Source organism: Melospiza melodia, chromosome 9, assembly GCF_035770615.1.
Source record: "Melospiza melodia melodia isolate bMelMel2 chromosome 9, bMelMel2.pri, whole genome shotgun sequence".
In the NCBI taxonomy this organism is placed as follows: domain Eukaryota; kingdom Metazoa; phylum Chordata; class Aves; order Passeriformes; family Passerellidae; genus Melospiza; species Melospiza melodia.
The window spans coordinates 4,493,832-4,551,730 of NC_086202.1; the positions used below are offsets into that span (position 1 = coordinate 4,493,832).

A 57,899-nucleotide genomic window follows, 5' to 3' on the forward strand; every position below is an offset into this window, starting at 1 on the left:
TCCCCCGGGACCGAGATATCCCCCCGGGACAGACAGAGCCCCCCCGGGACAGGGACACTCCGAGGGGAAAAATCACCCATAGTGGGAAAGCTCCATGGTCTGTCATCCTCTGTCCATGGAAGGCTGTGTCTCTTTGTAACTCCACCTTAGACAGTGGTTGTTCTAGAGTGAAAAGGCGTAGAATTGTTTTTTTTTAACACGTCAGACAGCGATATGCCCCTCGGGACAGCGACATCCCCCCGGGACAGAGACAGCCCCTTGGGACAATGACTCCCTCCCCGGGACAGCCGGAGGTCCGGCGCTGCGGGGAAACTCGGCGCTGAAAGCCCCGAAATCGCGGCCGGCAATGGTTAAGATCGGGGGGAAAGGCCGATAAGGCGCTCGTGCGAACCAGGGCAGGGGGATGTGAACGCTTCCCCACCTCGGGAATTACGGGGAAACAATCCAAAGTGAGCGCCGATAAAGCTTCCGGCTGATAAGGGGATGGGGTGGAAGGAGTGAAGGATATATCCATTCTATGGAAATGTACGCAAATATCAGGTAGTTGATATCAATATTAACTCCCCGCCGGGAATGGCCGGCATTCCCGTGAGATTCCCGGCTCGGGAGGCGCTGCCCGGTACCCCAGGGATGGGAGGAAGGGATGGGAGCAAGGATGCTCCCGAGCCTCCTACTCGGCTTCTCCCGACACGCTCAGAGCCGCAGGGCGAGGTGGATACCAGCAATTAGCAGAAGATTAATCAACCGGAATAATAATAGGGAAAAAAAAAAAAAAAAAAAAAAAAAAAAAGAAAGAAAAAAGGAGTTTTCCACCATCTCAGGCAGGCTGATCCCATTTATCCGGCAGCTGGGCACCGGCCAGAACCTATGGACAGCGGCCTCTCTGCCATCTGCTCTTCGGGCACTTACAAGGAGGTTTAATTACAACCAAGCGCCCTCCGAGGGACAGGGCATCCCTGCCAAAGCTGAGAGGGAGCGGTTTAACAGAGCTGGAAACTCAGCAAAGCCAATTTTTTTTTAAATTACAAGCCGATTAAACTTTTGAACTGACTCCCAATCTATAATTATTTCAGCGTACCTTTATCAGGCGCCGATAACCTAATCAAGCAGCTAATGAACTTTACAACCCATTAGGCGAGAGGAAATGCTGTTAACTGTTCGATGAGCTGCGACCAAGGAGTTGAACTTGTCAGCAACTACACTGACACAAAATAACTCAAAATATTTTCCACTAAGAAAAGTTTAACAACGAGCCATTTGAGCTTCCCAAGCACCAGAATTCCAATTGTCCCAGGGAACACCATAAAAACTTATCAAACTGAGTGCAAAACTTACTAAACTGTTGGTTAGTACCTGAAGCTTGGAAACCAAGTATATTCCAGTGTTCCCAGTTAAAGTTTCAGTGTGAACTCCTTAAATCTGTAGTTTTCCAGTAACTTCTGTATTCTGCAAGAAAACAGATTTCAGGAGAATCCTCTGATTTCAAAAGTGACCCAAGAAGTAAAATCGAACAATTCACAGAATTGTCTTAATATTAAAATAATTTGTGTTAACAAGTCTAAGAGAAAGCTCAAAACTATTTACAAGTTAAAAAATTTTTAAATGTATGTACATATGTATACATTTATATACCCTCTTATATATATATATGGGGGATATATACATGTATGTATAATGTATAGATATCACGGCAAAATGTTTCCAAGTAATTAATTATCCATTGCTTATCAACGGCTTTGTGGGCTTTTTGTTTGGTTTGGGTTTTGCCCCTTTTAAAGACAAGTCTTTACCAAAAGCTGATGAGCTTTAGCAAGAAAGAAAGAAACAAGCAACAACCCCCACCAAACAAAAAAAAACCAAACCCAAACCATTTAAATAAAAACAAATACAAACAAACAACAACAACGAAACAGCAAAAAAAAATTCAAACCAAAGAAAAAAAAAACAACAAAAAAACCCCCCCCCCAAAAAAAAAAAAAAACCCAATGGGATCAGGAAAGATCTCATCAACTCCTATTTGGAAGCAGGAACAAAATATTCAAAGATAAGTGAATTATTGTGGGGTTTCATCCTCCCCAGCCCAGACGGGCTCTCTGCTCTCCTCTCACATTGCTGTGGTCAGATAATTTACTGCCCAAAGCCACTGCAGCCTTATCTCCAGAGGCAGGAAAAAATTACCCACAGTGGGAAAGCTCCAGGTTCTGCCATCCTCTGTCCATGGATGGTTGTGTCTCTTTTTATCCTCACCTTTGATAGGGGGTTGTTCTAGAGAGGAAAAAATGTATTTTTAACACATCAGCCAGCGCTATCAGCTTCAAACTCTTCTTGGAAAGAATGTAAATCTTCTACTGAGTATTAAAAATATAATAATTTATGATATTAATTTTATAGCTGTAGGTGCACAAAATCTGATTATAAACGTCTTGCTTTCCAGAATAACCGAGCTAAGTCTTTGGGGAGGTTAATAAATTAGCTCACTGAAAAATAATTTGTTAATTGCCTATCTGATCTGTGCAGAAGTGCCTCAGACCTGAGAGGCGCTGCACCAACAGCAATTAATTATTTCTCCTCCACCAGACGCAGAACAGCAGACATTAAACACCAGAAAGGCCAGAAACGTGGACTGAAAAACATATTCGGAGTCTCAGAGGTAAAATATCTCCTACTTTTCACAGGGAACTGGGTGTTAGGGGGCTCCACCTAGAGATCACACAGCAGAAATTCCCCTGGAGGGATGGAAGTGCGGGCACTGCTGCCGGGGCTCCAGGGATGCTGTGCCAGCCTGCCCTGCGAGCCTGGGAGCACCTGGGCACACACGGAAAGGGGGAGCAAGAAGAGGATGAAAAAGGGCACATTAGGGCAGAGAAAAATGGATAAATTTGAATCGAGAAGGGTTCTGGCCAGAAAAGAGGATGAAGGAGCTTTGGGAAGGCTGGAATGCTGATAGCTGAGTAAACCCCAACTTTGCAGAAAGCTTTTCCAGCTTTATTCTGTTCGATTCATTATTATCATTATTTTGCTGCATGCCTTAATGGCTTCCTTTCAGATTTTCGAGGGAAAAAGTGTAACAACCCTACTCCCACCTCCCAAAAACCCAGGATTTCTCCACTTTAACATAACAAGAGAAATCTTATAAAAACTGAAAGAAAAAAACCGAACCTTTATAAAAACTACATTCATTGCTACATAAAATGTAAAAAACCGAACCTTTATAAAAACTATATTCATTGCTACATAAAAAGAAAAAAATGCCACTGCTTTGAAAGAGAATGGCTTCAACCCAGGGAATTTAAAACTCCACGTTCTTCCCCTGATATAATCTAACCCTGGCGCTCGACAGGCATTACTGCTGGCACAATTTACAAACGAAACGAGCCATCGGGGTGTCTTTTGTACAGCCTGACACGGAGCCAAGCGACCTGCCCCAAGGAACAATTGCTGACCTGCAGCGAGCGTGTCTCTGCGGCCAGGTGGCATTTCCTCCCTGCAGGAGCGCACGTAGGACACTGCAGGCTGTGAAAGAACCTGAAACTTGGTCATTTATAGCAAAATAAACCACTGCCCCACGAACTGCCACCGCTCTGAAGGGGCACAGGGCAATCTGGGTCACTGGGGCCAGGCTGGGTTTCAGAGAACCTTTCTGATCCATCCCTGCAAAGACGGAAAAATCCATGTCACATTTTCTTCCCCTGGGATTTTTTTTATCAGTATCCCTTGAGAGCAGAGGTGACTCAAGTGTCCCGAATGCAGAGTGGTTTAAATTCTTGCAGGATGCGTTCACTGTGCATCCTGATAGGCAAAATTCCCCTCGTTTGAAATGCAAATCTCTAATTACAGTGTCAAAAGTGACACTTTGAAGGGCAGCGTTCAACAGCTGCTGGGTCATTAGCAGTGCCTTCACAATTGAGCACCAGCTTCTTTTCCTCAGAGGTGGCACCGAAAATCTCAAGTGGAAAATCCAGGCAGACACAACTCCCAGGGCAGGATTCAGGTTTCAGTTCTCCAGAGAGCTGCATTCAGTATTTCACTATTTCACTTCACCTCAGAAGGGCTTTAGCAGCTCACTGGCTTGAAGCATCAAATAATTTTAGGCTGTTCTGCAAAGTTCAGAAGATTATTAAGACATTAAATGAAACTGTGAAAAGGTAAAGCTATACATGGCTTCACTGCTTTAACTTCAAGTTTTAGACTTAAATTCCCTATCCAATATTCTTTAATTTCTTACCTCTCTCACCATTATTTAAAATGGAATTGTTAAAAAGACAGTAATATGTACTCCACACCTTCAGAGTGTCCAAATTAGGTACACTCTGTAATTTCTCCATCCATTATAATACTTACTAGTAAACATAAAAAAAATTAGCAAAAATAAAAATAACAAAAAAAAAAAACCCTAAAAAAACAAAACAAAAAAGAAAAAAACAAAAAAAAAAAACCACCCAACCTGGAACAGCCCAGTGACTTAACAACTGGAGTCTCCAGATCAATTTTTCAGTATGAAATACACTTAAAAAGCAGATTAGTACTAGACTTGACTGATTTTTAAAGCTGGAGTGTGACCCCTAGGTGGTGCTGACATCCTGATATTCCACAAGGTTAAAGAATATTCCACTTTATTAAACTGTATCCTAACACATCACCCCTCAGCAGCTGCCCCCAGGAATGTGCACTGCAGTCAGCAGTTCCATTTTCTGTAAGTATTTTATTTGAACACAGTGAGTTTAAAATCTGTGGCCATAAAAATAATGTGATTTACTCTTCAGTGCAGGGGCAGAGTGCACAGCCAGGTGGGGGCAGTGGAATCTGGGTAACTGGGGCCAGTCTGGATTTCAGGGAAGCATCTCTGAGAAAGAACCCTTCTGATCCATCCGTGTAAAGACAGAAAAATTCATGTTACAATGGTTTTTTAATGAATATCCCCTGCATAACATGTAAAACTTCCACAGAAGAAACTGAGATTAGCACAAGAAAATCAGCTCGGTCTGTTCAATTTCATTCTTAGGCTACACAACCTGATTACATTTGAAGAATTAGAGATGCTATGGCTGGATAAAGGAGAATCTGATCTCTTACATGCTGAAAAAGAATGTATTGCTCTGATCAAATACTTGTCATGGTGCAAAGAAACTCAACCAGATGTTATTTTAAGTTACCCAAACTGATTTATTGACAATTTAAATGTGACATATTTACAGCACTGTTTCTAAAATAATTTAACAATTTTCATAGATTTATAAAAGTACTGATAAATAGGAGACCCTGACAGTGACCAACCACAAATATTTCCCTATGCTACTGAACTACAACAGTAGTTCATTTCTTTTTTCATTTTTCTCTTTTCCCCCCTCTTTTTGTAAGTCCCATAATGGAGCTGCTTTACCTCCACCCAATGTGTAAAATTGCCAATACCAAAATACAATAAAATGACCATGCAGTGTGAAAGCTGTACCAGAGCAAGTGATTTCAGATGTTAGACTACAGTAAAAATATTACAATGTCTTCCACACAGAATGTACTTGTGAAAAAATAAGCTTTTAAAGAGCTAATGGTTTCTTTTAATAGAAATTAAAACCTACAATACTAGTACAGACGTTTACAGTAATTTCCAATTCTGTGCTAGTTTTCACATATATCTAAAGTCAAACAAAACCAGTAATTTACAGACACCACTGCCTTGAGACAGTGGTTAGTTAGCTTATGGATTAAAAAAAAAATAAACCAAAACCAAAAGAAGGTGCTGATATAATTTAAGGTTTTGAATTTCATTATATTCCATTCTTATGTGACACCAATTATTCCGTCCTGGGATCAACAAATTGCTGTGGTAAAGCCATCCATATCTCTCAAGGAGGAAGTCAGTTTGGAAGTTGGAGAGAAGATGGACTTGCCTGATATGTATCTTAGGTTCCAGCAGACAAAGAAAGTCTCACAGAGCTGGACAACTGGGATCACAGTAAGCAGCAGCATGAGATATTTGTGGGGTTGGGATTAAAGCAAATGGGTTTTTTTTTCCAAGAATGATGAAAAGTACACACCACCTAATCCAATACTTGAAATGTAAAGGTTCTCCTCGCTGGCATCACTGATGCCCCATAACACAATGCACACAAACAACAAATACTCACTTTTTTAAGAACACATATTGCACAGCAGTGGGTGCAACACCAGAACACTGGTACCCCTGGCTTAAATCTTGTTTTAAAGAGCTGTTTCAAGCTATGCTATCCAGAGCAACTCCAAGCCAACGCTCAAACCCAGTAAGAATGGTCTGTGTACATCACTAACCCCAAAGTGTTTCAACAATGTGAGAGAAAACACAGGCACTTCAGATTCTTAGTGCACCAAAAGTTATAGGCCACGATTGCAGGACTAGGAACAGTTCAGTACCAATAACAACACAACTAAAGGAGCTCTTCCACTGATCAATACAGAAACAAGAACTGCTCACAAAGCACTGGGAAGGAAATCATTCTCAAAACAGTAACCAAACAATACATTTAAACATTTAAGAAAGCATAATTGCTGCAAAGCCTAATGCAACACAACATAAACCCTACTTAGTTAAAAAGATCTAAAGTGTCCAAATTCCAAAGTCCAAATTCTCTTCTCCCCCCCTCCAAAACACCAATACATGCAGTCCGTGGAAATCCAAATGTGCAAAAAGTTATAACCCACCTTCAGGAGTGCATCAAAAATAGGCTGACTATTCAAAATATTATTTTAGTGGAAATTTTACAGCACCATAACTAGAATTCCAAGGGAGTTCAGAATTCTTGTTCTGATAACAAATCAGTTGACACTGTTGGTCTTAAAGAACAGAAGAAACATTTTGTGCATTTCCTGGTATCTGGAAGTCACGGAGAGAAAAAATTCTCAGATTTACCTAAAATCTTACTGTAGTTTAAGATGAAATTAAATAATCACATTTGTTGGCAACAAGTTCTCCAAAACAGAGCATTAGTTGCAAATTTAGTAAACCTGCCAGATTAGGAATTAGCAGTTGCTGGTACCTTGCTTACTTGCACAAGTACTTTTTTTTTGTTTGTTTAATGCATTTTGGGTTGGTTTTTTTTTTCCTAAACTGTGCAGTTTGGCCCCTCCCTAGTAAGTGATTTACTATCAGGCTTTGAAAAAACGCCTAAGGTCCATCTCTGACCCTCAGCTGAAAGGCAACACACACACACATTATATATACCCATGTGTGCACAGAACACACACACACATATATATAACAGCAGTGCTCCGGTTTCTATTTTTTTTTTTTTTTTTTTGTTCTCATTTCCTGGAATTTTCTTTGGTTCAAAGTCCGAGCAAGGAAATTAAAGGACCGAACAAATGGATCATTCTCCAAACACTTCCATCCCTACACATCACTAACTGGAAGGCTTGCATCATCCAGATCCACAAGGCCAGGATCCTGTTCCTGAGTGCCATTTTTGCTCCGGGGTTCCCAGGGACCCCGGTCAGTCACTTTGGAAGTTGATTCTCTTGGAGCGACAGCCTGGATCTTGTAGCTCCTTGGCCTGGCCTTGGTAAAAGACTCGTGAAATCCTCGTTTCTCCAAGGCAGGGGGTTTGGGGTGAGGGGCTGGGGCCACAGGGCTGCAGTGAGGGGCTGTGGAATGTGAGCTGGCTGCACGGACAGCATGGCCGGGCTCGGCAGAAGACTCGGGATGCTCCTGGAAAAAGAAGGGGATGTGTCAGGTGAAGTGGCTGATGGCACGTTGGAAAGATGCACGTTCAGATTTCACACCCATGAAAACAAAATAAATACAAATATGGAGACAGAAAATACACAAAGCGAAGCATCAGCCACGGCAGCAGGAGGCAGGTGCTTTGTGAGGCTCTGCTTTACTGAGTGTGAGCTCACAGCAACATCAGCTGCTGCATTCAATGAGATGAAATTCTTAAATCAAGCACAGCAGCTCTGTAGACTTTAGTCCAGCAATTTAGGCTCCTCATTTTACTAAGATGTTAAATAACCGCTTGAAGATGCACACTTTAAAGGCCATTGAAAGTCACATCTTTCCAAAAGAAAAATGGATTCAGATCTATTCATATAAATCAAACACTCATATCCTGGATCCTGAAGTAGTGCACATTTTACTGTTCCCTGTTCTTGGAGCACCAAATCTTCCCAATTTCTCCCAAGAACCAAACAAAAACTTTAAGCTATCATGAGTATATAAAAATTTCCAAAGTTAATGACCTAGAAAAGAAACTGATACTTAAGCTACTCCTTCCATGCAAGTTATTGTTTTGTGTTTATTACCATTATTCTGCTGACCTTTACATAGCTATTAAAATATCTTCCACCATTTACTTACTGACATAAACAAGTCCCCAGACTACCCAGGAATGATTTAGTTGTCTGAAGAGCAGGCATGGAATGCCATTTGGATGTCCTGGGATAGCCTGACCTCCTGAACAGGAACAAGAAGTTCCTTGGGCTCTGCACTGCATCCATCAGTTCTGTCAGGATTTCTCAAATCCCTGAGCAGTGCTGGGTTTGAAATGCTCTGATGCAAATACTGTGTAATGTTGCAGTGAACTGTGTGTGCATTAGGAGCTGCAGCTGCTGCCAGTTCTGCCATCACCAGTGTTAGTCCAGGAACTAAAGGAATCTGCCAGCCCATGTGCACACACAAATCAAGGCATTTCCCAAGCACATTTGTTAGCAAAAAAAATAAACCCCAAACCCATCACAGATGTGTGTCCAAGATGCAATTATAAATCCTAAATTAAATACTTATTTTTTTCCACTGTAGTTTTTCAAGTTTCTTTTAGAATGTTATGACATTCTCATGACATATGAATTAATAAATTTAATGAAAATGGATTTTGCCAAGTACTACCATATTTCTTTTTATAAATGTTATTGGATGAACCTGTGCAACTTTTTTTTGGACTTGAGTTTGGTGTTCAATTTCACTAAAGTATTTCACATCATTTACATTGCCTTACTTCATACCTGCCTTGATATTCCACTTAAGGAAAAAAAGTTTGCTTTAAGAGAACTTATGAGTCACTGGTTTACCTATTGTTCTTCTTATTATTAATAATTTTACTTCGCCAAATAGGACAAAAGGGATATTAGGACAAGACCTCTGAATTTTTCCTAAGCTGCCCTGAGGGATATCCAGATTTTACTACCCACACTGGCTGTAATTTCACAGTTAAGAGACTGTGCTGCTGCACTACTCCGAAGGTGCCCTGCTTTGAACAGGGTACTGATTATACATTATTATATAATGCTTCTATGTTTGAACTAATAATTTCATGCAGAGATCTCATAAGCCATGCAGATCAGGCTACTTTAGAGCCTTCCAAATCCTAGAGTTACAACGTGCATGTTCTGTGTGCACTCATCTGTATTAGTTTGTGGGCAGCTTCCATTTAATCTCACTTTGGCGCAGTTTCAAAACAAATGTAAAGTAAAATGGAAATATGAACTCTCATGCAAATTAGCTTTAGTGCTTTCCTATTAAAGTGACATCACTTATAGTTAACTATTTACTGTGCTTTGATGTATAAGCAGCGGTTTTGGTGTTTTTCATTTCCAATCATTTTAAAAGCAAGAAAAAACAGTGCAAACCTGTGAGTGAACAATATTATTGATGAGTTAGTTTTCAGTAATGGTAATGACAACAGGTAGCATTATTTTTTAGTTTGTTTTATAGTGCAAATTAGTGTCTAGTCCTAGCCCTCTGTTAAGAAGGCAAGTTTCCATGAGAGCCCACATACGTGCTGCATTCACCAGTTCTTGATGTATACCTCTGTATACAAGGATTCGACAGCCTTCTGGCCTGCCGCATCTGGAACACAGTGCAAAGCTAAGATTAGAGTCACCTGGACTTGGGAGAGAGGACAACACAGGGAACAAGAAGTGATGCAGACAGTCATAGCTACATTGCTCAGTTAGCCCCACACAAAAAGAAAACCACAGGAAAAAAAAGCACACGGAAAGAAAAGTTACCTGCGTGACTTCATTGCCCCCACAAAGAGAAAATTTGTATCAGGAAGTTTTAAATAAAAGCATGAAGCAGCTACCAAAAATTGGTTGGGAGCTTAGGCTGAAGGGAGCTTAGCTTACCAGAAATATGGTATCAATGCAAATTTGTAGTCAAAAGACAGGTTTGAATTACTAGATTTCAGATTATGGGGGTAATGATGTATCCAGTTTATTACAAAACATCCCAGAGACAGAAAATGAAAAACACAGCATGCAATACCTGAGCTGTGAAGTATTCCTGGTGCTACATCTGGGCATACTTGGAGACACTGTGACACCAGAGTAACTCCCACTACTTTCCACAAGTTAATGACCTTTGTGCTAAACAGCTAATAAAGTTGAAATGCTAGTAGATATGAAATGCTGGCATCCATGTGGCTTCAGAAATATTAACACTTGCCACAGTGCCCCAGTTCAGAACTACAAGATGCTGTTCTCACTGCATTTCCAACAGCAAGAACTAATTTGTGTGAGCACAGATCTCTTAGCTTAAATTTATATACAATAAACTATCAGCAATAGAGAATGACAATTTAGCAGTGAGAGTTGTTACAAAGAAATTAGGATATTGTCATCGGATTGCAAAACACAGCAATTAGCAGAAACACCTCACAGGAATTAGAAAGTTTTAATTTAACTCCCAAAGTAGTAATAGTGACAGATCATACTGGACTTCTCCAGGTTAGCACTACATTATCTACATGTTCAAGACAAACAATGCACAGAAAGTCACAGGTAGGACTAAAAAAAGCGCTCCATTAAAACCACAAAGTATTTGATGTTTGAAAGTTCATGCAGAGAGGCCACGCTACTACAGGACAGGAGAGAGGGAAGGCAGAAGGAAGAGGCAGGAGTGAGTGGCACAAGTGAGCAGGAGCTCGCGGCAGCCCCTCTGAGGCGCAGGGTGACGTACGGAAGCAGCCGATCTGCCCGGTCCCCGCTGCGCCACGATGGCCCCCGAAATGGCCTTGATCCAGCTGTGCATGTCCTCGGGGCTGTCTGCCTGCAGCCAGCAACAACACCAGGGTCAACAGCAGCCCCAGCCTGCCCACTGCCCCACCACCTGCAGCACAAGCTAACCCTGCTGCTCAGTGTGCCACTGAAACACAGGGGCACCTCATTTCTTACAGGCAGACTGTCACAGACATCTTTTATGAAAAATCCTTTCCTTAGGATTTTTCCTCCTGAGAAGCTGGGAGGCCTCAGGAACAAAATGTAAACATTGATTATCTGCTGCTGTGGAATGCAACAGGTGGGTCTTTGGCTGGCCCACATTGGTTGTTTCTAATTAAAGGCCAATCACAGTCATCTGGCTTGGACTCTCTGTCCGAGCCACAAGCCTTTGTTATCATTCTTTCTTTTTCTATTCTTAGCTATCCTTCTGATGAAAGCTTTTCTTCTATTCTTTTAGTACAGTTCTAATATAATATATATCATAAAATAATAAATCAGGCTTTTGAAACATGGAGTCAGATCCTCATCTGTTCCCTCATCCTCGGACCCCTGCGAACGTGATCATAGCAGACTTTATTTCTTAACCCAGACATTTCTTACTCTGAACTTATAAAATGCATACCACTATATAAAGCAGTAAAAATACCCTGAAGATCACACTCCCCCTGAAAATCATGCCATGGTCAAAGTGAAGAAGTGCTGCTATTTCACTTTTAAAGTGTATTTAACTCTGGCAGTCTCTTGGGTTTGCCCAAAGTTTAAAAAAAGAAATTACCTGCACATAAAAGGTTCGAGAAGTTGTTACAATTTCAAAGAGATTGTCTCTCATCATTATATCACTGCAAATGAAATACAAAAATAGTTCAAAAGCAAGTACAACTTTCCCACTGTATTTTAACAAGACTGTAGAACTGGCAGAGAATCAGAGCATTTGCTGTTTGACTTTTGCATTTCTTTATCACTCTATTTTTTTTACTAATTTTAGCCCCAAGACTTTAGTTTACCAGTGGCACATGTGCTAGTATATGTATTTTTAATTGGAACATTTAAAATCATATAACATTAAGTCAAATATATTTATCATACATTTTTAATCAGAACATTCTAAATCATATGTTAAAAAAGATCATTCTAGTCAAATTTATGTAAGTAGTCTGCTAAAGAAGAAAAAGAAAAATCAGTATCACTCAAGTGCTACAAAAGCAATTATTCTTTAGTATATTGCCATTTGGTAGGAGGGAAACAGCAGGGTGAAGAGTGCTTTCAGCCAGATTCATCCACCCAACATGAGTTAATGTCCTCTAAAGTTTTAGAGATTATGGAAGCAGTGTACAGACTCCTGAATTTGCTGCCTCAGACCAGACAGCACCCACACATCTCTAACTCTTGGTTCCATGACAGTCCCTTGTTCTGCCCTTGTGCCAAGTTTGCAAATTTGAAACACATTAATACAGAACCCTCAAAGAACCCATTTAATGCACAAAACAATGTGCTGTCCCATAAAGAAAGAACACCCCACATGCACACATCAAGTGAAGTTATTGAACAGCTCTCCAAGGAGCAGCCTGGCCATGACCAAGCAGGGAATTCCACCCCTTGTCATGATATCAGTGCTTCCCTCCTCACCTCTGTTTGCATTCCTGAACTTTATGGACCTCCTTAAGTGGTATAACCCTGAGAGGTTCCTTTTCCTGAAAAAAGAAATGTGTTTTAGTACAGTGTATCTAAGAACTAGAACAGAGAGTCAGAGGCCAGGACAGCAGCAGTCTTACAAAGACTTTCAAGGCAGTCACTATGAAAAAAATGGTGTCAACCAAAATTTCATTTGCTTTTGTAAGTATTAAACCAACCACGGCACTTGCAATGAAGAGGAGGACAAATCAAGAAGCAAAACCTCCCAAAACATTAATTCCATTCTATAATGAAAACAACCCTGTTGTCCTCTCCCCCTAAGCGGATCAGATAACTGACCCTGGCCTCAAGCAGCTCATTTCATTAAAATTTTGATTGCATTAATCTGCTATGAAATGCTACCACAGAAGAGGCTATGTTAATTGGACTAAGTAAGATTAACTGTACCCTATACTTAATACAATTAAAAGTACTACAAGGAAACCAGTCCTTAACACCTGTAAAAGAACAAGTACTCTCAAAGCATTCAGAAATTCTGTTACCATAACAAAAACAAGTGTTAAAGTTTCACACAACAGGAAAAAAGAACTTTCAAAGACAAACACTTTCACTTCTCCCATGACAACATAATATCACACACACTATTATTTTCTAGTGGCTGTTGCAGTAAACTACAAACAAACAACAACTTATTTTACCTCCTACTGTGATTTCTTTAAACCAATTTACAATGGATTGCTTCACTTGCCTACCACTTCCACAAAAAACAAAAGCTTTCAGCTCTGCAATGACTTCCCCTACAACTCCTGTAATAGACACTTAGGAGATTTATGCTGAGCAAGCAGCAAACGTCACCCAAATGTAACCATGCCCCAAGAGCAGTTCCCATTAGATCATTTTGTTCTTTAGCAGATCACATGTAGGAAGTTTTAAACCCAATGTTTTCAGTTATTGTGCTCCTTGTATCTCTTCTCTGCTGTTCTTAGATTCAATCATCCATTAAAATGCATTTTCAAATACATCAACTGTGAAGACCATCTCTTGGATGGAAAAGCCCAGCTCAGAAATGATAATTTTCTGAGTCTCATATTGCCTGTATTCCACTCTGCTCCTGTGGACTGGCACAGGCTCAAGGAACACAATTAAACACTGAAAGTGAGAGTATTTCTACCATCCTTCTATTCCACTCTCCCACAGCACAATTCTTCACTGGGTTAGAGCTTGTTTGTGAGCAATCTGAGCTCACATTTGTTTTTTAAATAAAAATAGAGGGTTTCTTACAGGCAGTGAGTCAGAATTGTTCTGCTGACAGCTTAACAAAGATAATGATGCAAGATCAAACCCCTGCTACTGCTGCAGACGCCCTCATTAGAAATGAAATCAAATTTAACTTCAGAAACAGCCTGAAATTTGGGTTCTTGACATTTTACTTCTTATGTTTGGCCTGTAAACTCAATTCTCCTTAATTTACAATACTCTACAACTCAGGTTTCATTCTTTAGGTACAGATTTTCTTACATTTAGACTGTTTTCCCTAAAAAGGAATCCCACACTTTACTGTCTTCAGAACCAGCCATTTAATCTTTAAATGAAGCCTGAAGGCACTTAACATCTGGTCAAAATCAGCCAAAAACTTAGAGTGACAGGGGAAGAAAGGTCATGAAGCTAAAAGAAACTCTGCAAATGTTGCTGTTGAACAGAAAATCAAGAGGTTTTTGTCCATCTTGGCTGCCCTGCTGAAACAAATGTGGGGGAAGATCCCATTATCTGGATGATAAAGCATAATTCTAACTTTATTTAAAGAACTGCAAGATTAGTTTTGTCTTTCTTACAGTGATCAGCTATTTCAACAACACAATTAATTTTATAAGAGTGTAAAATGACAAAGTACTTATACAAGAATCAGGGTGACTGCAGAGTAGATTTTATTATTGCTCCTCAGTGCCCTACAGGAAGGTTCCCAAACAGATTGAACAGTTGCCCCATTAATTTCTTTTGGTTCTTCCCAGTCATTAAAAGGTTTTACAGTACAGACTCAAGAGCTGCAGGAGCAGCAGAGCACATTTCTCAAACACAAGCATATTCCTTGCAACTCTCACTGGAAAATAACACAGAATTGGAAACTTACCAGTTCAGACTTGAAATATCCTATTGTGTTTTCATCTAATTGAAAGTATCTTCTCTTCCAGTTCTTCATCTGTTAAGGGAAAACAATAAATATTTATTTATTTTACATATGAAATAAAATAGACTTACAGGTAATGTATTATGAATATATTAAATTATATTTACCATTCTAGTTGTTATTTATAGTACATGATATTTTGTAATTCCTATTTATTCATAACTATTAATTTTGAATAATGTTTTCATTATAGTTTATTATAATAACAACTTCTGCATCTTTAGTGTCCCCAAGATAATTATGGATGACTTTGCCCAATTAGTAATTTTTTTGGAAAAAATTTAGAAAATAGTAGCTTTAAGAATTTTAAGATTTATTCAAACTGTAGAAACTCAGCAGCAGAACTATTCTATAGGAAAAATTGGAAAACAATACATCACAGGTTTCCAGTTTATTTTTAACTAAAAAAGGGATGTCACAAAAGGAAGCTTCATAATCCAAGATAAAAAGAGTCTGAGAACTCAAAGATGTGTATCTTGCTTAATCTGAACTATCTGTTCCTTCTTCTAGCAAGACATCACATGAACAGCTCCACTTGTGTTAATCAGTCTGATAAGATGCACAATTCTTCCTCTGAACTGAAAAATCAGCTTTTTTTGACTGATTTATAAAGCAGGCACTGAACTTCTGTCCCAATTTAGATGTTTTTAGTAAGCAAAATAAGGATCTCTACAGAATGTAGAACAGAATTCCCAGCTGCATGCACCAACCATCACATGGAAGTCTGGGCACACACTTTGTCTCTCTAAAATATCCTCAACAACATAACACTAAAGAAAGTCATGAAAAGAAGAAACACAGATAAAAATAAAGTGCTACTAGAGGATAAATTTTATCTTTAATTAATCCTTATTACTCTCAGTAGTAATAAAATCAGTGTCAATTTTATTTTGTTTTAATAATACTTACCACTGCTCCTTGTTTGACACAGTAACCAGCTTTGATAATGGCATTATCTGGGGGATGCTTAGCAGCAAAATAAGGAAGGTGACTTTGTGACCTCTTCAAATAATTCCTGTCAGCCCCTTCACTGCCCTCACTGACTTCTTCTTTCTAGAAAAAACACAGGAAAGTTCAGAATACTCTCAAGTTTTTTTATTTTTCTAAAGGTGAAGGAATAGCTATAGTAGTTACAATAGGAAATAACTTTATCATCCCATGCTCACAAATCTCATTTCCAATCTGAAAGAACAAAATATTTTAACTGATTTCCAGAGACAACTGAGATTCCCCAAGGGCTGAGTCCTTGTAAGCTGCTCTTAGAAACTAAACCAAGAATGTGCTCAGTACTTTGAAATGATATTGACAAACACCCAGTAAAAAAAATGGTACAGATTTAAACTCATGCATGAATTTAGTGCAAACTTGTGAATGGGCAAAACACTACAGGTGGTTACAGCAAACAAAAAGTTATTTCTAGGACTACAAGACATCAGAATTCACCAAATTTTTAAAGCATTTTGGGAGCATACATATAATTTACGTGATATTCATCTAATCTGTAACTATTTTCATCTCAGAAAACTTTCAGCAACAGATTCAGTTCTATCTTTAGCACTGCACAGATTCTACTTCCATAAGCTTGTTCAGCCTCTCAACCTTTTTTCCCCACTTTTCCTTATAACTTTTTTCCCCTTTTTTCTGTTAAAGGGGCAGAACTTCATCACTGTTAACACCAACTATTAATTTTATGCAGACAAAAATATTATTATTATACTAACAGGTATGTGTGAGCAAAAAAAAAAAATCAGTACTCAAGCAAATCTTTAAAATCTTTATATAAAGGGAATAAAATCCTGAGAACCTCCACTCAGTATGAATAAAGGTGTATATAAAAGTACAGCTTTTGTGTAAAATAATAACCCACTTGTCTGGAGGGTATTACCTGGGTGGGTGTAATGATGGGAACACCACCAACAATTTCTGTCCTGTAAGAGACTTGTTTCTTTCCACCTGGGCTTTCAGCTTGACGATTTGCATTTTCCATTTGGCAGAGAGGATCAGACTGCTTTGGTACCTGCAGTTGGAATGTGAGAATTGACATGAGTTTCATGAAAAAAAAAAAAAAAAAGCCCTAAGCATTACTCAATTTTGAGGCATTTTCAGCAGGATTTAACAAATGGTCACTAACTGTAAAAGGCTAAAAATGTCTTACACAAAAATTTGTTGTAATGACTGTGCTTTAGTGCTCCAGAGGAAAGTGGTGCCAACAAAGACATTTCAGGGGATGAAATCAGTTGCAAGCTTTGCCATAAAGTGCATCACTTAATCTTCACGAAGCACTGAGAACTGGTTCTTTATTTTTCAGCTGCTTTCAGTTTTAGTGAGAAAGTGGAGACGCCCCAGTGCCTGCAAAGGCAGCACAGCAAGGCCATAAACACTGGGACTTTGGTCACACAGGGTGTCTGACCAGTGTGACATTTGTCCTCACTTGTACTTGGCATGAAGATTGTGTTACTGCCCCCATTAACCATAGATATATTGCTAAATTCTGGCCAAAGTGACCCTGCCTACCTAACTATCAGTAACTATTAGATAATTCTCTCAAATGTGGAACTAAGCCATCAAAACGCCACAGGAATCTGATTTCCCTGTGTTTTGATCTAAAAAGTTTACTCAGTTTTCTTACTAAACTTGTTTAACCTAAGAAATGCAGGGACTACAAGGCCTTTTTCATTTCTAATGAAAAAGAAATCTCTCCTTCAATTCTTTTCCTTCTTCAATCTCTCCTTCACCTCTAATGTTAATATAGCACATCTGAAGTGACTTCAACTAGAGGAGATCAAGTCTCACACCCAAATACCCCACCCAGCAACCTACTGGGTATTTACAGAGGACATCCAAACTCCTTCAGAAAGGACACACAAATTGTCCATCCAAGACTGTGACACATTCAAAACTTGGAACTGAACTGATCTAGACAAGAAAGCAAAGCCACTTTATAGTCTGTGATTCAAGTTCCTGTGCCCAGGAGTGCTCATTTTACAAAATGCAGCCTGCAGGGAAGTACAGACAGTGCTGAGAGCAGATGTCAGCCCAGGACAGTGTCCTGCTGGCCACCCCTCTGCCAGGGACTCCATCCCCAGCCAAGCCCAGCACTGAAGGATAGCTCACTCATGAGCCTTTGAAAAGCAGGGTTTGTAGCTACAGCTTTGTGGGGAAGTGCTTCAGCTGTCACAAACTCCTGCTGAAAATGCTGCAGCCCAAGCCCACAGCCACCTCCTCACACAAAGGCACTTTCAAACAGCACTCAAAACTGGGTACACAGTGTGCTAGGCTGCAGAGGTTCACAGCCATTCTGATATTATCAGCACTCAAGAGGACTAAAACATGCAATGAATCTTGGAGGATTGTAATCTGCAGCAAGTAATGCTCATATTAAAATAATTGAGTGATCTTAATTATTTGATTCAATAATTGGATGTACTTAATACTGTACTCGGGCTGTTCAGAGGCTTGTTCCTTCAAAGACAAAATACTGATGATTTCACCAACCATTTCAAATGCAAGATAAACAGATGATAAACAGCATTCACTCTAAATTGATGCAATCATTTATTTATTTATTCATTTAATTTCTTCAACTGGGAACAGCTCAGGCCTGGTTGTGGTGCATCCTCTTTATGAAAAGCCCAGGTGAGAAGGCTTTGTGTTTCTGGTTTTTTTTTTTTAATTTATCATTAGTAGTATCATTTTTATAACTCCAAAGAATGGACTGCATTAAAACAGTGCAAAGAACTCATGTAAACATCCCTAGATAACCCAAAAATGAGAAAGTCACTGACAACAGACACAAAAGTGTGCACCCATGCTCAGAACCCCTTCTTTGTCAGAGTGTGTTCTCAGAAGCATTCACTGTCATCACTTCCCCAAAACTGGAGAATATAAAACCATAACTTCTGCCTCCTGAAAAGACTGAGATAACACGTGGGGGTTTCTATCACGAGATAAAAACTTGTCCTGGTACAACCCAGAGAAGTAATTTAACATTTACCAGAAGAACCAGCAAGGTTTCTTTGCATGGATGTTACTCAAAATCAGGAGAGAGCCTTTGGAGCTTGATCAAATATTTTAGTGATACTTTAAGAAATAACAACTTTTGACAGCAGGTAAAAGTATGTGTGTCTTTTTATTGCTTGCTAGTGTCTTCTGGATATTTCAAATAATATTAATGCACAGTTAATTTTAAATTATTAGAAAAAATACTAAGCTATAATTAAAAAGATTATCTTTTGTCCAATTTCCAAAAAGAAAGTTAAACTCAAATTTAGGGGGAGTTTTGTACAGTTTCTCTAAGTACTCCAAAGTCAGGCCAAGACTTGTTTGTGGTGACAGAAACTGGAGGCAAAGGTTACATTTGAGCACCTTGAGACAATCATCATTTGAAAGCACTGCTAAAGATCAACTCAACCACTTACTGTGATTTTGGTAGCTTTGTTCAGAACATTTACCCATTCAACTAGGTCCTGCTGATCATTGGCTTGTAGAAAGTATTTTCTCATCCCTGCATTCATAACTGTTAAAAACCATCAGAAAAAGTTAACAACACTGAAACTGAAGAGCAAACTTAATATCATTATGAAAAGATTTGATTTCAGATGAAATTCCATTTAAAGCATTTAAGTGCTCTGCTGTGTTTCATTTTAGAAAGTCATTTTAAGGCACATAAATCCACTTGATTGCTTTATTCTAAAAAATAGTAATTTAAACTCCCCACTTAAATGTCATGATACAAACTTTGAAAATTGATTTTTCTGTCTTGAATTTTATCAAAATATTTGACAGTTCCATTTCCTCTTTCTCAATTTCCCCATGCAACAAGTCTTATACCTGGGGACTTCTACAATTCCTCCTTTTAATCCTCTGCCCAGAATCTGTTATCCTTTGTGACATTATGAACATGACTATGGTCACTGATTTACTTCTTTTAAAAAAATGTTAATTGCTGGGAAAATCAGTATTAATTACTCAGCATATGATGCACAAGACCAAACAACTTTAAGACAGCTACAACACAAATATTATTTTACTTTAGTGACTTGGCAGAGAAACATATTTTAATGAGTTTATATCTCTACCTCACAACCCCTGGCATCCTTCATCAAAAAAGGACAAACACATTTCAGTGTAACAGAAAAAAAAAATCATGGCTAATTCTTGAAATAGGTTTTACGGTGATTAAAACCATCTGAATATCTGAATATAAAGACAGTAAATTTGTATTTTTCCTCTACAAAGTATGAAAACTCTTTAATAAATTAGAGATATTTAAGCCAGCATCTTGGATCTTTAAGGTGTTTTAGAGCTGGCCCACTGACAGGAGAAACTTTCCAAGTGCTGAGGACAAAGCCCTCCACAGATGTGCAGAGGAATCTGTAATCTGTAGATGGCACTGAACTGACACACCAGGTACTTGCCTAAAACCAGGAGGAGCTTTAGCATTATCTAAAGCTTCAGTAAATTTTAAACAAATTTAAATCTAGAAGGCACCCCAAGAATTATTTTTTTTGTGCAGCACCAGAAGCTGAAATTTGACTTAAGAGCATTGGCTGAGAGTATTTTTAGATCAATGAAATCAAGTCTTTCATCAGGAAACCGAGTTCAGTAGTTAAATTTCTTGTCTTCCCAGCTGACAGGCAGGCCACGTTTCTCAAAACAACTGTCATTACTTATTAATGCCTCAAAAATTTCAGACATCTGAAAAAGCAGCTCTCACCTACTCCTCATTAAGCTGCAATATGAAAAAACACAAAAACACCTTATGAGGAAGCCAACATTTCCATCATACTAAAGAAGAAAGTGAATACAAGCTATTTTTTAACCACTCCCAGCTGTAGCTGGTAGCAGAACTGCAGAACATTCTCCTTGTTCCAAATGTCTGAAGAAGACACTTGATGCACACAGCACAAGCCAAACTCACCAAAACAGAACTCTGCCTTTGGCCTCAGCTTAGTTGCATCGCTAACCTAGAAGGGAAATTCAGATTATAAATGTCACAAAATACACATCAGACATCACAAGTTTCATTCTCTTTCAAGGGGGCAAATTCAAAGATTAGAAGCACGGCAAGGTGGTTAGGCATAATGATAAAGAGAACTAAAACCAAACAAAAATGAAAGACAAACAAGAAGGTGGGAAGATATTGACAACAAACAATTGAAAGGAAGAACAAGAAATGAGCAGAAAGACAAGAAAAGGTCAAGTATTTTTCTCCATTTATTTGTTAATGCACTATCTGCTACAAATTTAACCACAGAAATGTTCTTAGTTCACAGTTCCCTTTCAGACATATTTAGAACTAACTGTATACACAGTATAAAGGACTAAGTATTTTTTAGAAATTTTTCTGTCCTGTCTATTAAAAGTCACTATTACTTGCAAGGTATCACACCCAAAGTCATCTTCCCATTCATAAATAACCTGTCTTTCCTCCCAGACTAATGGGAATTCAAATACTCATAAAGACCTGAAATTTCAATTTTATGAGCACAAAGAGCTGCTGTTTGAAAACACTAAAAAAACTTAGACAACACAATTTATCTGTTCTTATTTTAACCTGAACCTATTGAAGTGTTTTAACACTTCTCTAATTCAGGAGTATCACAGAAGCAAAAGGAGTAAGTGCCATTTAAATTTGTCTGAAGTTGAGGCCCTTGGTAGTTACCATCAAGTATTTAATGTGTCTCACATATTAATTATCTTACCTTTGAAATATAGGTAAGTTTAATGGCCCCAACAGGTGGAGATCCAGAGGGAAGATTCTGAAACAAATCACATATGTTATATAGTGAAACCAGTTTATTCTCATGCCACAATCAGTGTTTATGCATAAAAAGCAACTAATTCCACAAACAAAAAGAAAATCCTACATATTTTTATAGACAATGCACAATGTATGCTTGAAACAGGATCTAAACTACTTGTTTATTATACACACATCTGTTAACTAAAAACAGAAAGACTGCTAGAAACAATACAAACAGTAATTGTTTCAGAGGTTTATGTATTTTACTAGAGGAAAAAGGATTCTTGTGGCTCTGCATCCAGGAAATCCGGAAAGAATTTCTGTTTTCCTTAGCAGATGTTGGAGTCTCTTGTACTTTGACCAGGGCAGGAGGAAGGGACAAGAAGTGACATTCATCTATTATGTCAGATACTTCAAAGGCCATCTCACATATTTTCCAATCACTTCAGGGATTTAGGAAGGCCTTCACATATTTACCAGAACTCTGCAGTTCTTCAAAATTACGGCAGTGGGAGAAAATCAAGAAGTTTCATTTCTTCTCTTGCAAGAAATCCTTTCATTTGTGCATGTAAAATAAAAGGCCTAACCTAGGCCTGGGTGTGCACTGCAAATATCATTAAGTCTTAAAACTTCTGAAGAACTGCAATTTCTACAGCACTTCAAGATTTTGTCCACATGCCCTGGATTGCTTCCTTTCACTCAGATCAAATGTTTGAAGTCTGTGTTACTTGCAGAAATTCTTTTTCTCCTCAGTGAAACTGCTAAATGCTTCAGTCACAAGTCACATCCATGGAGCTGCACCTCATTTACATTTTGTTTTTGCTGGTTCCTTTGAACAGCAGACTGATGCTTTTTAACTCTGCTGCTCCTGGCAGAAGGGTACATGGATATTCCTCTGGCAGGAGCTGTCAGCTGACCTGGATCCTGTGCTCTCACTGTCTCTGTGCCCAAACCTTCAGCAATTATCTGCTCTTCCCTCTGCTAGGAAGCGCAGGGATGCAGGCACATTGAAAAAGCAGCTTTTATCTAAAGGCTGCTCTCCATGCCAACAGATACAAGCTGTCCTCATGCATACACCATCCATGCTGGACTGCTATTGCAGGGTCCATTAAAAATTGCTTTTCAATGACTGATTCTGTTGAGGGAAAGCAATATGTAATGCAAGGAAAACCACGCATAAGGTTAAAGGTGAATTAAACACCAGGGTGTGTGATTTGGCTCATCTGGTTATTTTAACCCGATTTACAATTATTTCATTTACTCAATGATTTTTTCCCCTAGCTTCCAGGTCCATAATACCAAACCCCACTTTTCTTTTGCGAATTCATTAGAAAACCCAACATTGAGCCAAACCAGGAAACCCCTGGCAGGGGCAGCTCACCTGTGGGTTATCCATGTACCACACCAGGTTGTCCTCCTGCGTGTCCAGGATGAAGTACCGCCGCAGGAATTTCCCACTATTCTCATTTTCCTCAATGTCTAAGAAACCACAGATGCGATTCTGGCGATCCACATAAGGCATTTCTGACCCTGGACATCACACTGCACAACAAAAAAAAAAAGCACAGGAGGTAAGCAAAGTTCCTTGCTGCTAATTTTAAGACAGCTCAGTGACATTTTGAGCAGTTTCAATCAGTAGCTTCAAGAAGTTTCTACGGAAGGGTAAGTGAAGCGTAGCTGCTCCCCACACCACCACCACTGCATTTTCAGACAGGACTTTCAGACTTTGCTGCGTGTATTTAGCAGACCCAACAGCCTAAGTGTAAAGTTACAAGCGGGAAGCAGCAGATGAGCATCAAGGCTTTGACAAAATCACTGAAAAATCCTTCACAACGTGCACAAAATTGAGACAGCAGTGGGGTTACACTTCCTCCTTTGATGTTGCTTCTCACGGCCAAGAAAGACTTTAGGAGCTCCACTGCCCACTGCAATTTTTCATATCTAGCTTATGCAAATGCAATAAAACAGCTTTTAGAAACATTGTTCTCGTTTTTCTTCTCTCCTACACAAAGCACTTCACGTCTAGCTGTGTCTAAGAAGACATCTTTTCATTCTTATACATTAAATAGGAAAAATGAAGCTGTATGTGCACCAACAGAGATGGGAACACTCTCTGCTCATGGTACTGAGGTCTGAGTGCACCAGGCTTTTATTTTGGCTTTTGGGGTCTTCTTTTTTTTTTAAATTTGTGCTGCATTAAAAAATTAAATAACATCTGCTTTGTGCCCACCTATTACCCTCTTACGATTCACCTTTTATGGATCTGCCTTTTGCATCACGGGTTTTGCTTCCTTTTATTTTATGGGACAGTCATTTTACTTTAAGAGCCAGCCTTGTAAGAGCAAAGATAAATTTGCATACTCATCTAAAAATGATAAAAATCAGGTTGATGCCAATCTTTCCCAGGGCAGGGAAAAAATGATTCAGTCTTCACATTTTGTTACAAAATTCAGAAATAGTACAGATCCAAAAATACTAATGTAAGACACAGAAGGTTGAAGCACATCACATGTTTCATAATTTTCCAGCTTTAATTGTAATATGGAAGCTTCATTTTAGTATTTCTTTAAACTCTTTACCTTTAATATTTGAGGTAACTTGATTTAAATACACTTACATACACATACAATGAGACAGACACCTGATAATTATTTGTAGTTAGCTACTGATACCCACACCAAAGCATGAGACAGTTTTTCAAGTGTTGTTTTGGGGAAAGAATCAGTGTTTATTTTAGGGACTCAGATATTTACATTTTTGGGGTGGGGATTATCAATATACAAACATGTACATTTATAATTGTATTTACAGCTGTTATTTTATGACTAATTAGAACACAAGCAAATTTTTGACTCAATCACCTTGAGAAACATTTTTTAAAAAGTCTATCAGCAGCAACAATGGTTTAAATATGCAAAGGTTTGTTCAATAAAGTAAGAAAATTTACGAAGCTAATCTACATTTTCTTGGTGTGCTCCTCACAATTTAAATATCACAGATCTAAGTCAAGCTCTGTAACCAAGTTATAAATATAAGGACCACAAAAATAAACACTTGAGCACTCAGGACAATATCATTATTTTCACAAACATTCATCAGTAATTCAATTGAGGCTCTTGGGATCACTTCACACTGAAGCAACATCTCCTATAAACACAGGGCAAGCTCAAGGGTAGCTGTTCTCTAAATTACACATCTAATCTGGCAGAATTTGGCATCACACCTTGTTTGCATTTAAATGAATATAAAAATTGCCATTTATCAGTATTGCCTAATTTGTACCAGGTGGTTCTTCAACAAGATCATCCAGCATTTCCAGGACACTTTTAGGCTTCATATCAACAGTTTATGAAGCCCAGAAAAGGCCTATGCCTGAAAAAAAGCAAATATTGGTGGCTGGTTTCCTGTCTGAGCAGACTTAAAGCTGTGTTCTCCGCAGATGTGAAGAAAACGAAACAAGGAAAACTTGTTTTTCAAACAAGATCCGGATTGATTAAAAATCCTTGAATAAAACCAACTGAATTTTCAAAGCACTTTCCCCCCATAAGAGAATCTATGTTTCAGAAAACCTTTCAAGGAAAATGAAAGGAGGATGCTCATAATGCTCCATTATGAACACACAATCAGCTAAAGCTGAACTACTCCAATACTTGAAATTTTTTTTTCAGGGCAAAAAACAAAGCTCAGAAGCTTTTTCTTATTTGTCAGTAAACTAATTCTCACAGAAGAAGAAAAAATATCCAAACATAAATTAATAAAGATTCTCTAATTCAAAGTACTACCAGCTAATTTTTAGCCTACAATATGATACTATTTGCACCTACTCTATGCTCTAATGAAAATACAGCATAAAGTAACACTAATGTTAAAATGCAAATTGTATAACTGCTGTTTTCTTCAAATTAGTTTAAAATTCCTCATGGGATTACAGCTCTCTACAAGACTGATGGTCTTAAAGAAGAGACAAAAAAGCCCCCACCTTTAACTTCATAATAAATTGAAATATAACACAGTGTCATATAACTGGTTTCCATTTTTAAAAGCCTGCTTCCACCCATTACACCTTGGCAAGATTCCCCTGTAAATTAATAGCAATTCTATTCAACCTTCATTAATGAATCACAATTTGCAATGCACATAAAAAAAAAAAAAATCAATTTGTGCCTTTCTTCCAGTTACTAAAGGGACTGAACACATGACAAAGCCACCACCATGATCCCCCTCCTGACAACTCTGGACAGAGCCAAAAGGCATTGATGGAATTGTCATGACTCATACAAGGAATTGCAGAACTCTAATTCAGCATAGGAAATCTGGCTGGAAGACCACCAGCCTAAGAATTCATCAGAACTTCAACTTAAAAATGTCTTCACAACACACATCATGTCTTGCAGAGATGAGATTTTCCATTAAATTATTTGAAGCAATTAGGAAACAAAAACCTCCAAGTCTGTACATTTGACAGCATTATTACATGCACCCTTAGTTATTTTCAGCAGCACAGTGCATTCAATCTTCTAGAATCAAGCATTATAAAAAGATTATGAGTTCTTAGGAAGGCTGAAGGCACCAAAGCTGTTACACACCACATACAACTCCATTTTATTTTGCCTTCCCTCCCTGCAGTGGAGATGTGGGTCAATGACACTGTGCTACTTCAGGAAAAACATCCCAGTGGCCCATTTCCTCCTGGTTCTTGCCACAATCCTCCAAAAACAAAGATGTTCTTGAAAACCCAATTTGTGGTGTATAGTAACACTCTGTAAGAACTCCCAGCTCCTTGAAATTCTTTCCTGGAGGGCTGTGTTACAATGCAAAGAGGAGGTGTCACTTATTTTTGAAGCCTTACATCCCTCTTTCAGCAGCAGGGTACTAATTTAGGAGGTCCATACCTCACCAGCCCAGCTTCTCTCAGATTTCCCCTCTCCCTGCTCTTTTCCTCGGAGGTACAACACACACTGACATTCCCCAACATTTATATCCCACACTGAGGGCTGCCTGGCCTCCTGGGCACCACTATAAATAAAAATCCCAGATCACCTTCCCCAGCCTCACTGGAAATGCATGACTGCACAAGCAGGACCTGCAGAGGCACACGAGCATCTCCTCTGCACCATTTATAACACGCAGCTCCAACTCTCCCACATTAATTCCTATTTTTAGCTTCCCACCAGCACCTGTTCTTGAGTTCACCTCCATTCCAGATTGCGTGCAGCCTTCCTATCTTCAAGTGCAAAGTCTAGACAAGACTGAAGTGAGGTGCCAGATAACATTTCTGTGGCCCAGTCTCTCCTTTGATTCGATTTCCACAGGTAGGTACAAACCATGGACCACTGGTTGACTAAAGCAAGTGGAATTTTGTCTTCATAAAAAAATCAGGCTTTGCATTATGACAGGACAGCTTGATTAAAAAATAAAAGAAAAGCACTTTATACCTCTTTATTTTACATGCCTTTTCCCCAAGCTTTGGGTAATATTTTATTGCTTTTATTTCATTATTTTGGGTAATATTTTATTACTTTCATTTCTTTAATTTAGATGAACAGTTCTACTTCCTGCTCTTTAACGTTTGGAACTTTGGATTTAACCCACCCCAGGAGATGACTTTGGGGTTCTTTTTCTATCAGCCAGCAAGATTAAGAAACATCCATTACCTACTTACTCATCCCTATGAAATGAAGAACAACATTCATACACCTCCACTTGATAAATATAAAATGATGCCATGAGTCATGCCCACCCCTCCTCCCCAGCTCCCTTTTTAAGCTCTGCTGTTTACAGCAGCTCCAGCAGCACAAAGGGAAGGTAAAGCAGCATCCCCAGCCATCTCCAGTCTTTCCTGCAGTTCCAGGGGCAGCTTCATTAGTGAGGGCTCCTGGCTTTTGCCTAGGCAATTACTCTCAGCTTCCTGCTGTAAATCAGCTGCTCTCCAGCTGGTCATCTCTTTCACTGACCATTTAGTGCCTCCCCAGGGGAAGGGATGAGTTCAGACCGTGCTGCTTATCCCCTGAAGAACACTGCAGTGAAAGCTTTCCTTCTTGTGCACATCCAGGGCAAGGGAAGGGAGCAGGGAGGGGGAAATTCCAACCCTGAGACAAGCAGCTCAGAGCAGCCTCTGCAAACAAGTCACATCAATCTTCCAGAAACAGTAGTTCAAACCTCTTTTTATTTCCTTGAAAACCTTCCAGCACAGGCTGCCCACCAGAGAGATAACTTCTGCTATGAGACAATACTGGAAATCTCTGCTCACCTTTCATACAGCTTCCAAAGTACCAAAAACGTAACAAAAAACCCCACAAACAAGTAAATCCAGGAGCTGGAGAGCTTGACTTGGCTGCAATTCTTTTGACAACAAAAATAATTCAGGATTGATGGATTTAAAATTACAAGCCCAGCTTTTCAATTTCCCAAATATCCCCCATTGCCTCATTTTTGTCCCTGAGGGCATAGCAGACATTGTATGCTTCTGTTAACAGGATTTGCCAGCAGCCTCTGACACTGTGATCAACTTTTTAACTACATCTAAAAATGAGAACTGGAAATCTCCACAATACACTGCCCCCTAAATTCAGATTCCCGTTCTAAAGTAGTCAAAAAGAAGGAAAAACTAGCTGCAAAAGGCCAGTATTCAATTGGAAAAAAAATTCCTAAGCAGGAATCAATTTTTTTGTCAAATAAAAAGATATTTAGTACAAGTGGCATTGACCTCTCCTATCCCTGCCCAAACTATGAGGAATGTCAAAAGATACATCCCTCCCCCAGCACTTAATCCAACTTCCAAGCAGACCACAAAATAGAAAAATCATGGCTGCAGTGATGAATCATCCAACAAAACCAGCAGCCTTATCTTGAACTTCAGTCTTATCCAGTGGTGATTCTGTGTTCAAAATGCTGAGCTGCTGTTTTCCAGGAACACTTGTTAAATCGGGGCAAGCCAACCACTCCCATCTCTTCCAGTGCACCTCAGCAAGTCAAATGATTCATTTTCTTCAATGCTATCCTCTAAGGTTGCTTTCATCTCAGGAAAAATAAATCAGTATGTTCTAGGGAAATCTGGAGTTCTGTGGAAAACATTCTGGAGTTATCTGAATCCATCATCCCCTGGCCTATTTCAAATGCTGACCTACAAGTTCATGATGGAACAGGCTGGTACTTCCTCAAAAATTTCCGCAGAAATTTCTCTAAGTGATGTTTCCTGTTCTGAACTATTTTCCTCCATTTTAAGGAATTTGCAATAGCAGCCAAAGGCTTTGGGATATGATGGAATGAGGAAATGCACTGCACAGGATGCAAAACTCCTCTCTGTCACTGATATTTTAAGTCAAAACAACAACAAAACCAACATCACCTATTAATGGTTTTTACCCAGCTAAAACAATTATTTTAATTGTCCCTCTAAATGCACTGAGCTAACACAAATAAAGGGAAGCATCCTCTGCAAAAAGGCCATTATAAAAAACACTCTTGAAATTAACCCATTAATAACTTATGAGTGATGACCAGCTTACAAGGCAATGAAGTAAAATAACAAAGTTGAGAGACAGTGACAGAATATGCTCAGTAACACCAAGTCTTTACAACAGTCAGATGTAATTTTCATCACTTTATATTAATCCTCTGGATAATACAGTTACTCAAAAAGAGATATAACCAGAGATAAATACAATAAAAGAAAACAAAATATAGTCATTCTAATTCACTTTGACTTTTATCTCACACAAGACTCAAAACAAGTTTTTAAATGCTAAATTAAATTCAGTTGCATACTAGTTAAAATCCTTAAAAATGCATGTTCAGAGTTGATTCATATTTACAATTTATTTTTATCAGCCTTTTCAAAATTTTAAATAAATGCCACCTATAAAACTCCAAATATGAAAATTAGGTCCTTGTTCTCAAAGATGCTTACATGCTTAGTCTATGGAAAGTGTCCATTCACGACAACCAAAACAAATTAAAAATTAAGCAGGAAATAACCACATTACTTATTAGGATTACTTATTATTACTAGTTAGTCATTAGAAAAACCCTGTGTAATTTCAATAATAAACTAATAACTGTTTCATTCAGGCCAACCACTCCAAGCACTTGAATTCCACACACACCCTGCTATTTCAAATTCCCATCTGAATCGAACTGCAAATCCTGGTGAAGCTCATTTGACTTCAGGAAGTTCAATACAAAAAGAAGGTGAGGCTGGTTGAATAATGGATTTTGCCATTTGTGAGCCAGTCTTGCTGATTTTCACTCAGAATTCTGGGTATAAACTCAGCAGTACAAATAAACACAGATCTTCCTGGGAAGTATGTAAGAAATGGAAAGGCCAGCTGCTTAGGAAATCAGCAATATCTTCAGTTTTCACAGAATACTCTTATGTTGGTAAAGAAAGGGCTGAAAAAAACCTCATTTTTCAGTTCATTTCAATATCAAATAATGATAAGAACATTATCAGGTAAATATTAGATTTGACCTCTTTTACAGATATAAAAGGATTTAATGAAATCAAAGCACACAAAGTGAGTAACTGCTTATCAATTTTGATTTTGTAGATCTAATTTAGCAAATTCAATGCAGAATAAAGAAAAATGCAATGGGTTAACCTACATTAAAACTCTGGTAAAGAAAAAAACATTACTGTTTAATTTTCACCTGACTTATTTTAATATTTACAGTACAGACTCTGTTCATTTCATTGTATAATCCACCATGTGGGTCAAAATTCCCTCTACTGCGAAGATTTGCTATTTCCTCCAGAATCCAGCTCACTTGTCAGTTATATCAGAACTACACAAGGATTTCCAGAGATTAGGACTAATCTCAGAGCTCTCCAGTAAGTGCAAGTGCAGTGAAAGCTCTTTAGGAAGAACAGGGCTTTGCCTGTCTCACGTAACAGACAGACAAATGTGCATTTACAGATGCACAGCTCCTGTTCACCAAGGTGGGAGGGGAAAATCAAGCTCATCAAATGGCAAAGTTTTTGGGACGTTACCCTCCCCCTCCCTTTTTTTATACACCTTAAATTAAGAAAATCAAACCCCACTCTGGCACATTGAATAGGAGTCTCACCCAACACGAAGATAAACCCCACAAAGTGAAAGTTGCTCTGTCTGTAGCACAGTGTAGCTCACTTGAATCACATCACTCAATGTGATTTCTCTTAAAATTCATTTCCAGCAGCTTTCTCCTCCTTGGAGAGGAGCACAGGGAATTGTCCTCATGGCAGGTACAGCCCTGGCTGTGGCCTTCTGCCTCACCTTGCTCCTCATTTGTGGCATGACACAAACACCAGTTACTGCCCAGCTGCTGCTCTGCACTGACAAAGGTGTTCTCAAAACCTCAGTTATGGTGTGCAGGGAGAATAACAGCCCTCCACCCACAGAATAATCCCAAAAGTACCAGGTATTGTTGTCTGACCTACACGCAGCAAGGCAGAAACACCCCAGAAGAATCCCAAGTCCATCCTGGAAATCCTGGATGTACCATGAGCATACATCAGGAGGTTTTCAGCCTCCCACAAAAAGGCAGCAAATGGACCTCCTGAAGGAATCATGCTTCTCCGCCCAAAAATCAGGGCACCAGCACAAAGCAGGAAGATAAATTACATAATAGATAAATTACAGCATCTACAGTGAACTTGATTTAAGGAAGAAACACAAGAAAAACATCAAGATAACCAAACCCCAAAGTCCTGAACCAGCAGACACATTTTTAACATCCTTTAAGTGACCCAACCTTCCAGCACTGCTGCACACACAGCCATGGTCTACCAGACACAGGAATAATTGCCAGCTGAATTATTAGCCCAGCCCAAGTTCCCATTTGGCATTTTCAGCCTCCCTAAAGAGTTAACCAACATATTGAACAACATCTTTTGAAGTGCAGTTTTAAGAGGACTGCTCACTCTTCCAACAAACCTGGCATGTAACTGTTTTAGTGCTTAACACAAGAACACTTAATTAAGTCACTAGGCTGAAACAAGTTCCAACACATTTTCTTGGACATGGGATGCAAATGTGGTGGGTACCAAAGCACCCAGGGAGAGTATACACATCAAAACAATTACATATTAAATGCATTAATTTATCACCGATCTGCCAGTATACAGAGACTGTTCCTGGGAGTGTTGACTCTCAACAACAAAAACATGTTTGCAAAGCTTGGTAATTGCTGTCTAGTCTACATTTTCAATTTATAGCAATGACAGTGCCCTATTTTCACCAGAAAGATTTTAAATTCAAAATACTTTTAACTCTGTAACATGAATAAAGACACAGCTCACTAGAGGTGGCAGCAAATTCTTTTTCCCTTTGGGGGAGTGGAGAGGCAGAAAAGCTCAAACCTCTTTCACATGAAAAATCAGTAAATCAGGCCAAATTTAAGAGATTCTGCTTACAATGCCAGCAGAAAAAATGAGCTAAATTGATATCCAAAACATCTGGATGCAATGGCTAGCTAGAATTAAAAACATCTTCAAGAAGAAAACAGCCAACAAAGGAACAGAGAGAGCTTTGCTACTGTCCCCTGTGAGGCAGAACCATAACATAAAAGATTTACATGTTTGTGTGGGTATTTTAAGCATTGTTTTAAAATTCTGTTAAACAAACAAGGCCATGCAGCGCTCCTTAAAGTTTTAAAGACTTGCTTTCTCTAAGTGACACCAGAGATTTCCAGTCAAAACCTTTTTTTTTCCGCTGTATTTTTCTGGTTTTGCTCCTCCTGCCTGGAGCTTTCCCCTTGTTTTTTATCTTGGGCTGTGTCTTCAGGCTCTGCCTCCCCTGACCACATCCAGCCTGACGTGCCCTGAGCACTCCTGGGATGCAGAGCTGCTGCTCAGCACTCTCACATGAGAACGGAGGGACACAGCAGCAGCCTGTCCCAGGCCACACAGGAAGCTTTTTGGCAAAACAGTGAGCTGAACCTGTTTCCCAAGTCCCAGAGCAGCAACCTCACTATTGAACCACCTTTCTTCTACATAAAATACCTGAAACTATTCAGATTTTAAGGCAAAGGCATATGTTCAAACCTGAAAACTGTTTAAACTGTTGAATGCCACAAATGTCTACCAGACCTGCAACTCCCTGCTTGTGCAGATAACATCTGCTAAGAGTAAGTGGCTCATACAGTTCTGCACCAGAAAGCTTAATAAGTTCCTTCTCCAAGATTAAAGAAACACCTACACATTCTAGATGCTTCTGCAAGTCCCTGGAGGGAGAAAATGCTGCTTAGTGCTGAGACAATGAACCAGCTTCCTTCCTCAACAGCAACAAAACCCTGCTGCTTTACCTAGCACTGAGAGGAAAGTGATATTTATAGAACTCAGCCCTATACCAACACGTACCTAAATACACTCTTAGGGTACAGCATGCATCAAGAGGACCTTAGACCTATATATTTTCAAAGTCCTAATTTGAAAGATTTCAGGAGAAGGAAAAAAAATTGAAGCAGCTCAGCCACATCCTCCCATTCCAATTCATTTCAGTGATTCTCTGCATTGAAGTGTAACTTCAAAACCTGAACCATTCTTGTCACTCACAGCTCTTCAGCAGGTGACTTTTTAAAGCTGTTACATTATTTTCATATGTCAAGTAAGCTCACTAGGATTATGATATTTAGGTTTCTTATGTAATTTTATAAATCACTGACAGCAATGCTTCTAGCCATGTCCCATTGCCTTTAGTTTCAAAACCAAAAGAATACATGCACTGACTGTTGTGTTTCTTTATATATAATTTCCTGATGAATTCTTAAGCACTTGTTCCATGCTGTAAAAATGTTTTATGCTAAAGCCAGTTACCTAAATTCCCATTTTGGCACTGAAGTAACTTACTATTCTGTATTTTCATGCAATTATACAACTGCACAAAGGTTCACTTGGCTACAAACCCCAGTAAGTATTTTCTGAGACTGTTCCTATTCTTCATAATTATCAGTGAAAAAGAAAACCCAGCCAAAACCCATCTTGCAAGACAGATAAATGCTCTCATATCACAAGCTATTGTTTGTCTAAACACTGATGCAGAGCTGGATACATGCAAAAGCACAGCAGAGCATGCAAGGAGAATTCTCATTAGAACATGTACTCACTCCCCAACACTGCTGGTTTGCTGCACTTTGGAGAAACTGCATTTACCATGATAACTGTCAGCTTAAATAACCAGGAACAGTCAGTAATAAAGACATCGATGGAATTCTAAATCTACTAAAACAGATTAAGAATTCTGCAGGCCTGGCAGCTTGGGCTACATCCAACCCTGCACTGGAGACTGTGTTACAAGCAGAGACCTGTTCTCATTTCAGTAATGTCCTCAAGTTCTTCCTAATCTGTTACAGTCAATAAAAACTGACTTCTGCACTTCCTCTCTTCTACACCAACTCTCTGACATGCTGTCAGCCTTTATTTGAGCTGAGATAGCTCTGCTGCCTTCTGGAACAAGCCCCAGCTACCTGCAAAAATGTCTTTTCCTGCACCCAGGTCTCTTCCTCCTGCACATGCCTTCTGTATTCCCCATGTGTGTGTCTGTCTGTCTTCTGTCACTCAGCTACTACTCCTGAGGAAAAATAAATACAGGAGGAGAGGAGGAGGAGGAGGAGGGAAAGCATGAAGATGCTGCCTGCCTATTTTCTTTATATATAATGACTCTTCTTTGCCTATTCTCTACTTTGTATGAAAACATCTGCTCCCCTGAAACATCTCAGCACTGTAATACACCTGCCAGTGACCCACTGAGCATCTTCTGCTTTAATTTCACCCTTGAAATGCAGAGCTATGCAATGGAACATGAGGCCAAATGTAGCTTTAAAGCAGAGAAATAGCTCAAGGAAATAGATGCCTTTAGAATTTATGAATTTGGAATTAAATCTTCTACACTCACAAAATCAAATCACAACGTGATAAACGCAGATAGAACTCAATGAGTCACACAAAGGTTTGTATTTTATGCAAAGCTGACTCCAGCAGTGCAGCACCCAGTGATACCCAGGACACATCAAACCCCCAGGTATTATTTCTTGAATTATCAATTTCTGCATCAGTGCTTATCTATCCCTGAATTAAAAGACTCTCCTCCAAATATCAGCCAGGCCCAGCATCTCTCCCCACCACAAAGAGATTTCAGCCCACTTTGAACACTTCCTCGTGTGACAAAGGGGAAAATTGCATTTCTACACTTCTGTGCTTCACAAACCTGACAGCTCCATGCATTGTTACTGCTCTCACTCCCTCAACTAAAAATAACAAGTAGGAGGAAACAAGATTGAATGGACCTAAAATGCAAGTTCACTGTTCCATAAGGCAGAGTAACTCATGAGAGAGCAACCACTCCAAGTAATCACACACATTTTCAGCTCCTGCATCAAAATGAATACAGCCCAAATATAAAAAAATAAAAACAAAATAACAAAACAAAAGCAAAAAAATCCTGTTGCTTTGGTTTTAACAGTGAGAAGCCACTCCTCACACATCACAGGCCCCAAAACAGTAGGAGCAAATATGGCTCTGTCCTGCAGGGTCATGTATGGGATTGGGCCAGGAGAAAAGAAAATGTATCTTTATAGACATTACAGCCTCTGTCAGGAAAGCAAGGAATTTGTCAGAAGGCATCAAAGAAGTTGATGCTGTTCAGCTTGCTCTATGCCTAGTAGTCTCTTTAAAAGTACTCTGCTTGGAGAAGAAGGTGAAGCACGGAGAGATGGAGCTCTTAAGAATCTAAAAAGAATTTTTAAAAGATTCTACCTCCCAGCTTTACTCGGGTAACACCACTCAGCTGATGCCTAATTCAGGTGCCCAGCGTAACAAGTAACTGTTCTGCTCCATTATAAACACAACACACTGCTTAGTGAAAATCAGACATTTTTCTTCCAGAAGGCCCCAAAGCAGCAGCCTGCCAGAGAGAAAACTGCTGTCCTCTCCGTGCCACTTTGCAAACATTTGATGCAACAACCTAATGCCTTTTACGAAGGTCAGGCATTAGTTCCTCCCAAGGGAGCTGCACAACACGTATAGAATTTAGGTGTGCACAACACACATACAGAATTCCAGTCTGCACAACACATACAGAATTTAAGCCCGTGTTAAATTCAGCGGCATGTCAAATGCCTATCTGGAATTTTACAGGTGATAAAAACCGCGCATATACCAACAGTGGTTACAGTTTAACATTCATTTATAGTCAAGTTATCCATTTAGAGACACTTTGGCTCAGCAAATAACCAGCCCCGGTTACAGCTCACCCAGACCACGGCTCGGAGCGTGCCTGGAACCTCCCCGCACATCCCTCTCCAAAGGCACAGCCAAAACCCAACCGGGCACTGCCCGCTGGCTGCCCCAGCCCCCCGAGCTCTGCTGGGCAAACCGGGGCTGCCCCAGCCCCTCTGGGCACACCGGGCACTGCCCCAACCCCCCGAGCTCTGCCAGGGCTCCGGAGCCCTCCCGCACCCGGCTGCGGGCTGTGCCCGGTACCATCGCTGCTGCCCGGCGTGCCCGCGGAGCCGAGCGGCGGAGCCGAGCAGAACCGTGACGAGCAATGAGATCACCGCTCCTCTCACCTCCGGGGCCGTGCCAGCGCCCTGCCCGCGCCACCGGGGCAGCCCGCACCGCGGCGGAGCCCCCGCGCCGCCGAGCGCCTTCCAGGGAAAGCGGAAAGGAAAAAAGGAGGGAGAGTCGGCAGGACAGTGCCCTGCGCGGTCACACACCGGGCAGGCGCGGAAGGAAGGGCATCACCCGGGGCGGGACGAGCCCCACCCCGGGCCCAGGCACTTACTGGAGTGGTGGCAGTGCGGGAGCCCCGTGAGGAGAGCCGGGCGCTCCCCGAGCCCGCTCCCGGCCCCGCGCCCGCGCCCCGCACCGGGAACGGGCTGATCCCGCCGCCTCCGTCCGCGCCGCCGGCACCGTACTGCGCATGCGCCGCCGTGCTACCACCCGTGCCGCCCGCGGCCTGCTGGGACATGTAGTGCGGCGTGGGCAGGGGCGGGGCGGGGCTGGGCGCGGGGCATGATGGGAATTGTAGTTCAATTACTGAGGGTTTAATCGCGTGTTTAATGGGGAGGCCGTAGCAGGGAGGGAAATGTTGTATATTGTGGAGAAATTTTTCCCTCTGAGGGTGAGCAGGCTCTGGCCCAGAGAAGCTGTAGCTGATCCATCCTGGAAGCGTCCAAGGGCAGGTTGAACAAGGCCCTTGGACAAGGCTTGGAGCAGCCTGGGATAGTGGAAGGTGTCCCTGGCCATGGATGGGCTTTGAGCCTCTTCCTACCCAAACTGATTTGTGATCTATGATTCTATGAACTGCCATTCACCAGCCACAGCCACAGGATATCTAGCAGGCCAAGTGCCAGATTCTGCACCTGGGATAGATCAGCCCTGGATGTGTGGACAGATTGTGGAATGACACTGGAGAGCAAGGCCCTGGCAAAGGACTGGGAGGTCCTGGCTGGTGGCAAATAGAATATGAGGCAGCAGCACCCCTAGAACATGTCCTTGAGTGAGGCTTCCCTTACTCAAGGACATCCCGGAGCTAACAAGCTTTAAGGATGTAGTAAATCAAGATGTTGATATATGTCTGTGTATACTTTGCTAAGGTGGCAAAAAACTCAAGGTCTGTGTACCCCATAGCTGAACTATCTTCACCTCAGGTGCTGCCTCCCAGCCTTTTGCCATCATTCTTAGCAGCAAATAACAATTTCCCCAAATGATGCTTAACCAGTTTTACCAGGAAGTTACTTATTTTCTAAGCAGATAATAAATTTATACTGAAAAACTTTGTGTTTTCTAAAATAGCAACACAGATTATTTTTTCTTCCTTGCTTAAAGCAGTGATATCTCTAATTATGGAAATCATTTGAACTCTGCCGCTGCCTGTAAATGCATCTTTGTTTCAAGCTGGCATGTCACAACCCCACTTCACAGCGAGACAAAAGCTGTAATCAGAGCACAACAATAAAAGCTGAAGTCAGCCGCAAACAATGCTGCACCATCCCCATGGCAACTTTTCCCTATCAAACCCCGAGGAGGTCACACACTCTGCAGCTGCACCAGCCAGAAACTGTTCAGTTTGGACTTCATTCACGATTATTCCTACATTTTTTGGGTCGTTTTTTACTTAACAGTGTTTTACTAGGGTTAATACAAGACAATTAGCAGTGGGCAGCACCACTTTTCTCCTCCGCTGAAGTTCCAAAATGACATTTCTCATCCTGACAGAGCTGTGGCAGCTATTAAATGACTGCAGGATGTGTCCTGCCATCACACTGCATGTGGAAGAGCCTTTTATAAAATTGTACACAATTTCTGGACTCAAAAATCCATGCAGTCAAAAGCCATTCCACACCACGTGGAAACTACAGCAGCCTGCAGTCTGATATGCCTTAACTTGCAAATATTTTCTCCAGCCTCCCACACAAGGTTTGAATAACCATGGATTCTGACATGAGCACCCAGGAAAGGCTAAAAAGATGGTTGCATTTAAAAGAAAGAATGTATTTTATTGGAGTTTGGTACCAAACCTCATATTGTACTGTACCACAGATTCTATCATGGAACACTGCTGTAACTTTGCTTTTAGGATGGCCTAATTCTCCCAGTTAATTGAGAAGACAATCAGGTATATAAAGAACTATTTTTACTTAAGCTGAGACACAAACACTTTAAAATAGCCACATTCTGTCAGCTGTGCTGTTCACACAATTATTTTCCTGAAATTCACATGTGGAAAAGCCAAAGATGAAGTGTTGTGAATCTTTGATGTCCAAGACATAAATACAGTTATCCCTAATGCCCCAACTTAAAGCAAAGCGTGCTTTCAGTAGAAACTTCTCTTAGTTCTGGTGTTATGAACTGTAGAGGTGCAGAGTACACTTAAAGCTCAGCTGAGCTCCCTGGCTTTGAAACAACTCAATATTTTTGCATTCCTCTCTGTGGAATGTGCAAATGCAACAGTTGAAAGTGATTGTGATGACAAACAGGTAAACTTTGGGTGTGAGGTGACTGGGTGGCCCAGGGACTCTCCTGTTCTGCACTACAAAGCCAGCATACACAGATTACAAAGGACAGAATCTATATTTTACCCCCTGTCTAAAAATATTCAAGCACAAGGTCTGCACTGGCTTCTTCTCCATGCAATGCCACTTGACTTCAGTGTAGAAGTTGGTTCAGAGCCCAGGATATTCCAGGAGAACTATGAGACAGACACTTATTTCCTCTCCAGTTGTCTCTATTCATAGTTTTCAAACGCTGGCAGGTATCCCCACAAAAGTCTTCATGGCTGGCAAAAAAATGTTGGCAGAACCCTGCTGTGCCAGTCCTTTACTCAGAACCTGCTTGTGATTCTCCTCACTGAAACAGGTGTGGACATCAATTCCTGCTGAGGTTTCTGTTACTCAGAATACAGATTATAATAAATAACATTTGGTGAGTGACCTGCAGCAATATGCACCATTAAGAGCAAGTGTTTATTTCACAAGGTGTAGAAACTCCCAGAGGAACAGCAGTACCCGGGGAGCAGCATGTATCTATCCATATAAATGCAAACACGCAAATAGAAATATGCAGATCACATACATATCTTGTAAATATAAATACACAACCTCCAGGTCTTGGCAAAGAAGCAGAAATATCCAAAAATTCCAAGATACAACTTTCTAATTGTACTTTCATGATGGATAATTTTACCCAGCAGAGGAAGTTCAGCAACTTTATAGATATGCAGAAAATAAAGAGCTATGAACAAAACCTCACTTCATTGCTCTAAAGAAATAAATTCGGCCTGGGACAAAAAGGTTTTGTGAAAACTAACAGTTATGTTGCCGTGGAAAACAGGAAAAAAGCCCGGCCAGTGAATTACTGAGCGCAGAGCAAAATGCTGTCACTATATTCTGTTTTTATGGGTTCAATATTGCAAATTCCATCCACATGCAGTATGCCTCCTGTGCACTATTTTAAGAGGGGTGTTGCTGACCTCAGTGGGGCTGCTTTTCATAGAGGCTGTGGCCAGGCGAGGTCATTACTCTGCTGACACCTTCAGTGTTAGCATCCAAGGAAAGCTTTTCAGTCATTAAACTCCATCCCAGAGGATGAATGTCTGAGTTTACTGCAGTGGCATGGGGCTAATTAGGTGGTATTTATTACCTAATTAAATTATTTGCCATAATGGAGAGAGAGAGGCCAAAAATTCTCCAAGGCTGCAGCCAGAGTGACCTGGGGAAGAACAACCCTTGCTGTGTTTTAGGGTTTCCAGTTCTGAGCAAGGCAGTCTCTGAGAAATGAGCTTGTGCTGTCCACCTCAGGAGTAAACCCTTGTTTATGGCCAATTTCTGAATCTGGAGAGGGTGACACTGATTCCTGAGCTAGCCTAACAGGTGATGAAGGAAAACCATCCTCTCCAGGCCTGCGGGTAACCAGCTGAAGCCCTGCAGAAGGTTTCCCTGCAGTCAGAGCCTTTCAGCAGAGCTCTGCGTGTCGTGGGCACCTCGAGGGCAGCGCAGACAAAACCTCCCTGTGCCTCCCACGGGAGGAAAGGAGCAGCAGCTTCACAATCCCTGCACGTAGGAGCAGATAGGCTCATTCAAAAGCTGCTTTAAAGCATATTTGCAATATGCATTTTAAGGCTAAAACTTCATCTTTTCTGATGAAATGATGTTGGCAGAGCTTGGGAATTTAATCTCACGTGGAGGTTGAATTCGTTCAGCTGCCAGTTGCTGGGTCTTGTTATTAATTTGATGCTGAAGTAGAAAAGCATCCTGATGTAGCTGCTGTGGATAAGCACTGGTACACAGTGATGAAGTAATTTCCCAGCCTTTTAAATACTCTGTTTCCCTGAAAGCCATATTTAAACACTTGGAGTTCGTTAGGAGTTTAATATTCTTATATTGCAGTTGTTTTCCTCATCCCTATGTGCATAGCATTACACTAAAATACATATGGTGATTCCTCATTTTCCACCAAAGAGTGAATTTTTATTTTGCTTCCATCTCTCTAGATATAAAATTTATTAGCAAAAAAAGACCCAACAAAACCCTTCTTTCCTCTTTTGTCTATTTTAACCTAAAACCATTCCACATTAAAAAAAAAAAAAAAAAAAAAAAGTGAATTGTCTTTAAAATACTGTGTCCCTGCAATAAAAAGATTGAAATGCTTTCATTTCGTTTCAAAGCTTAAAAGATGAGAGCCTAATCTTCTTCAGCAAAGGGCGTATTCTGCTCTGCAATGTATGCAAAGCGCCCGGGGGGCTTTCAGCTCACCCTGCTGCTGCAGTCAGGTCAGGACAGTGCCTTGCTGCTGTCATGGGGCAGGGTGGGAGGCAGAGGCTCCCTATTTTCTGTGTTTTATTTGTTTAATATTTCACTATGCACCGTGTTACAGAGGTAATTTACATTTATATTAGCCGCTACAGTGCAGAGTAAAGCTGGGGGTTGAAGCTGCTCTCATTTGTGCTTTTACCGGGAGCTATAACATTGTACTTTGCTGCAAGTCCCAGTCCTCAAAGGGCTGGGGATGGTACTGGCTGTGCCTTTTAAATTATTATAAGCCATGATTTGAGTTGTATTTCACAGGAGCTACTAGAGCAGGAACAAGCTGAAGCAGGGGAAGGGAAGCAGTTGCAGGGCAGCAGTGACCTGGCCTGAGCTGGCTTTGGGGGACAGGAGCTCCCTGCAGCCTCTGCTGTCCTCAGAAGGGATGGAGCCCAAAGTCCTGCCCTAAATCAATTCAACAGACATGTTTTTACCCTTTGGATTTTCTCCCTCTGTCTGGTGGGGAGTGAGCTGTGTGGGGCTTGGTTGGTGGCAGGGGTTAAACCACGACAGAGTGAAAGGAAGAAAAAATTTTATTGAGTTATAGCAAGATCCCAAATATCCCAAAGATCCCAGCCCTTGGCACACCCTTCTGGCTTAGCTGTGGCTGGCATTGCCCAGGCTGGGGAATCCCTTGGTGGTGGCACTCTGGGTTTCTCCCCTTGGTCACAGCAGTGTCCCAGGTGGTCACAGTGCCACTGCTGGTGCCACCAGCCCTCAACCCCTCCCTGGTACCCCCCTGTGGATGTTCCCCATGGGGATGCCCACACAGGTGCCCTGTTTTTCAGGGTTTTTCACAGGGGGAACAGCTCTGCAGGTGGAGATCCAAGTGGAGTTTTGCATCAGAGGAGGAATCGGTGCAAGGTAAAACTGCCACAGGCCTGTAACATACAGGACAGCACCAGCACAACCTCAGCTGATGATTTCAGATGGGGTTAGCATTTTTCCCAGCCCACTCTTGCCCTGGCAGGTGCTGTGCCAGTTCAGGTATCACCTGGAACTCTGAGCTGGCACAGAGGCAGTGTTCAAGCCCAAAACTGGCACAAGCCACAGAGAAAACACCTTGGCTCATCCACTGGCATGTGATCGTGTCACCCACACAGCCATTAAAAAATGTTCAAGAGCTGGAGTGTATGGAGGCTCTGGTTAACAGCTAGCATTGTAACTTCAAAGTTCATAAAATAAAGTAAGCTATTAATAAAGATTTATTAAAAAGATATGTCTATAAAATACACCATATTACATTATCCAACTTGAAGGAGATAACCAAAAAAAAAAAAAAACCAAACCCCAAACCCAACTCTGTGCCTACATTTAAAAAGTAAAATATAAATACTTGTTATAATTTCAGAATATGTAGAAGGAATGCAAAAACCTTTGAATGTTTATATTTAGGAAATCTGTGAAACAATGAGGCTCTGGAGACATTCCCAAATGGCTTTTTAGCCTGTTGGTGTCTCCTTCCCAGGTGCTTGAGTGCTGTTCTACATGTCCTTCAGAGAAATTATTTTGTGATTTCTTAGATTGGTTTCTGATCAGAAAAACTGAGCTCGCTTCAGCCCTAAGAATTCCTGTTTTTTGTGTGAAATGCCTATCACCCTTTTTGGGCAATCTCCATTTATCCCTTCTCATGGTTTCTGAAGAGCTCCCAGGAACTCCCAGCATGATTTTCTTTTTATACCTCCCTTTGTGCCATCCCAAAACCTCTGCTGCCTTCAGAAATGTTCCTTTTTATTTACGTTGGAGGAAAGATTAAAACTGACCATTGGAATTAAAACAGCTCAAAATTTGATCCCACACTTGACCAAATTTTGTTGTTTGTATCTTCCAGCTGCTCTGATTTGTAGTGTGGGAAGCCAGAGCCTTTGCACATGGTGCCCATTACCCAGTGGGTTACTGCTTGTAAATCCATAGAGAATATTTTGTCATCAAAAGCTACCCAAATTGGGTCTTATCAATTTACAAACTTTTGTCTTTATTACATTCTGTCTTGTATTTATACATTTTTAGTCAGTGTAAGAATAAGGCTCTCTTAGTATGTTCTTATGGTAAGAGATGCAGTCATGACATGATCTATAAAATCCCCTGCTGCCAACAGTTCCTATCCATAATCTACCCTGGATTTATCACCGATGGGGACAAACCTGGAGCCAGAACCAGGAAATTCCCAGGAAAACACAGAACCAGCTCCAGGCCTGCTGAGGTGGGGAGCAGGATTTTGCATGGAGACAGCAGCCCCTGTGCCTGGGGCACAGCCAGGGCCTGCCCAGGGCATCCAGGCAATCCTGGCCTCTCCTTTTGGTCCCCAAGGATGCTTTAGGACACAACAAGTTTCCTCTGGAGCCCTTTTCCCAAGCCCTGTTGCCATCAAGGAGCACACTCAGGGCTGCCCATGGCTGAAATTGAACCGCTGCTGAGAATTATTTCACTGACAATGCGCTGCAGATATTGCTCCAGCTTGTCTGGCTTTTCAGCATTTCCTTGCTCTCCACAGAGTTTCCACTGCTGCTAAAACCAGCTCCACAGGTTGTGGCAGTAGCTTGGAGGGGTTGTGTAAACAGCAGCGCTGCCAGGTCAGCTGCACCTCTGCTCCCTGGTGACAGCGCTGGCTCTGCTCCCTGGCATCCCACCTGGCATCCCCAGGGACACAGATGTTGGCAGCTGCTCTCCTGCCAAACGCTGCCCTTGCCATCCAGCTGCTGTGCTCATCCAGACATAAAATTTATGTCTGTTAGCCTGGTGGCTTTATATTTCAAAGGTAGAGGTATATGTTGTATACGTGTGTTTCCATGCTAAGGGGGTTGGATTTTTGTTTCTCCTGATACCTGGAATGACAGCATTTCTGGAAGGTGCATTAGGGTCTTCTGTGGCATTTCAGAATTTTTTATTATTATTCTGTAGATAGCTCAGCTATGAAATGCATAATTTTTCTTTTTTAGTGCAATTCTGGTATTAATGATGAAAAGATTACTGCTTCTGTCAATCCTGCTTTGTCTTGGAGAAAAAAATCCTACAGAACTGACTTTTCCTTTAGATCATTTTGTAGGTTCATCACACCTTGGAAACCTTTACAAGTGTCTAAGTGGCATGAGGCATGTGCCTGACTGGGAATGACTTCACTTCTAGGAAAAATACCTCTGCAGATGTTAAATAATGTCTTATGGACCACTAACACAAGGATTAATTAAGTTTAGAAAGGGCAGACATAGAGCTGATGCAATGTGAAAAAAATGAAATAAATATTTGATGGCAATTAAGAGGCATAGTTTCCTTTTTACAGGGATTAATTGAGCTACAGTTTTGTTAAAAGCATCCTTCAGTTTTGTTAAAAGCAATACAAACTCAACAGAAGTATCCCATGGTCCTGTTTTAGTTAATTATTAACCAGCAAGAGTAATCAAAATCATCAAATAAATTTGTCTCTCTCCATTAAAAGCATATCAGGGTGGTTTGCAGTGGCAAACCACAGCCAGATCTGACACTTCTAAGGAAAAAAAGAGTGGCCAAAAAAAAGGACAAAAAAAACCCAGATATTTTTTTGTGGCTGGGAGAGAACAGAAGAGAACCTTTGCTGGGGAAAGCCCCAAGCTGTGCTGGGCACAAATCTGCCCTTTGGGGAAGAGCCCTGCAGGGTTCCCTCATGTAGCTGCAAGTTTATCTCTGGGTGCATACATGGTTTTACAGCTTCAGGGATATATTTTGTTTTATTTGTAGGATACAGGTTTTGGGATTAAAAAAAATGCCCAAATGTTAACAGCAAATGGTTCCCTTGTTTGGAGTTAAACTATTTTTATTTTCCTTTTGCACCTTTTTCCTTTGAGAAGTCAGGAACTGTATTTTCTGGAATTTCAGCATTGCTTCTCCTGGGTGAGGAGCAGGAGGTGGCTCCTGGATCTGCAGGAATGGTGGAACCCACAGTGAGGGGAACCCCCTGAAGCAGTGCCTGTCTGCTGGGCAAGCATCCTTCTCTCATGGGGTTATGGAGCCATCCAAGCAGTTCCTGACTCCTGTGTCCTTAATTTGAGTTCTTTAAATGAAGAGGCTCCTGTGAATGCTATAAAACTGCAGTTTGAGAAATCAAAGATCAGTGGGCCATGAGAGAAAGCCAATTCAGTCCACAAAATATGAGCGCCACGATAAGGAAGAACAAAGGACAAAAGGAAAAAAGGCAGAAATCATGGCTAGCAATTCTATGAGTAACCCACTCACTCCTCTGCAATGATTAAACATTAAACTCCCACAAGCTAAGCAAACAAAAAAAAAATCCTCTAAATTCCCCCAAGGCTTTTGTCTTTGTAGCAAGGTTTGAACTTGAGGGTAAGTGCAGCTGCATCCTGAGTTGAGCTGTCTCTGCCCTGGAGGTGCTCTCTGGGTGAGGTGTCTGCACAGGGGTGTCTGCAGAGGGGTGTCTGTTTTGGGGTGTCTGTTTTGGGGTGTTCCTGGCCAGGCTGGCCTCAGGTTGGGATGAGGAGCACTCTGTGCATAAAGCTCCTACACCATTCCTACAGATGCAGCAGTGTCAGACTGTCTGTCCCCCTGCTCCACCTTACCTGCATGAGTTCAACTCCAAGGAGGCAGAACTGCACCTCTTCACTTTCCCTACAGAGGAATAATCTGGTTTTGCCTCTCCTTAGCTGTTATAACCCCACAGCTTGTCCTCCTTTAGCTTCACTTCATTGACCAGGCAGATCCCAGGCACATGCAGACTGCCTGTAGCCCCAAATTTGCCATTTGCTACTTATCACCTCTCTGCAACTTCAATTGTCCCAACTCACCTGAAAAAGCAGAAGGAGATTTTAAAATCACCCCATCTTACAAAGCAGGGAACTCAATTTACTTTTGCAGAGCCACCTTGCCAAAACAAAGACCGCAAAAGCTGCGCTCTCCTAGGTGGACTCAACCACTCAACCACTCAACGTTATCAAAGACAGGAACAGAGCAGCAGCTTCCCACACGGCTCCCTGGAGCCCAGCTTCCCTGGGGAATGCAGCACAAGCCTGCACAGGCACGCCAGGGCGAGCAGCACACAAACAAATCTTCCTTTGCAGGGTCCCACAGCGCTCTCGCTGAACACAAAACTCAGCTTTCCACCTCCACTCTGCTCCAGGTTTGCCTTGCTGGAGGTAAACAGGGTCAGCAGAATCTGCTGGGGTTGGGATTCAGGGAGTTTTTTAGCCTGTGGACAGCACAGGATGGTAGGGGGTGAATTTGAGGTGGTGTTATCCGAGGGGGCAGCTGGAGAAAGGGGATTGAAGTCTCCAGTTGCTGACAATGGGACTTTCCCACTGGAGCATCTCCCCCACTGTCTGGGCAGCAGTGAATGCCAGGAGGGTCTGTGAAGGAGCTATGATATGATTCCAAGAGCTGCAATATGATTTTGGGTATGTAAAGCAGGCAAACAGAGGTGCCCTGGCTGCACACTTGCTCACAAACACACCAGCTTTGTGAAAACACCAGGATCCATCCAGACACACCAAAGGTCAGATGTGCAAAAAGGATTCCTGTTTGCTAAATTTGAAAACAGCCCTCTCCTGCAGCTCAACTCTGTACACCATCTCTTGGAAGGGAGTGAGGCATCTGAATCAAAATTGGAAGTATGCTGTCCTGGATGATTATTTATTCAAAGCTCTGGCCAAAACAATGAGACACTCACAGTCTACGCCTGGCTGAAATAAATGGGGCTTTATCCTGGTGGGGCTGTTCCTCAGCAGAACCAAAGGTAGGGCTGGGAAATTGCATCTGGTTTTGTTATCATGTCTAATAAGTTAATTCAGCCATGTGAGAGGCTGAAGGACTTAAAATACATGTTAGGGGATTTTTTAATATTTGCAATAGGCTATGTTTGTAGCTGGGGAATATGATACAGTGAATGAGAGGTGACATATTAAACTCAGCTGCCTCAACAAATGCACATGTAAATAACACTGGTGGATTAAGGACTTTGTTTTGAGGAGTACAAATGTAGAGCTCTAAGGGAGTTAAAGAGTTTAACAGAGGAAAACTAAATGAAAATGGTAAAATTGGAGAGGAAAGAAGGAGAAAGGAGAAGGAAAACAAAACAAACAAAAAAAGAAAGGAAATGATGGAGTAGACATAAAAACAGAGGAGATCACAAGGAAGAAAACAAAAACAGAGACTGGCCTGTCCCCTTTCAGATGGTGATTGTGAAATGAAAAAGCTTCACTGAACCCAAAGCGGTCACTTGGGTTCATCTCCCCTGGAGAAGGCTGCAAAGGCAGCGCGGCGCACCCAGAGATATGAAAACGGTGAGGGCTGCTGCTGCTGCTGCTGCTGCTGCTGGGTAATCTGTTTTCTTTCATCTGATGAAGGTCATGACTTTGATATTTTCCACCAGACTGGCCCGATTTGGGTGTCGGGCTGTTTGTTTGTTTACAGATGGAGAAATGTTTCCGACATCTGTCTGCATTCTCCCAGCAGCTACCTCATGTTCCTTGCAACTTCCCAGCCTTGCCCATGGCCTGTTCTTGGAAGGTTAGTTTAGTTTGTGTTGGTTAAAACACTCTTTAGCTGAACTCACTTAACACAACACCACACTGAGGACTGTCTTAGCCTTTATGTAATGTTTTGCTAATTTTAACAAACAGGCTGAGTGGTTGGAGCCGCTGGGGTTGCTGAAGAGCCATGAAGAGATTACTCAGTCAGATATTTCTGGAAACGTCTAGATTTCTAGAAATACAGATGAAATCATACCGAGATCAGAGCACAGCTGTGCAGAGAAGAGGCAACTCATTTATCACCCCCATTGTCAAGCTCAAATTAGTTCAACGCTGGTTGGAGAAGTGGTGTGGTCACTTGGTTTTACAGCAGCTTGAGCAGAGAGCTGTGAAATGGGCACAAGCTGAAATCCCTGGAGCTGGGGGTTAACGAGTCCCCTGAGCCCTTGGAGCAGCTCCTGTCTCACCCCTGTGTGCATCACACAGCAGGGTCAACCTGCATCTCATTTCCTGGGACATCCCTTGGGCTTACCTGGTGCAGGAAACCAAAACAAGTTTGGGAAATACACAGAAACCACAAAGTCAATGCCTCGAGTGGAAACCTTGTGAGAAGCCAAGCTGTTCTCGGCGCAGCCAAGTAATCAGGCTCACAGAGTTGTGTCTGGCCCTTATTCCCACCCCCTGTGGGGCTCCCAGCTCCTTCCCACGTCCTCCTGGCCATCCCCTGGGGCGAGCCAGGGCTGGGGGTCAGCTGCCCAGTGGGCAGGACGGCAGCCAAGGACCACGTGTCCTCTCCTCCAGTGTCCCCACACACGTCCCTCCTTCCCTGCCCCCGCTGATTTTTATCGTATGGGCAGCCACATCCTTGGGTTTCTTAGGCTCTTTCAGATTTTATTTTAATTATCCAGCAGGCTCTGAATTCTGACAAAATGTACTTTAGCCTTAACTCTGCTTTAAAATTGACTTCCGTGTAAGAAGATGTGAAAATCAATGTTTGTGAACTTGGAGTTTATTACCTGTGCAGTTTATCTACTAATGGCTGTCCCTAAATGTTTTACACTTCCTACAGTATATCACTGTTACAATTGTGCAACTAATTGAACAGGGCTTTCATTGAATTATCCCTAGGAACAGTTTACAGTTAAACACTCAACCAACCATTACCTAAAGCTTTTACAGAAATGATTACCATAAATTTCTTTCAAAATGGTGATTTAGTGCAAGCACACTGCCATTTTTTTTAGCAAAAAAAATAAACTTTATGTTGTAGAAATGTGCACATGGTCATTGGCAGACTGGCTCCTGACCTCAGAATTACTATGAAACATGTATTTTAAATACTGAGAAACTAGAGAGTAAATGTATTTACAGGAATGAAAGGCTGACCAGAATGATAAATGAATCAGGCTTAATCAGAAACAAACAGTGACCTATTCATAGCTCTTTCAAAAAGGCAAGAATTTTGCAGATGTTGTTGGGTCAAGTTATATAAAAAGACAGTTTATAACGAGCAGAATGTGTGTGCTGAAGTCAAGGGAAGTCTTCACAGACACATGTTTTTCCCATAGCTACGTGACTTTATTCCCCAGCGGCGTGGTTTCATTTTGATACATGCTCCTTTTCATCTCTGACCAGGCCTCCATCCCCGTGGTGGAGGGATTGCTGGAGAGTGCAGTGAGGGCTTGGAGAGACATAAGAAACTGGAGTTTTAGGCTTAATTCCCTTGAGACATCCCAATCCATGTTGGTGGGAGCCATGCTGAGTGAAACCTGTGCCGTGGGCAGCACGGGGGTGGTGCTGCAGTGCCCAGACCTTGGGCAAGGTCAAACATTGCTGGGACACATCCATCAGTGCCCCTGGGGTGCTCACAAGTGTGTGGGAAACACTTTCTTGGACAGCAGCTCGGGCTCCCATGGGCAAGGCTTGTCCTGGCTGCGAGTGAGGGTTTGAGAGCCTTGTGTTTAGAGTCCAGCAGGACTGAGGAGCTCATCAAGAGCTGGAGACTGTTTTTCTCCCATCTCAAGTGGTAGGAGAGTCAAGCAAAGGACTGCAATTCAGCCAGCAGAGGAGCTGGGGAAGAGCCAAGATGAGCTTTTAAAGGGCTCATGAGTTGACACTGATTTGCCTTTGAAAACCCTGAGCATCTGCACTGAAACCCAGAAGACCAGAACCCATTCACTGGCCTGGAGCCCAACACACGCTCCATTAAACCATATTTCATTTCTTCTAAATAAATAATCAGCCTCCTTTGTGGCACCATAATATATCTGAGGTAGTGTCTCTGCTGCTATTGAAGTAGAAGAAGAGGGGAAGGAGATTGATAGCCAACGTTTCATGTGATGAAAGGCAGAATTAATCATAACCCAAGTACAGGATGGCTCTGCTGCATCAGTTCTGGCCTGAGCCTGCCTCTCTGTGTATCACCTTGTTGCACAATGTTTCATAAAACACAGAAATGTTGAAATGGAGTCATTCTGGAAAGAACTGTTTATACCCAAATTGTGGATCTGGTGGCATTAAACAAGATCTCTTGCCTTGAATCAGGCTGTGTTTTGTCCCCTCTGTGGCTGCAGGAAAAGTCAGACCTGCTGGGTCTAGAGGCTGCCAAGAGTTGGGCACTGAAATTTAAAATGCAGAAGTGGGGTAGGACAAATGAGCATAGGCTGGAGGGTCAGAAAGGGCACAGAGTAGTCTGTAAACCCAGAAGGATTTAAAAAAACATTTGCACAACTGATCTAAAATAAGCTCATTCATGGTTCATGTAAAATTAGAACCTTCTTGGAAAATATTATTCAATTGAACAGAAATTAGAAAACATGTGTGGATCTGCAGGAAATTTGAGAGGTGAACACCCCCAAACTTTCTCTTCCTATAATCTAGAGCCAGGTTTTGCCATCTAAGCCCATGCCTTAATACAGTGGAAATTGCCAATTTTCAACAAGAACCTGTGGGTAATGGAAACAAACTGCTGATTGAATTTACCCTTCCAATGAGCATGACAGGAGGAGAGGCTGCAGTTGCTTATTTTCATTCTGTGACAAACATGATTAATGGGCTAAATGCATAAGTCCTGGTCCAGTTTCACCACCTCCACCAGGTGCTAAAATCACTTAATCAAGAGAGGAAACAGCAGGACTGACGCAAGGAAGAAGAAGAGCATGTGTGACATGGCTTGGAAGGAGTGCTAGCCGTGTTTCACCACCTACACCCAGACCTGAACCAGGATCTGTATTGGAGGAGTCAATCTGATTTTTAGTAATTTAAGATTCTCGGATGACTTTTGGCTGAGCATTTGGCTTGGAGAAACATCTGCAATTCTATGGCTGTGAACCTTTAGCAAAAAGACATTTTCTTTTTAAATGAGAAAGGGGTAGCTCTAAGCACTTTGTTTTCCTGCTGTGAAGCAGACAGTTTTTATCTCTACCTGCAATCTAAGCTTTGCAGACGGGGTGAAAAGAGACTCCTGTGTAACTATTCAAAAGTCCCAGACACACAGAGAACCACAGACATCGTCTCTTAAATAACTTTGTGCAAAAGCTGTGCAGGCGATTCGCAGGTCTTCACAGGAACTCGGTGTTTTGCTGGGGAGCATAATCTTTTCTAATACTGTTAATTTTAATAAGCCCTTTCTTGTCTGGTGGTTAAACCACAGGTCGACAAGTCACAACACAGGCGTGTCGTTCCTGCTCTTCCTTGGCCTCGTGTCTCACCTCCAGCGAGACACAATTGCATTGTTACATTTTTCTGAACCTTGAGCCCTAAAATGGTGAGATATTCGCCCTATCCGCGTTGCTTTGCTGAAATAACATTTGCAGAGCACTTTGGGTTGTCAGAGGACAGACTTTATTTATTAGTGTAATTTCTGATTTGGGCTACGCCCACGCAACCTGCTCGTTCATGTGGAACGGCGTCATTTCTCTGACTTCCTTTCTGTGCAAAGGCTCGGTGTTATCTGCGTTAGGAAGTGTGATTAAGGAAAGAACTATGCTTCTTTTTAAAGGCTTATTTTTGTAGATAGATCAACTTAACATGTGCTTTTCCCTTCACAGAAGTGATTTTAGTTTTTGTTCTCTGAGCCGAAAACCCTGCGACAGTGAGCTACGATCCTGAGATAACAATGAGAATTTTCTATGATGGCTTGAGTCCACGTGCCGCCAACATTTTCCTTGAGGTGCTAAGCCTCTCCTTTCAACACCAACGTCAGTAAAATTCAAGGGAACTCCAGTAGTTCAGCACTGAACCTTGGCTGGAACAATTCTTGTGGAGGCTGTACATGCTTGGGCATCACTTATAGGAAGGACTGGCACTGTTGTACGAATATTTTATTTACAGAACATGTTCTAATGAACTCTCTAGCTAGCTGTGACCCTGGAAACACTCTGCAGCTTCTAGAAAGTGCAAACTGAGTTAATGCTCATGTGTGGACGTGAGGATCAAGGGGTAAAGGCTGAAGAAATCCAGCAAAACCCCATGTCAGCAGCCTGTTGAATCAGCTCTTTAAACAAGCTGCTGGATGTTGATGTAGGGTTTTGAAGTCTTATGTGCTGACAGGCCCTTGTATTTGCCTACTGATGGCAAAGGCATTATATTTCTCATCAGCTGCACAGCAGTAATTGGAGACAGCATTTTTGTCACAGGCTCGATAAGTGTTGCAACAAGCCTGGTGTGTTGCCTCTGTGTCTGTCACCACATTTCAAAATTCACGGACAATGCCTAATTTTTTTTTTTTTTTTGTTCCTGATATGTCGTATCAGAGTCCAAGCTGTTTTATGAGCAGTAAGCATTTACTTACCAGAAATACCACATCAGCATCCAGACATAGCAGGAATAACTGTGGTTGAGCTCATCCTTTCCCAAATGCCCGTTGCAGGAGGACTGTGTCACTCCGGATTTTGGGTGAGCTGGTCAGCACCCATCTGTGTTCCTGATTCTCTGAAGAGATAACTAATCAAATTCAGGCAAAACCCTGTGATGTGTGTGGGAAAACCAATGGCCAGATATTGCTTGGGTCAACTGGTAATTGCAATTCAGCTTGGGAGTCTGTAGCCCCTGGTTATGTGCAGCTTTTTTCAAGTATAAACAGAGATAAAGTTCTCTGAGATTTTCAGGAGGAGTGAAAATACTGAGTCTCATGTCAAGGTTTGCACAACACATTTGATTTCCCTCCCATTTTTGCTGTTAGTTTTGGAGTTTTGACCCAGAATAATGGAGTTCTGTGAAACTGCTTGATGCAGGTTAAAGCAGGACGTGTTTCTGTGAAAGTAAAGAGATCCCATGTAGGGGTGGCCATCCCTGCAGCAGCAGTGGAACACAGGCTGGAGAGGAGCAGGCAAACACTTTCTCTGACATCCCAAATGAGAGATGCCCACTCCAAAGCTGGATCTGGTGGTTCCAGTGCTCACACCCCACCCAGACTTGGCCCTGCAAATGCAAATGATTAAATGTTTGGGTGAGAAGGAAGATCAATTCTTCTGCAAATTCTCCTCCACACTGCCTTGCTGTTTAGTTCTGAGGGCACTTTCCAAGCTTCTCCTGGGGCAGCCCAGCCCTGGAAGCGCAGCTTTTGTCTGAGTGAGAGCTGAGGCTGAGCCTGGTGAAGCACCAGCAGCTCTGGAAACCCCCAAGCAGCAGCAGCAGCTAGGCAGCACAACCTGTGTGCTGCAAAAAAACCCCTATTCACCACCATCCCAAATATTATTAATCAGCCCACAGTTTGCTCAGACAGGAAATTGTTACCGACCACTTTAATTTTACTAAACAAATGAAACCACCCCATTACTCATTCAAATCTAATAAACCGCAGCACACAGAGGAGGAAGTGAGCACTTCAAAATGGCTTGGAGAAAAGTTCTCACTTTGTTTTGCCATTTAATTAAAGCCAGGCTCTTTACAGGAAAGGGCATAATTAAATGGCAGCATGTGTACCATGATAATCTCCTCCATCGGCATCTCAACATGCAGCTGGCTACTGGAGGCAGACAGACTCTTTGGGCTGCTCTCTACCCTCCCAGAGCCTCACCTGCTCCTCAGGAAGAAAATGCACTGGGTACCAGCACAGCTCTCCTCTTCACACCATGCTGGATGATGCAGGACTTTCTTAGGAAGGTGCCAATGAAAGAAATTTCCTTATTGCTTAATGCCTGCAGATGTTCAGAGAGCAGCTTCCTGAAGATGGGCCCTGCAAATTACCTGGCAGCCATCAATTTATCAATGCCTTGGCATTTCCTGATCATCAGGTCTTTAAAACATAAACAAAATAGTCCAGCTTTAATATTTGCAGTCCCAGCACTAGTTCAATATGTGATGTGATTTGTGTGCATATGTAAATATTGTCTTTGCAGGCAGAAGGCAGACAAAGCATGAATGTACTTGTACCACAGAGAGGGATTGCTGTAATTGTTTGCCTTTCTTCTCGACATCAAATTACTGCTTTAAATGAAGGGAATTTCACAAACAGGCAGAAATGCCATTTTTGCTATGGGAATTCTACTTACTCCAGCTGCATGATGAAGTTTCACCTGAGAGAAGAGCTCATAAGTGGGAATTATCCTTTGTGGTGTTTTGGCTCCCAAAAGATGATTAAAGACGAAAAACACAGATAATCTCAATAAAGGGCAAATATCACAAAGAAACCTAACACCCAACGTGTTTTTGTAGCACTGCAAAGGCCATGAAGGCGTTTTCAAGCACACACGAGTTTGTTCCTGTCTGTACAACACCCCCTCTTTGGGACTGTTGGCATTTGGCACCTCCACACTCAGGGGATGGACAGAGTTTGCTGGAAGGTCCTTGCCAATTTCTTTGGTGTTTCGCCTGCTTTGCCCTAGACAATCCTTAATCCAATGCAAACAGGACTAAAGTCAACAGGAAGATGTATTAAAGAAGCCTGCATACTTAATAAATCCCCTATTAGTCACCATCAGAACGAACTGGTGTGTGATAAATCGTTTTTGTTACCGTGCTCCAGTCCCGTGCAAGCACCATGTTATCCACATGAAACCAGCCCCTCTTCCCTTCCCCATCACAGATGTGATGCAAAATCTGCAGCACTCAGTCTGCTCTCCTTCCCATTCTTCAAAATGTTCTCCCTACCACTCTCATTAGTCTTACTTAATTTGTTTTGCTCTTTGGAAGGAATTACAGATTTGCCATCCTAGAGAACAGCTGACATTTTTACAGGAAAAGAAGTACGTGATTCATAATTTTCCAGAAATCTGCGCATTACAGATGAAGCTCACTAGGACCTTCTGAGAAGCAGGAAAAATCCTGAGACTTGTACTTGTATTGTTCCTGTTTGTCTGCTTTATGTACCTGTGCAAACAGCACAACAAATCCCACAGGCAGCAAGGAAAAATTGCTGTGCCCTCTTGTGCATCATCATTCAGCTGAGAGTGGCTGCACCTTGAGGAGAAAATGATTTTAAACAGTGCCATTTTGCAATGGCATTTTCCAGTGGTGCAGAGGACTGTGGAAGATCCAAGGAGGTGGAATTTTGGGAGCTGTAGGATAGGCCTTTTTTCTAAGCCAGAGCATGCACAAGAAATTCATAATGCAATTCTGATTCAGTGTTCGATTTCAGTCATCCCTTTCTGCTTGTTGGTTTGGTTTTGTGGGATTTTTTTTCTCTTTCCTTTTTAAAAGCAGCATCCTCAGCTTCTCTTATCAGGAGCCATGGGGGGAAATGCTGTGATGAAACCAGGCTGTCCCAACAAGGGTCCTGAGGAAAGCTGGCAAGAAATGCTATGGAAAGGTGCCATGGTCAAGGGGACATTCAGCTCCATCTTCTTGTCATTTTGAAAGGTGAACTTGAACATGTTGTACAGAGCAGAAAATACCCTCTGAGGTACTGGAACAATATTAATAATTCAATCCAGTGAGTGTTTTATGTCAGTGAACACAGTCTCAGGAGGAAGAGCTGGATGTTTTTAATAATGTACTCCTCAGAAATCTTCAGAAACTCAAGAAATTATTTATGAAGTGCATGTGAGGACAACAGTGGTCTATCTACTAGGCTAAAAATGTCTTTACTTCTGTCCTCTACTTTTTAGCATCAGTCACAGGTACCTTATATCCCACAAGATGTACCACAAAAACTATTTTATATGTGCAAGAGGGAAGCAGAAGCTTTGCAGGGCAGAGGTTGTTTCTCACACCCCTCTGGCCTTAATCAGAGCAGGACTTCAAGGCACTTTTTAGGATGCAATACCCTGCCTGGAGTGCTGCATCCAGCTCTGGGCCCTCACCCAGGAAGGTCCTGGACCTGCTGGAGCCAGCCCAGAGGAGGCCACAGAGGTGATCAGAGGATGGAGCAGCTCTGCTGGGAGGAAAGGATGAGGGAATTTGGATTGTTCAGCCTGGAGAAGAGGTTCCAGGGAGATCTTAGAGCCTCAAGTGCCTAGAGGGACTCCAGGACAGCTGGAGAGGGACTTGGGACAAGGGTGTGGAATGACAGGACAATGGGAATGACTTCCCAGTGCCAGAGGGCAGGGTTAGATGGGATTTTGGGAAGGAATTCTTCCCTGTGAGGGTGGGCAGGCCCTGGCACAGGTGCCCAGAGCAGCTGTGGCTGCCCCTGGATCCCTGGCAGTGCCCAAGGCCAGGCTGGACAGGGCTGGGAGCAGCCTGGGACAGTGGAAGGTGTCCCTGCCCATGGCAGGGGTGGCACTTTAACTAAAGTCCCTTCCAACCCAAACCATTCTGTGGTTCCGTGATTACAAAAAGCAGCGACCTGAGATAAGGAACAGCCTCCCACATTTTCTGTCTCTATTCTGGAAGTGACCCCTCCAGCCCCTGCAGCCTGAGGCACTGGGAGGATCCATCCTTCAGAACCCTCCAGCTGCAGGAGCTCCTCAGGATCCACCAGTCCCACCCGATGCCGCCCTCAGCCCTGTCCCTACCCACAGCACTGCTGGGGCTGCGCCATTTCCTGCTCTGGAGCTGCACATTCCCGTCGCTTCCTCGGGAAGAACAATCCCGGGTGAGTGAACAGCAGCCCTGTGAGGGAGGCCGCTCTCAGGGCCCTGTCCCTTGGCTCGGCACAGCTCTGCAAGTCCCCGGCTCGCGGTGCCACCGGGGCGGCTCCTCGCTGGTTTTTCCCTACAGATCCCACTCCAGAGAGGTGGGACACGACCAGCCCTCCTCTCCAGGGGTAAATTCCCTCCATGCAGGCTTTTGTGACATCCCTGGGCTGCAGGAGGTTTTGGAATGATAAATTCCCACCGGCACATGTAGCCACTTGCCAGTAAAAAACGCCTCTCATACAAGAGCTGCGGTTCCTCTTTCTCCCCCAGCACCTTCCCAGAAGTTATATGAAATGATGGTATAGCTTTGTTAAACAAAAAAAAAACCAAAACAAACCCAAAACACCAAGCCCTAACTTTCAGAGCATTTTTAGAATCCTTTCCAGTGTACCTCATCCTTCATGTTTGCTCCAGCCACTGTTTAAACAGTTTGTGTTTGCCCAGGCAAGGAGATTTATATCCTGGATCAGTAAATAAACCTGTCCCTGTGTGCTTTCCTACAGATACTCCTACCTGATGATTGCAAAACACAGCAGGCAGGAGAGGATGACATGTGCACAAAGAAAACTGGTGTCTTTAAGGAAAAAGAGCAGGAATTACAGCTCTGATTTGGTGTGTGGAGGCAGACACAGAGGCAGTCGTGGATTTAGCCCAGGATTTAGGTTTAGAAGTGTCTCTCTGAACAAAAATGATGTCCAAGCTGGATGATAAAATATGAATCCAGAAAGTCTGTGCGTTAGATTTCACTGAGCTTTGGCTGGAGTTGCTGGATTGAGGAGCTCTGTCTCCTCTGGCTTAGACATTACATAGCAAAGCTTGTAATTTTTCATCTCCTCTGGAATGCAATTTTGCAAGAAATACCAATTCTAACTACTAGGTGCAAAGGAATTTTTTTAAAATAAACTTTTACCTTGTCCACCTGTGTTCAGAGTAGGTCAGAGAGTGGAAGGAAGGTGCCCCCCTATCCATGAGAGGTACCTGAAGGGAGCTGGGCTGCACACAGACCCAGCACTGATATTTCAAATCCTTCCATCTGAAAATAGGGGCTGGTGAGGTTTAAATCACAAACACACAATAAAACCCACTTGAAATGAGTCCATGTAAACGAAGGGATTGAAAAACAGCTCTGTATCTCTGTCCTATTTCCCTTTCCAGGAAGGAACATCTCTTGGGTAACCTAAAAACAAAACAAAGTAGCAGAAAACTTTATTTAACCTCCAGCTAATTTCCTATCCGGACTAAATTTAGCAGGTTGGATTTTGTTTGGGGGATGTGCCTCCAGCACAGTAAATTCAGAGGGATGTTGCCATTCCCCTAAAGCAACTCATGCAGTGCTCTGGTTAAAACTGGCTGGGTTAATTCCACATCACAGCATAAATTTTTAACATGAAATGTCACTTTCGGTTTAAACAGGGCAGCACAGGGGTCTGGTGGAGCTGTGGCTGAATTCTGCTCCCTGGAAAAGCCCAGCAGCAAACACACAGCAGAAAACCCACAGAGCAAACAGCTGCTGGAGCTGCCTTGCAGCCACCTCTGCCTCTCAGAGAGCACGGGAGGACAAAAACTTTGCCATGAAAGCTCCTCCACGCGTGTTTTGAAACAGACAGTCCTTAATT

The 57,899-nt window shown here is 41.8% G+C and overlaps 1 protein-coding gene across 5 annotated transcripts; it reads right to left on the reverse strand.

The window, feature by feature from the left end:
• Positions 1–5,139: 5,139 nt before the first annotated feature.
• PLEKHA1 (pleckstrin homology domain containing A1) lies at positions 5,140–36,402 on the reverse strand. 5 transcript variants are annotated; one of them, XM_063163053.1, is made up of 13 exons: positions 36,287–36,402; positions 22,909–23,069; positions 21,487–21,543; positions 20,703–20,748; positions 19,201–19,298; positions 16,668–16,799; positions 15,692–15,835; positions 14,726–14,794; positions 12,592–12,656; positions 11,741–11,804; positions 10,925–11,014; positions 9,774–9,848; positions 5,140–7,678 (listed from the first exon to the last, which is right to left on the reverse strand). In XM_063163053.1, the coding sequence occupies exons 2-13, from the start codon at positions 23,047–23,049 to the stop codon at positions 7,364–7,366; spliced, it is 1,296 nt and encodes a 431-aa protein (XP_063019123.1). In that variant the 5' UTR covers positions 23,050–23,069; positions 36,287–36,402; the 3' UTR covers positions 5,140–7,363. The 5 variants fall into 5 exon arrangements, with proteins under 5 accessions (XP_063019123.1, XP_063019118.1, XP_063019119.1 ...); XM_063163052.1 differs by having other exon boundaries at positions 7,335–7,678; positions 9,774–9,814; XM_063163050.1 differs by having other exon boundaries at positions 7,335–7,678; positions 9,744–9,814.
• Positions 36,403–57,899: the final 21,497 nt, after the last annotated feature.

Excerpts from the sequence above, each read along its gene's own strand:
- PLEKHA1 (XM_063163053.1), bottom strand. The coding sequence starts at position 23,049 with ATGCCTTATGTGGATCGCCAGAATCGCATCTGTGGTTTCTTAGACATT. Across the intron at positions 15,836-16,667 it reads CCATCATTACACCCACCCAG|AAAGAAGAAGTCAGTGAGGG; the intron begins GTAATACCCTCC and ends TGTTTTTTCTAG. Across the intron at positions 9,849-10,924 it reads CGGGCAGATCGGCTGCTTCC|GTGACTCTAATCTTAGCTTT; the intron begins GTACGTCACCCT and ends TCCCAAGTCCAG.